Source organism: Coregonus lavaretus (assembly GCF_964263955.1).
Source record: "Coregonus lavaretus genome assembly, chromosome: 27".
NCBI classification, from domain to species: domain Eukaryota; kingdom Metazoa; phylum Chordata; class Actinopteri; order Salmoniformes; family Salmonidae; genus Coregonus; species Coregonus lavaretus.
Genome location: NC_140014.1, coordinates 41,566,170 through 41,618,562, shown reverse-complemented (window position 1 = coordinate 41,618,562; position 52,393 = coordinate 41,566,170). Strand labels below are relative to the sequence as shown.

The window sequence follows — 52,393 nt, the reverse complement described above, 5'->3', positions numbered from 1 at the left end:
CATTTTAGGGGGAAGAGCGTCCTACTGTACCAACAGGAAGGAACATGGTCTGTTCATTGTCATGTCTTATGTCCTCACTGGAACTTTCATGGGGGGTGTGTGTCATGTTTGAGTCAGATTTTGTATTGCACTAGTCTTTGTCATACTTGTCAGTATTCATAATATTACTATTAAAAGTTAATAACATTAAAAAGACATCAGATCAGAGACGATTAGATTTATTTTTAAGTAACAATACTGAATATTAGAGAATTAAGGGTCACAATAAACTTTCTTGATAAATTCACTTTCAAGTACAGTTTGAGCCAGTTCTGTTCAGAATGGACCACTCACTGGCAACTGAAAGACAGGGTAAGACTTCGGTAGCAACAGTGTAGCACCTTGTATTTAGAAGATGGATTCAGAAAAATAGAACATTGTTAGTTGATGCTGAAAGTATGTAACAGACTGTTATTTTGCATCAGTTAAGTAGTCAACTGCCTTACATAAAGAGCCCCGTTTATTGAGTTAAAAAGGGGCAATCTGGGATTGGTATATAGATTTTTTGACTTGCTTTACATCATTGTAAACAAACACGGTAAAGGGTTAAAACGTTTCGATCTCATGGATGGCATGGCATCCACAGTTCCGTGTATACATTTGCGGGGTGACCACTTTGTTGTCTGAATCCCAGATTTCCCCTTTAAATAACGTCAGGCAGTCTGGGGTGATGTTTTCCCTTGGTACAGATCAAGGATCAGCTTCCCCATCTCCCAATCCTAACCGTAACCATTAAAATGGGGGGAAATGCTAAAACTGACTAGATCAGCATCTAGGGGGAAACTTCACCCTGGCCACACCACAACAGGCAGCCTCACTTCTCCCTCAGCACCCTGGCTGTCTTGTCGAGGGCCTCGCGTGGCTCATTGGGGGGTGGGATCTTCAGGTCTGTAGGCTCCACCCCCCACACCTCCGTGGCGTAGTCGGTGATGGTGCGGTCGCTAGAGAACTTTCCGGATGCAGCGATGTTCTTGATCACCATCTTGGTCCACTCCCTCGGGTTCTATAAGAAAAAACAACAACATGATAATATAAACTCAGCAAAAAAAAGAAACGTCCTCTCACTGTCAACTGCGTTTATTTTCAGCAAACTTAATGTGTAAATATTTGTATGAACACAACAAGATTCAACAACAGACATAAACTGAACAAGTTCCACAGACTTGTGACTAACAGAAATTGAATAATGTGTCCCTGAACAAAGAGGGGGTCAAAATCAAAAGTAACAGTCAGTATCTGGTGTGGCCACCAGCTGCATTAAGTACTGCAGTGCATCTCCTCCTCATGGACTGCACCAGATTTGCCTGTTCTTGCTGTGAGATGTTACCCCACTCTTCCACCAAGGCACCTGCAAGTTTCCGGACATTTCTGGGGGGAATGGCCCTAGCCCTCACCCTCTGATCCAACAGGTCCCAGACGTGCTCAATGGGATTGAGATCCGGGCTCTTCGCTGGCCATGGCAGAACACTGACATTCCTGTCTTGCAGGAAATCATGCACAGAACGAGCAGTATGGCTGGTGGCATTGTCATGCTGGAGGGTCATGTCAGGATGAGCCTGCAGGAAGGGTACCACATGAGGGAGGATGTCTTCCCTGTAACGCACAGCGTTGAGATTGCCTGCAATGACAACAAGCTCAGTCCGATGATGCTGTGACACACCGCTCCAGACCATGACGGACCTGCCACCTCCAAATCGATCCCGCTCCAGAGTACAGGCCTCGGTGTAACGCTCAATCCTTCGACGATAAATGCGAATCCGACCATCACCCCTGGTGAGACAAAACCGCGACTCATCAGTGAAGAGCACTTTTTGCCAGTCCTGTCTGGTCCAGCGACGGTGGGTTTGTGCCCATAGGCGACGTTGTTGCTGGTGATGTCTGGTGAGGACCTGCCTTACAACAGGCCTACAAGCCCTCAGTCCAGCCTCTCTCAGCCTATTGCGGACAGTCTGAGCACTGATGGAGGGATTGTGCGCTCTTGGTGTAACTCGGGCAGTTGTTGTTGCCATCCTGTACCTGTCCCGCAGGTGTGATGTTCGGATGTACCGATCCTGTGCAGGTGTTGTTACACGTGGTCTGCCACTGCGAGGACGATCAGCTGTCCGACCTGTCTCCCTGTAGCGCTGTCTTAGGCGTCTCACAGTACAGACATTGCAATTTTTTACCCTGGCCACATCTGCAGTCCTCATGCCTCCTTGCAGCATGCCTAAGGCACGTTCATGCAGATGAGCAGGGACCCTGGGCATCTTTCTTTTGGTGTTTTTCAGAGTCAGTAGAAAGGCCTCTTTAGTGTCCTAAGTTTTCATAACTGTGACCTTACTTGCCTACCGTCTGTAAGCTGTTAGTGTCTTAACGACCGTTCCACAGGTGCATGTTCATTAATTGTTTATGGTTAATTGAACAAGCATGGGAAACAGTGTTTAAACCCTTTACAATGAAGATCTGTGAAGTTATTTTGATTTTTTACGAATTAACTTTGAAAGACAGGGTCCTGAGAAGGGGACGTTTCTTTTTTTGCTGAGTTTATATTGTACCACTTTCCTTGTACATTTTGGTCATTCAGCAGAAGCTGTTATCCAGAGAAATGTACCGTCAGTACATTCAGCTAAGACAACCACATGTCAGTCATTGCAAGTAAACCTTCATTATACACTGCTCAAAAAAATAAAGGGAACACTTAAACAACACATCCTAGATCGGAATGAATGAAATAATCTTATGAAATACTTTTTTCTTTACATAGTTGAATGGGCTGACAACAAAATCACACAAAAATTATCAATGGAAATCAAATGTATCAACTCATGGAGGTCTGGATTTGGAGTCACCCTCAAAATTAAAGTGGAAAACCATACTACAGGCTGATCCAACTTTGATGTAATGTCCTTAAAACAAGTCAAAATGAGGCTCAGTAGTGTGTGTAGCCTCCACGTGCCTGTATGACCTCCCTACAACGCCTGGGCATGCTCCTGATGAGGTGGCGGATGGTCTCCTGAGGGATCTCCTCCCAGACCTGGACTAAAGCATCCGCCAACTCCTTGGACAGTCTGTGGTGCAACGTGGCGTTGGTGGATGGAGCGAGACATGATGTCCCAGATGTGCTCAATTGGATTCAGGTCTGGGGAACGGGTGGGCCAGTCCATAGCATCAATGCCTTCCTCTTGCAGGAACTGCTGACACACTCCAGCCACATGAGGTCTAGCATTGTCTTGCATTAGGAGCAACCCAGGGCCAACCGCACCAGCATATGGTCTCACAAGGGGTCTGAGGATCTCATCTCGGTACCTAATGGCAGTCAGGCTACCTCTGGCGAGCACATGGAGGGCTGTGCGGCCCCCCAAAGAAATGCCACCCCACACCATGACTGACCCACCGCCAAACCGGTCATGCTGGAGGATGTTGCAGGCAGCAGAACATTCTCCACGGCGTCTCCAGACTCTGTCACGTGCTCAGTGTGAACCTGCTTTCATCTGTGAAGAGCACAGGGCGCCAGTGGCGAATTTGCCAGTCTTGGTGTTCTCTGGCAAATGCCAAACGTCCTGCACAGTGTTGGGCTGTAAGCACAAGCCCCACCTGTGGACGTCGGGCCCTCATACCACCCTCATGCAGTCTGTTTCTGACCGTTTGAGCAGACACATGCACATTTGTGGCCTGCTGGAGGTCATTTTGCAGGGCTCTGGCAGTGCTCCTCCTGCTCCTCCTTGCACAAAGGTGGAGGTAGCGGTCCTGCTGCTGGGTTGTTGCCCTCCTACGGCCTCCTCCACGTCTCCTGATGTACTGGCCTGTCTCCTGGTAGCGCCTCCATGCTCTGGACACTACGCTGACAGACACAGCAAACCTTCTTGCCACAGCTCGCATTGATGTGCCATCCTGGATGAGCTGCACTACCTGAGCCACTTGTGTGGGTTGTAGACTCCGTCTCATGCTACCACTAGAGTGAAAGCACCGCCAGCATTCAAAAGTGACCAAAACATCAGCCAGGAAGCATAGGAACTGAGAAGTGGTCTGTGGTCACCACCTGCAAAACCAGTCCTTTATTGGGGGTGTCTTGCTAATTGCTTATAATTTCCACCTGTTGTCTATTCCATTTGCACAACAGCATGTGAAAGGTATTGTCAATCAGTGTTGCTTCCTAAGTGGACAGTTTGATTTCACAGAAGTGTGATTGACTTGGACTTACATTGTGTTGTTTAAGTGTTCCCTTTATTTTTTTGAGCAGTATATAATGATGACACTTATACACTTTGGTCCAATAGGACTTGCAGTACAGTGAGTGCATACATGTTTAGGGTAGCATGTGATCCCTGTGGGAATTGAACCCACAACTTTGGTACTGCTAACACCACTGTCGTACCTACTGTGCCACAAAGGACAACAATAGAATGGTAATTGTGCCCAGACGTATCTTTTATGCTGTATGATCCGTATCAGGCTCTATTGTAATATTTTATGCTGTATGATCCGTATCAAGCTCTATTGTAATATTTTATGCTGTATGATCCGTATCAGGCTCTATTGTAATATTTTATGCTGTATGATCCGTATCAGGCTCTATTGTAATATTTTATGCTGTATGATCCGTATCAGGCTCTATTGTAATATTTTCTGCAGTATGATCCGTATCAAGCTCTATTGTAATATTTTATGCGGTATGATCCGTATCAGGCTCTATTGTAATATTTTATGCAGTATGATCCGTATCAGGCTCTATTGTAATATTTTATGCTGTATGATCCGTATCAGGCTCTATTGTAATATTTTATGCGGTATGATCCGTATCAGGCTCTATTGTAATATTTTATGCTGTATGATCCGTATCAGGCTCTATTGTAATATTTTATGCTGTATGATCCGTATCAGGCTCTATTGTAATATTTTATGCGGTATGATCCGTATCAGGCTCTATTGTAATATTTTATGCGGTATGATCCGTATCAGGCTCTATTGTAATATTTTATGCAGTATGATCTGTATCAGGCTCTATTGTAATCAGGCTCCAGCAGCAGACCACCATGCATCCCACTGCTGGCTTGCCTCTGAAGCTAAGCAGGGTTGGTCCTGGTCGGTCCCTGGATGGGAGACCAGATGCTGCTGGATGTGGTGTTGGAGGGCCAGTAGGAGGCACTCAAACAAAACAACATCCCAGGGCAGTGACTGGGGACATTACCCTGTGTAGGGTGCAGTCTATCAGATGGGATGTTAAACGGGTGTCCTGACTCTCTGTGGTCACTAAAGATCCCATGGTGGCCTCCCGAGTGGCACAGCGGCCTAAGGTTTAAAAAAAGATCCCATGGCACTTATCGTAAGAGTAGAGGTGTTAACCCCGGTGTCCTGGCTAAATTCACAATGTGGCCCTCATACCATCATGACCACCTAATCACCCCCAGCTTCCAATTGGCTCATTCATCCCCCCCTCCTCTCCCCTGTAACTATTCCCCAGGTCGTTGCTGTAAATGAGAATGTGTTCTCACTCAACTTACCTGGGAAAATAAAACAATATTTTCTGCAGTATGATCCATATCCACGTTATTAGTGAGAGGTACATGGGGGATAATGATGATTACCTGATATAGTTGTTATTAGCTAGAGGTACATGGGGGATAATGATGATTACCTGATATAGTTGTTATTAGCTAGAGGTACATGGGGGATAATGATGATTACCTGATATAGTTGTTATTAGCTAGAGGTACATGGGGGATAATGATGATTACCTGATATAGTTGTTATTAGCTAGAGGTACATGGGGGATAATGATTACCTGATATAGTTGTTATTAGCTAGAGGTACATGGGGGATAATGATGATTACCTGATATAGTTGTTATTAGCTAGAGGTGCACGGGGGATAATGATGATTACCTGATATAGTTGTTATTAGCTAGAGGTACACGGGGGATAATGATGATTACCTGATATAGTTGTTATTAGCTAGAGGTACATGGGGGATAATGATGATTCCCTGATATAGTTGTTATTAGCTAGAGGTACATGGGGGATAATGATGATTACCTGATATAGTTATTAGCTAGAGGTACATGGGGGATAATGATGATTCCCTGATATAGTTGTTATTAGCTAGAGGTACATGGGGGATAATGATGATTACCTGATATAGTTATTAGCTAGAGGTACATGGGGGATAATGATGATTACCTGATATAGTTGTTATTAGCTAGAGGTACATGGGGGATAATGATGATTACCTGATATAGTTGTTATTAGCTAGAGGTACATGGGGGATAATGATGATTACCTGATATAGTTGTTATTAGCTAGAGGTACATGGGGGATAATGATGATTACCTGATATAGTTGTTATTAGCTAGAGGTACATGGGGGATAATGATGATTACCTGATATAGTTGTTATTAGCTAGAGGTACATGGGGGATAATGATTACCTGATATAGTTGTTATTAGCTAGAGGTACATGGGGGATAATGATGATTACCTGATATAGTTGTTATTAGCTAGAGGTACATGGGGGATAATGATTACCTGATATAGTTGTTATTAGCTAGAGGTACATGGGGGATAATGATGATTACCTGATATAGTTGTTATTAGCTAGAGGTACACGGGGGATAATGATGATTACCTGATATAGTTGTTATTAGCTAGAGGTACATGGGGGATAATGATAATTACCTGATATAGTTGTTATTAGCTAGAGGTACATGGGGGATAATGATTACCTGATATAGTTGTTATTAGCTAGAGGTACATGGGGGATAATGATGATTACCTGATATAGTTGTTATTAGCTAGAGGTACACGGGGGATAATGATGATTACCTGATATAGTTGTTATTAGCTAGAGGTACATGGGGGATAATGATGATTACCTGATATAGTTGTTATTAGCTAGAGGTACACGGGGGATAATGATGATTACCTGATATAGTTGTTATTAGCTAGAGGTACATGGGGGATAATGATGATTACCTGATATAGTTGTTATTAGCTAGAGGTACATGGGGGATAATGATGATTACCTGATATAGTTGTTATTAGCTAGAGGTACATGGGGGATAATGATGATTACCTGATATAGTTGTTATTAGCTAGAGGTACATGGGGGATAATGATGATTACCTGATATAGTTATTAGCTAGAGGTACATGGGGGATAATGATGATTACCTGATATAGTTGTTATTAGCTAGAGGTACATGGGGGATAATGATGATTACCTGATATAGTTGTTATTAGCTAGAGGTACATGGGGGATAATGATGATTACCTGATATAGTTGTTATTAGCTAGAGGTACATGGGGGATAATGATGATTACCTGATATAGTTGTTATTAGCTAGAGGTACATGGGGGATAATGATGATTACCTGATATAGTTGTTATTAGCTAGAGGTGCATGGGGGATAATGATTACCTGATATAGTTGTTATTAGCTAGAGGTACATGGGGGATAATGATAATTACCTGATATAGTTGTTATTAGCTAGAGGTACATGGGGGATAATGATGATTACCTGATATAGTTGTTATTAGCTAGAGGTACATGGGGGATAATGATGATTACCTGATATAGTTGTTATTAGCTAGAGGTGCATGGGGGATAATGATTACCTGATATAGTTGTTATTAGCTAGAGGTACATGGGGGATAATGATGATTACCTGATATAGTTATTAGCTAGAGGTACATGGGGGATAATGATGATTACCTGATATAGTTATTAGCTAGAGGTACATGGGGGATAATGATGATTACCTGATATAGTTGTTATTAGCTAGAGGTACATGGGGGATAATGATGATTACCTGATATAGTTGTTATTAGCTAGAGGTACATGGGGGATAATGATGATTACCTGATATAGTTATTAGCTAGAGGTACATGGGGGATAATGATGATTACCTGATATAGTTGTTATTAGCTAGAGGTACATGGGGGATAATGATAATTACCTGATATAGTTGTTATTAGCTAGAGGTACATGGGGGATAATGATGATTACCTGATATAGTTGTTATTAGCTAGAGGTGCATGGGGGATAATGATTACCTGATATAGTTGTTATTAGCTAGAGGTACATGGGGGATAATGATGATTACCTGATATAGTTGTTATTAGCTAGAGGTACATGGGGGATAATGATGATTACCTGATATAGTTGTTATTAGCTAGAGGTACACGGGTGATAATGATGATTACCTGATATAGTTGTTATTAGCTAGAGGTACATGGGGGATAATGATGATTACCTGATATAGTTATTAGCTAGAGGTACATGGGGGATAATGATGATTACCTGATATAGTTGTTATTAGCTAGAGGTACATGGGGGATAATGATGATTACCTGATATAGTTGTTATTAGCTAGAGGTACATGGGGGATAATGATGATTACCTGATATAGTTATTAGCTAGAGGTACATGGGGGATAATGATGATTACCTGATATAGTTGTTATTAGCTAGAGGTACATGGGGGATAATGATAATTACCTGATATAGTTGTTATTAGCTAGAGGTACATGGGGGATAATGATGATTACCTGATATAGTTGTTATTAGCTAGAGGTACATGGGGGATAATGATGATTACCTGATATAGTTGTTATTAGCTAGAGGTGCATGGGGGATAATGATTACCTGATATAGTTGTTATTAGCTAGAGGTACATGGGGGATAATGATGATTACCTGATATAGTTGTTATTAGCTAGAGGTACATGGGGGATAATGATTACCTGATATAGTTGTTATTAGCTAGAGGTACATGGGGGATAATGATGATTACCTGATATAGTTGTTATTAGCTAGAGGTACATGGGGGATAATGATGATTACCTGATATAGTTGTTATTAGCTAGAGGTACACGGGTGATAATGATGATTACCTGATACAGTTGGCTGACTTTCTCCTGGCTCTTTATGTAGTCCTCATAGTCTGCAAACACCTTGAATCTGAAGAAACAGACAGTCAATGCCAAGACTCAGGAAGGACAGGAGGGACCACAGCAGCCAACAGTCCTGTAGCCATACAAATCACATTTCCAGAACGGAACATTCCCATTCAAATCATAATGTTCTGCGAAGTGTGTTGCAGTCAACGTTCCAGTCAAATTGACATGAGCGGCGTTCCTTGACCCTTCTGGTAATGGTATTCCCGCATCCCAAATGGCACCCTATTCCCTATACAGTACACTACTTATGAACAGGGCCTATAGGTATGAAGGTAGTGCACTATCTAGGGAACAGGGTGCCATTTGGGGTTGAGCCGCTACCCACCGGTCATGGTTGAAGAGCATGTTGGTGACGTCTTTGAAGAGGTCTGGTTGTTTGGGGCTGAAGAATCCACCGTTGATCTGATCAATGACCTGCTTCAGTTCTGGAATCTTCTTATAATACGTCATGGCGTCGTAGCTTAGAGGAGAGAATAGAGTAGCAAGGTTTCTCACAACAGACATCATAGTCACCTCTCTAAATTACAGGTTTACAACAGAGCAACTTCCCGTTCAACCAAAATTGGTAAACAATGTGTTAATGTATGACGCACTCAATAAAATCGTACATTTTGTCAAGTTTCTGATTGAGTTTAGCGTCACCCAACTTTATGGCATTGTTGATGTGACGTTCCATTAAGTAGATCCCATAGACAGAATAGTATTAGATATCTTTGGGAAAACAAACCCTACCCTCTATGTCCCTCTCTCTGTGTGTTACCCCTCTATGTCCCTCTCTCTGTGTGTTACCCCTCTATGTCCCTCTCTCTGTGTGTTACCCCTCTATGCCCCTCTCTCTGTGTGTTACCCCTCTATGCCCCTCTCTCTGTGTGTTACCCCTCTATGTCCCTCTCTCTGTGTGTTACCCCTCTATGTCCCTCTCTGTGTGTTACCCCTCTATGTCCCTCTCTGTGTGTTACCCCTCTATGTCCCTCTCTCTGTGTGTTACCCCTCTATGTCTCTCTCTGTGTGTTACCCCTCTATGTCCCTCTCTGTGTGTTACCCCTCTATGTCCCTCTCTCTGTGTGTTACCCCTCTATGTCCCTCTCTCTGTGTGTTACCCCTCTATGTCCCTCTCTCTGTGTGTTACCCCTCTATGTCCCTCTCTCTGTGTGTTACCCCTCTATGTCCCTCTCTCTGTGTGTTACCCCTCTATGTCCCTCTCTCTGTGTGTTACCCCTCTATGTCCCTCTCTCTCTGTGTGTTACCCCTCTATGTCCCTCTCTCTCTGTGTGTTACCCCTCTATGTCCCTCTGTGTGTTACCCCTCTATGTCTCTCTGTGTGTTACTCCTCTATGTCCCTCTCTCTGTGTGTTACCCCTCTATGTCCCTCTCTCTGTGTGTTACCCCTCTATGTCCCTCTCTGTGTGTTACCCCTCTATGTCCCTCTCTCTGTGTGTTACCCCTATGTCCCTCTCTCTGTGTGTTACCCCTCTATGTCCCTCTCTCTGTGTGTTACCCCTCTATGTCCCTCTCTCTGTGTGTTACCCCTCTATGTCCCTCTCTCTGTGTGTTACCCCTCTATGTCCCTCTCTCTGTGTGTTACTCCTCTATGTCCCTCTCTGTGTGTTACCCCTCTATGTCCCTCTCTGTGTGTTACCCCTCTATGTCCCTCTCTCTCTGTGTGTTACCCCTCTATGTCCCTCTCTCTGTGTGTTACTCCTCTATGTCCCTCTCTGTGTGTTACCCCTCTATGTCCCTCTCTGTGTGTTACCCCTCTATGTCCCTCTCTGTGTGTTACCCCTCTATGTCCCTCTCTGTGTGTTACCCCTCTATGTCCCTCTCTCTGTGTGTTACCCCTCTATGTCCATCTCTGCCACGTCCTCCACCCTCATGCCGAAGATGAACATGTTCTCCTCTCCAGCCTCCTCGGCCATCTCTACATTAGCTCCGTCCATGGTGCCGATGGTAAGCGCTCCGTTCAGCATGAACTTCATGTTCCCAGTGCCCGATGCCTCCGTTCCAGCTGTGGAGATCTGCTCAGACAGGTCCGTGGCTGGGATTACTGTAGTGACAGAAAAACGGATACATCTCTAATACATGATAGTGTATTTATGTGTCCCAGATAGTACCTTGTTCCCTTCATAGAGCACTACTTTTGACCAGAACCAGATTTACCTTTACATTGATCATGTTAGTCATTCAGCAGACGCTCTTATCCAGAACCACGTAAAAGGAGCAATTAGGGTTAAGTGCCTTGCTCAAGGGCACAGACATATTTTTCACCTAGTCGGCTTGGGGATTCAAACCAGCGACCTTTCGGTTATTGGCCCAGTGCTCTTAACCGCTAGGCTACCTGCCGCATTTGGGACGCACATATAGAGATACCTGTATCTAATAGAGTAACTGCCAAAATAAAAGGAAACGCTTGAGTAAATGAGGGACACAAAGTATATTGAAAGCAGGTGCTTCCACACAGGTGTGGTTCCATGAGTTAATTAAGCAATTAACATCCCATCATGCTTAGGGTCATGTAAGCAGGCCATTATTTTGGCTACGCCCCCATAGGATGACAATTCCCTCATCCACAGGGCACGAGTTGTCACTAAATGGTTTGACGAGCTTCAAAATGATGTAAACCATATGCCATGGCCGTCTCAGTCACCAGACCTCAACCCAATTCAACACTTATGGGAGATTCTGGAGCGGCGCCTGAGACAGCGTTTTCTACCATCATCAACAAAACACACCGAATTATGGAATTTCTCGTGGAAGAATGTTGTCGCATCCCTCCGATAGAGTTCTAGACATTTGTCAAATCTATGCCAAGGTACATTGAAGCTGTTCTGCCTCGTGGTGTCTCGACACCCTTTTTAAAAAAGACACTTTATGTTGGTGTTTCCTTTATTTTGGCCAGTTACCTGTACATCTCTAATACTCCCACAAGGATAATGATGATACTTTTCCCCTGAAAGTAAATATTAAATGGTGGCAGCATCATGTTATGGGTATGCTAGTCACTGGCAGGGACTGGAGAGTTTGTCAGGATCCAAATAAATATGAAAGGAGACAAGACCGTGTAAAAAGGTTAAGAGGAAAACCCGACGTAGTCTTCTGAAAACCCTGGGGTAGAGTTTTATTTTTCAGCTGGAAAATTACACAAATTGTAATGCCAAAAACAATGCAAAATGGCTTTCCAAGTGGTATTATTAGCTCCTGAATGGTCCAGTCTCAGCCCCGACTTAAATCTGCTTGAAAATCAGAGACAAGGTTTGAATATTGCTGTCCATCAATGATTCCCAACCAAATTTACTGAGCTTGAGCAATTTTGACAAAAACAAGGTATATATATATATATATTGTCCTAAAAGTTGTTCAAGGTTGGTAGACTCTTATTCAAAAAAATTAAGTCTGGGGTGTGAAGACATTCGCAATCAAGACAGCTTCCCATTTGATTTAGTATTCATTTGGAAGATTTTCTAGAATATTTATTTCACTTTGAAAATGTGAATTAAATTATGTAGATTGGTAGGGGGGGGGGGGGGGGGAAATAAATTACATTTAATCCCTTTAGATTGAATTTTAAGGCAGCTAAATGTGAAGACTGCAGACTTTCACTAGCGACTGTAGATAAATATCCAGTGCCTTTCTCAGCCAGGGAGACCCTGTAGTTCTCCAGATAGAGATACACTGAGTATACAAAACATTAGGAACACCTGCTTTTTCCATGACAGACTGACCAGGTGAAAACTTTGATCTCTTATTATTTTATTTATTTATTTTTTGTCATTTAGAAGACGCTCTTATCCAGAGCGACTTACAGGAGCAATTAGGGTTAAGTGCCTTGCTCAAGGGCACACCGACAGATTTTTCATCTAGTCGGCTCAGGGATTAGAACCAGCGACCTTTCGGTTACTGGCACAATGCTCTTAACCACTAAGCTATTGAGGTCATTGTTAAATCCACTTCAAATCAGTGTAGATGAAGGGGAGGAGACAGGTTAAAGAAGGATTTTTAAGCCTTGAGACAAGGATTGTGTATGTGTGCCATTCAGAGGGTGAATGGGCAAGGCAAAATATTGAAGTGCCTTTGAACGGGGTATGGTAGTAGGTGCCAGGCGCACCGATTTGTGTGTCAAGAACTGCAATGCTGCTGGGTTTTTCACACTCAACAGTTTCCCGTGTGTATCAAGAATGCGCCACCACCCAAAGGACATCCAGCCAACAAGACAACTGTGGGAAGCATTGGAGTCAACATGGGCCAACATCCCTGTGGAACGCTTTCAACACCTTGTAGAGTCCATGCCCCAACGAATTGACACTCAGTGCATAGTAGATATATACAGTACCTTTCTCCAGGTAGATATATAGTAGATAGATACAGTACCTTTCTCCAGGTAGATATATAGTAGATAGATACAGTACCTTTCTCCAGATAGATATATACAGTACCTTTCTCCAGGTAGATAGATATAGATACAGTACCTTTCTCCAGGTAGATATATAGTAGATAGATACAGTTCCTTTCTCCAGATAGATATATAGTAGATAGATACAGTTCCTTTCTCCAGATAGATATATAGTATATAGATACAGTACCTTTCTCCAGATAGATATATAGTATATAGATACAGTACCTTTCTCCAGATAGATACAGTACCTTTCTCCAGATAGATATATAGTAGATAGATACAGTACCTTTCTCCAGATAGATATATAGTAGATAGATACAGTACCTTTCTCCAGATAGATATATACAGTACCTTTCTCCAGGTAGATAGATATAGATACAGTACCTTTCTCCAGGTAGATATATAGTAGATAGATACAGTACCTTTCTCCAGGTAGATATATAGTAGATAGATACAGTACCTTTCTCCAGATAGATATATACAGTACCTTTCTCCAGGTAGATAGATATAGATACAGTACCTTTCTCCAGGTAGATATATAGTAGATAGATACAGTTCCTTTCTCCAGGTAGATATATAGTAGATAGATACAGTACCTTTCTCCAGGTAGATATATAGTAGATAGATACAGTACCTTTCTCCAGATAGATATATACAGTACCTTTCTCCAGATAGATATAGATACAGTACCTTTCTCCAGGTAGATAGATATAGATACAGTACCTTTCTCCAGGTAGATATATAGTAGATAGATACAGTTCCTTTCTCCAGATAGATATATAGTAGATAGATACAGTACCTTTCTCCAGATAGATATATACAGTACCTTTCTCCAGGTAGATAGATATAGATACAGTACCTTTCTCCAGGTAGATATATAGTAGATAGATACAGTTCCTTTCTCCAGGTAGATATATAGTAGATAGATACAGTTCCTTTCTCCAGGTAGATATATAGTAGATAGATACAGTACCTTTCTCCAGGTAGATATATAGTAGATAGATACAGTACCTTTCTCCAGATAGATATATACAGTACCTTTCTCCAGATAGATATAGATACAGTACCTTTCTCCAGGTAGATAGATATAGATACAGTACCTTTCTCCAGGTAGATATATAGTAGATAGATACAGTTCCTTTCTCCAGATAGATATATAGTAGATAGATACAGTACCTTTCTCCAGATAGATATATACAGTACCTTTCTCCAGGTAGATAGATATAGATACAGTACCTTTCTCCAGGTAGATATATAGTAGATAGATACAGTTCCTTTCTCCAGATAGATATATAGTAGATAGATACAGTTCCTTTCTCCAGGTAGATATATAGTAGATATATACAGTACCTTTCTCCAGATAGATATATAGTAGATAGATACAGTACCTTTCTCCAGATAGATATATAGTAGATAGATACAGTACCTTTCTCAGCCAGAGAGACCCTGTAGTTCTCCAGGTAGATGACCTTCAGCTTGCTGCCCACCACAGGGTCATTGTTGACCACCTCCCCCACAGCTGTGATCAGCTTGATGATCATCTTGGCCATGTGGTACCCTGGAGCAGCCTGTAGGGGGAGACAGGATCTTTCTCAATTTAGTTTTCCTCCATTCCTGGGAGGTGCATCCAAAATGGTACCCTTTTCCCTATATAGTGCACTACGTTTGACCAGGGCCCCTAGAGTTCCATTTAATTTCACTAGGGTGTCCCCTCTCTTCACCTCCTTCTCAAAACGCATCTGAGGAGAAGATCCACAGTTCCTCCCCTCAAGCTTTTCCTCCAATGCGTTTTGAAACCGAGGGAAGAGGCTACAAGGAATAAATTAAAGACACAGGGAGAATCTCAATTGCATTTCCTGGATTCCTCGTGTCCTCTCTCCTTCTCAAAACCCATTGGATGAGAAGGTCAGAGGTCCCTCCCTCTTTCCGATATTGAGAAAGAGTCCTAGGCTACTCCTGTAAATGGGTTTTGAGTTGAGTGAGTCCCGTACGTACCTTCCCACCAATGATCACAGTCCGGGGAACAAAAGGTGCTTTTGGGTTCTTCTTGATACCTTCAAAAAAACAAAACAAATCAACTAAACATTTGATCAGATTTTAAAAAAAAGGTGGTGTTAATTATTACACGCCTAAATAAAGCCTTCATAACTCTCTATTGGGCCTACGTAGAAGCTTCACAGATCATTTATAACCAAGGGTCATCCATAAGGCAGGGAGGAGAATAAATGCGTCCCAAAATGACACACTATCCCCCCCCCAAACTAGTGCACTATATAGGGAGCCATTTGGGAAGCAACTTAGGACGTACGGTTGTACACGGTGACGATGTGAAGGCAGTTGAGGAGCTGACGCTTGTACTCATGGATCCTCTTGACGTGGACGTCAAACATGGAGAACGGGTTGATTTCCACCGCGTACTCTTTCTCCAGGTACTGGGAAAACTTATCCTTGTTATCCTGGAGCACAGAAATACATGGACTTGATACAAAAATGGCATTGTATTCCCATTTTAGTGAACACACTCCCTGTGACCATGGCCCCTAATACGTCTGACCATGGAGCAGCCTGAAGGGGGAGACAGGATCTTTCTCAATTTAGCTTTCCTCCATTCCTGGGTTGCATCCAAAAATGGTACCATTTTTCCTATATAGTGCCACTATATAATAACTAGGCCCATAGGGGTCAGACCAGGGTCAGAAGTAGTGTATTTGGGGCGTAACCCTGTTCAAACAATGGGATCAGTTTGATAGGATGATCTTATGAAATAGTAGCATCAGCATCATGCTCTGTGTACCAAGGAAAAAAAAATGTTCTGCTAGATTATATTGTCAACTTCCTGCCTGCTCTGCGTTGCATGAAATTACACTACCAGTCAAAAGTTTGGACACACCTACTCATTCAAGGGTTTTTCTTTATTTTTTACTATTTTCTACATTGTAGAATAATAGTGAAGACATCAAAACTATGAAATAACACATATGGAATCATGTAGTAACCAAAAAAAAGTGTGAAACAAATCAAAATATATTTTATATTTGAGATTCTTCAAATAGCCACCCTTCGCCAAATAGCTTTGCACACTCTTGGCATTCTCTCAACCAGCTTCATGAGGTAGTCACCTGGAATGCATTTTAATTAACAGGTGTGCCTTCTTAAAAGTTAATTTGTGGAATTTCTTTCCTTCTTAATGCGTTTGAGCCAATCAGTTGTGTTGTGACAAGGTAGGGCAGCTCAAATAAGCAAAGAGAAATGACAGTCCATTATTACTTTAAGCCAATATGGAACATTTCAAGAACTTTGAATGTTTCTTCAAATGCAGTCGCAAAAACCATCAAGTGCTATGATGAAACTGGCTCTTATGCGGACCACCACAGGAATGGAAGACCCAGAGTTACCTCTGCTGCAGAGGATAAGTTAGAGTTGCCAGCCTCAGAAATTGCAGCCCAAATAAATGTTTCACAGAGTTCAAGTCACAGACACATCTCAACATCAACTGTTCAGAGGGGACTGCGTGAATCAGGCCTTCATGGTCGAATTGCTGCAAAGAAACCACTACTAAAGGACACCAATAAGAAGAAGAGACCTGTTTGTTCCAAGAAACACGAGCAATGGACATTAGACCAGTGGAAATTTGTCCTTTGGTCTGGAGTCCAAATTGAAGATTTTTGGTTCCAACCGCCGTGTCTTTGTGAGACGCGGTGTGGGTGAACGGATGATATCCGCATGTGTATTTCCCACCGTAAAGCAAGGAGGAGGAGGTGTTATGGTGTGGGGATGCTTTGCTGGTGACACTGTCTGTGATTTATTTGGAATTCAAGGCACACTTAACCAGCATGGCTACCACAGCATTCTGCAGCGATACGCTATCCCATCTGGTTTGGGCTTAGTGAGACTATCATTTGTTTTTCAACAGGACAATGACCAAACACACCTTCAGGCTGTGTAAGGGCTATTTTACCAAGAAGGAGAGTGACGAGTGCTGCATCAGATGACCTGGCCTCCACAATCCCCCGACCTCAACCCAATTGAGATGGTTTGGAATGAGTCAGACGGCAGAGTGAAGGAAAAGCAGCCAACAAGTGCTCAGCATATGTGGGAACTCAAGACTGTTGGAAAAGCATTCCAGGTGAAGCTGGTTGAGAGAAAGCCAAGAGTGTGCAAAGCTGTCATCAAGGCAAAGGGTGGCTATTTGAAGAATCTCAAATACAAAATATATATATTTGTTTAACACTTTTTGGGTTACTACATGATTCCATATGTGTTATTTCATAGTTTTGATGTCTTCACTATTATTCTACAATGTAGAAAATAGTAAAAATAAAGAAAAACCCTTGAATGAGTAGGTGTCTCCAAACTTTTGACTGTTACTGTCAACTTCCTGTCTGCTCTGCGTTGCATGGAATTAAGAGTTCCACACTGATGTGTATTCAGTGTATTTATTCAGTTGGTTGGATTGTTTGCCTGGCTGTTGTGTTTATCTATGGGGGTAATTTTCTGCCAATATTACTATTGGGAAATGGCATGGTTCTTCAGAACAGTAAATACAGAGAGTAGAACTCACAAATATGCACCATGATACGTTATAGTTCATGCGTATGGACCGTTGTTAATGAAGGGGTGGGGAGACAGATATGATAAGCTTTACCTGCTTGACTTTAGAGACGTCTCTAATGAAGGCATCATCATCTACCAGCTCATTGAGCTTCTGTAACTGGCTGAGGTCCTTCACATATTCCTCCCCAATGGCCTAGAAACATGTAGACAAAGTACATGAACGTGACATAGAAAATTAGCAAAGAAAATGGCATTCAAAGATTCAGGAATATCAAAGACATAAAAACGGCCAATCAAAGATGCCAATCAAACCTCAGCAATGAGCTCAGCCAATCCCGGGTTACAGAGGAGGAGCCAGCGTCTAGGAGTGATGCCATTGGTCTTGTTCTGGAACTTCTCCGGTTCTAATTCGCTGAAGTCTCGGAACCTTTCAAAACAAAATATTAAATATATTTTAGAATCTAGAAGGATGCTACTAGAAGACAGTAGAATTGTGTTCAATAAGGTCCACTGTAGCAAATCAACAATGTTTCAGACTGAAGAGAATACAGTAGAGATAAACCATCAGAGAGAATGCTGCTACTGTCAGGGAGAATACAGTAGAGATGAACCATCAGAGAGAATGCTGCTACTATCAGGGAGAATACAGTAGAGATTAACCATCAGAGTGAATGCTGCTACTATCAGGGAGAATACAGTAGAGATGAACCATCAGAGAGAATGCTGCTACTATCAGGGAGAATACAGTAGAGATGAACCATCAGAGAGAATGCTGCTACTATCAGGGAGAATACAGTAGAGATGAACCATCAGAGAGAATGCTGCTACTATCAGGGAGAATACAGTAGAGATGAACCATCAGAGAGAATGCTGCTACTATCAGGGAGAATACAGTAGAGATGAACCATCAGAGAGAATGCTGCTACTATTAGGGAGAATACAGTAGAGATGAACCATCAGAGAGAATGCTGCTACTATCAGGGAGAATACAGTAGAGATGAACCATCAGAGAGAATGCTGCTACTATCAGGGAGAATACAGTAGAGATGAACCATCAGAGAGAATGCTGCTACTATCAGGGAGAATACAGTAGAGATGAACCATCTTACACATCAGTCTTGATGATGTTGGAGTGTATCTCAGCGACTCCGTTGACGGCGTGAGATCCCACGATGCACAGGTGGGCCATGTTGACCCTCTTGCCCCCGTCCTCCTCGATCAGAGACATCCTGCGTATCCGATCCACGTCCTCTGGGAAGAGAGCCGAAATCCCCTGGAGCAACACCATAAAACAAACTCTGTCAGCTGGTCCCAATCCGCTCCATATCCCTCCTAAACCATATGATGCTGCAGATCTGAACAGTCCGCTTATAGGCACAGTACAAGCGGCATGTATATGGATGAATTAGGGCCAAGGAGGAGGAGTGGGGAGTTAAGGTGGACCGGATGAGTGTCCATTCGTCTTGTAAGGGGGACATATTTCAAGTCATTCAGTATCAACGTCTATAATAGTACATCAGTTAGAATACCACCCACTGAACCCAGTCTATACAGTACGTACGTCCAGATGTCCCTGGTTGATCCTGTAGATGATCTGGAGGTGTCTGGGCAGCAGTGTCTCCAGCAAGCTAACGGGCCAGCGCTCCAGAGCCTCAGGGAGCACCGTGTGGTTGGTGTACGCAAAGGTCCGCTTGGTGATGTCCCACGCCTGACAGGAAAGAGCAAATGGTTCTAATAAACACAGTGCACACTGAATGAAATGGCCTTGTGGCCCCAGATCCGTTATCGTGCTGCATAGCCAACTCCCTGTGGTTGTACACTGCCAGGCTACGACAGACGAGGCCCTTGAAACGAGTTCTATGAGATAAAGGTGCTTCAGGGTGTTGTGCTGCACGGCTTTCACTCATTTACCCAACATACTGGACACACGGACTTATTATACAAGTTACACAAAAGTTTAGTGGTTTGATTTTCATACAAGAAATATAAAAAAGTTTCATCTCTCTCTCTAACGCACCGTATCCCAGTCGAGTTTCTCGATGTCCACAAAGACCCTCATGAGCTCCGGGATGGCCATGGCAGGATGAGTGTCATTCAGCTGGATGGCCACCTGTCAACACAATCAAATCAAATCAAAATAACCAACTGTATTTTTTTGTTAGGATTCAGCGAGTCATGATAAAAATCAACAAGAAACCTACTTTCTCTGGGAAGCTGTGGAAGGACACGGGGCCGGTGGAGCCCTTCTTGGAGTTCTTAAAGCGTCGGATGATGTCCTGGAGAGTGGCAGCCACCACGAAGTACTCCTGCTTCAGACGTAGCTCCTTGCCCTCAAAGAACTACAACGGAGGAGGAGAGGAGGAGTGTGTCCCAAATGGCACCCTATTCCTTTATAGTGCACTACTTTTTGACCAGGGCACATAGGGTAGCAGTGGTGCACTATTAAAAGGAATAGGGTGCCATTTGGGAAACGTCCACAAACTACAACAGGAGAAGGAGAAAAGAACAGGTGCCAAAGTGAGAGAGAGAGAGAGACTCAGTTGGTAGAGAAAGGCGCTTGCAACGCCAGGGGTTGTGGGTTCGATTCCCACAGGGGACCAGTATGGAAGAAGAAAAAAAATAAGAAAAGGTATGCACTCACTATTGTAAGTGGCTCTGGATAAGAGCGTCTGCTAAATGATGTAAATGTAAAGGGAGAGAATGGACTAACAACTACGTGGTCCAATGTACCAATCTAGAACTTACGTTATCGTTGGGATAGAGCACACGGGAAATATTCTCAGCCAGATTCCTGTCCAGAACAGCTTGGATGTAATCTCCAACATTGACTGAGGAGAGGACACAGAATGACATATAGAAGTGAAGTGATGTATAGGACCTTAATGGGAGAGGACATGTGATGTATAGGACCTTAATGGGAGAGGACATGTGATGTATAGGACCTTAATGGGAGAGGACATGTGATGATGTATAGGACCTTAATGGGAGAGGACATGTAATGATGTATAGGACCTTAATGGGAGAGGACATGTGATGATGTATAGGACCTTAATGGGAGAGGACATGTGATGATGTATAGGACCTTAATGGGAGAGGACATGTGATGTATAGGACCTTAATGGGAGAGGACATGTGATGTATAGGACCTTAATGGGAGAGGACATGTGATGTATAGGACCTTAATGGGAGAGGACATGTGATGTATAGGACCTTAATGGGAGAGGACATGTGATGTATAGGACCTTAATGGGAGAGGACATGTGATGTATAGGACCTTAATGGGAGAGGACATGTGATGTATAGGACCTTAATGGGAGAGGACATGTGATGATGTATAGGACCTTAATGGGAGAGGACATGTGATGTATAGGACCTTAATGGGAGAGGACATGTGATGTATAGGACCTTAATGGGAGAGGACATGTGATGTATAGGACCTTAATGGGAGAGGACATGTGATGTATAGGACCTTAATGGGAGAGGACATGTGATGTATAGGACCTTAATGGGAGAGGACATGTGATGTATAGGACCTTAATGGGAGAGGACATGTGATGTATAGGACCTTAATGGGAGAGGACATGTGATGTATAGGACCTTAATGGGAGAGGACATGTGATGATGTATAGGACCTTAAAGGGAGAGGACATGTGATGTATAGGACCTTAATGGGAGAGGACATGTACATTTCTGTTCCTCAGAAGAAAGTGCTTCATATTATTCACTGGTTCAATACTGTTATCATTTAGGCCTGGACTCTAACTTGACATCTGTCTGCCTTTCATGTTTCCTCCACAAAGCGTACATTACCAAAAATTCGTAATTTAGTTGAGATTCTGACTAAAAGTGCTTGCATCTCAAGTTAGCTTCAAAGTTAGCTCTGGTCCAGGGCGTTTGTGCGGCTCGCTAACACTAAGCCTTCTTCAAGCCTTTTGAGGAAGCCACACTAAGGCCCTGGACCAGAGCTAGCAGGGTTAAAAAGTCAAGTCATCCGCCTGGCCACTTACAGTCCATTAGGTTGAAATCGTTGGGAGCTCGGGCAGACCACAGCCTCATGGTGTTGACTGTGTTGTTCATGTATCCAGGGATGGGCGTGTCATAGGGCATGGCCAGGACCACCTACAGAGGCAAGGCATGGGACAAAGGATTAAGATTAGGTTTAAGATTAAGTTGAAATTTAAGAGTTATTTATCATCTTAAAAAAACTGAAACTTTAAAGATGATAAATTAATAAATACCAAGCTCAATAAATCATTGATATGCAGGTACTGTAAGTCGCTCTGGATAAGAGCGTCTGCTAAATGACTAAAATGTAAATGTACTGTGAGTCAACGCATGGGAAGAATTGGTAACACTTGAATTTAACATAAATAAATCAGTAAACACTTTTAGCAAGGTTGACCAATAACCAAAACAATATTTTTTAAAATATATCACCACAATGGCCCTTAGTTGCGGTTATACCTGTGTAGTGTAATAACACTAGTAACCATGTAAAGTACATTAGCAAAAGCATCTCAAATCACCATAGATACGCAGGTACAAAGTGATACTGCTAGCATTATTATTAGCATGTTCCAAATGAAAAGGTATTATTAATTATCATGATTAAGTACCTGTGTGTCCACCCATTTGGACCCTTCCTTAGACTCCTCCACTCTGCCGTAGAAGTGCACTGGTAGCATGTACTCAGGGCGGGCCTTCTCCCAAGGGTTACCATGACGCAGCCAATCATCTGCTTCTTCCACCTAGGAACAAGCCAATCACATGCCAACATACTGTATAAGGGTTTATAGAGAATTTCAAATCAAGCAAAACTTGAATGGGTCAACATGACTATGAAACCATAGCCTGGTCTAAGTGGAACCGGGTGGCTGGTCTCAGACGATCCCGCAGGTGAAGAAGTCGGATGTGGAGGTCCTGGGCTGGCGTGGTTACACGTGGTCTGTGGTTGTGAGGCCGGTTGGACATACTGCCAAATTCTCTAAAAGGACGTTGGAGGTGGCTTATGGTAGATAAATGAACATTAAAATTCTCTGGCAACAGCTCTGGTGGACACTTCTGCAGTCAGCATGCCAATTGCACGCTCCCTCAAAACTTGAGACATCTGTGGCATTGTGTTGTTTCACAAAACTGCACATTTTACCTTTTATTGTCCCCAGCACAAGGTGCACCTGTGTAATGATAATGCCGTTTAAATCAGCTTCTTGATATACCACACCTGTCAGGTGGATGGATTATCTTGGCAAAGGAGAAATGCTCACTAACAGGGATGTAAACAAATTTGTGCACAAAATTTGAGAGAAATAAGCTTTTGGTGCGTATAGAGCATTTCTGGGATCTTTTATTTCAGACCAACACTTTACATGTTGTGTTTATATTTCTGTTCAGTATAATAATGATAAGAATTATTATTATTATTAGGATCCCCCTGCAGTACCTTCGCGGAGGACCCGTTTCAAAACCCTTGCGCTAGATGACTCTACAAATAGTACAACTGAGCCTCTCATTCTAAAAGGTTGTATCATTCTGGGCAGCTGTGGGGCCCATTTAAATGGAAACCTATTGAAATCTGCCCCCTGCCACAGTGTTGCAGTCTAAGGCTGGAGCAATAGAGGGGAAGGACGTGGGTCACCACAGTGTTGCAGACCTGGTTCAAATAGTATTCGAAATCTTTCAAATACATTTTAGCGTTTGCTCTAGTCTGACCGGACTCTAAAGGTGCCCGATTGGCCGACTATTCTATTGGTTCTACTGCACCAAACAAACTCAACCGAGCTCAGATAAAGTATTTGAAATTATTTTCGAACTGTGTTTGAACCCATGTCTGCGGTGTTGGTCAATCATTAACAGGAACCGAGGTTGCTGCTGTCTCCTTCGGCTCTGAAGTGGTGAAACACTGGCTGTGTCCCAAATAGCACCCCATTCCCTATACAGTGCACATCTTTTGAACAGAATACTACGGCCCCCTGGTCCAAAGTAGTTCACTACATAGGGAGCCATTTGGGAACCAGCCAGTGCCTGTTGTGATAGCCGGTGGTTGGCTCAGAGGTTGAGAAAGCTAACGTGTTGTTGCCCTCGTTTGAGTCTGATAACAACCTACAGTACAAACACAACGGAGGGGTTTTGACCTTTTGAAATTTGGGGCTGTGTGCTTGCAGTGCAGATAGTGCAATGCACTTTTGAACGCTGAACTAGATCGTACTGATTATGCATTGACTGAAGTGGAAAAGAGGCATGCATGAAACCTGTCCTGCACATCCTGAATAGTGTTTTAGAAGTTATACTTTACTGCAAATAATGAAATCCTTGTGCTTTGTCATTGTTAAAATAAGCTTATATTTTGGTTTCTGATGGGGTAAGACAGTTGAAATAAGCTCATGGAGGCATTTATAAAAGTTATATTCTCCAAGAATCAAATGGTTATATATATCAATGATTTAGTCCAAAACAAGGATGTACCAATCCCAGATTGCCCCTTTAAATGCAGTAGATGAATGCAGGGAAGTGTCGTTACCTGCCAACCGTCCTTGATCTTCTGATTGAAGATTCCGTATTCATAACGGATTCCATAACCATACGCTGCCAGACCCAGGGTCGCCATAGAGTCCAGGAAACATGCTATACAGGGAATTTAAAATGGATGAATCATTTAAAAAATAATAATAATAATAGCAAATGTATCAGAAATATTAACTGTACGGATGAAGGATGAAGATTCAATGGATGCAAAGAAAACCTGTCTGATGTCGGGATAAAAGTACAGTGTTGTGAAGGGTTAAGCGTTTCTTAGTATCTCCTCTGGAATATTCCTATGGGAGGTTAGTTATAGCGACTATAGGAGGTGGCGATATAGAACAAACAGATCTGGGATACGGCAACGGTGAGGTTGTCATTTGCTTCAGATGCTTTGTGGCATGAATATCTGTTCCCTTGTTTAAAAAAAAAATAGGGAGCCCAATTCTGATATTCTTCCACTAATTGGTCTTTTGATCAATCAGATCAGATCTTTTTCTGAGAATTGGGCTGCCTGTGTAAACGCAGCCAAACTACAACGATCAAGACTAATTGCTCATGTAAGTCGCTCTGGATAAGAGCGTCTGCTAAATGACCAGAAAAAATAAAAATAAGTGAAGTGTAATAAAGTGTGTTTGTGTGTAAACTTCCTGTTCTTGCCAGCAACAGCCTCCTATTGGTTGGGTAAACTTCCTGTTCTGGCCAGCTAACAGCAGCCTCTTAGCTAACTTCCTGTTCTGGCTTGTAGACAGAGGACAGGCTTGCTGTAGATTTCCACCTGATGTCGACCCACTGTATTCTGTAGTACATTTAAGCAATAAGGGGGTGTGGTATATGTTGCCTGGATATACGGCTCTTAGCCGTGATATATTGGTCATATACCACAAACCCCCGAGGTGCCTTATTGCTATTAGAAACTGGTTACCAACTTAATTAGAGCAGTAAAAATAAATGTTTTGTCAAACCCGTGGTATATGGTCTGATATACCACGGCTGTCAGCCAATCAGCATTCAGGCCTCGAACCACCCAGTTTATAATACCAAATATAGCACTGTGGACTGGTCCCAGTTACGTTGGTGCTGTGTAGCCAACTTCTTTGGTCATGAACGACCATAGGAGTTAGCAAGACAGCACACACAGATCTGGCACCAGGCTAGAAATACAGGGGGTGTTGGTCTGTACTGTACCCGCCAGTCTGCCCAGGCCTCCGTTCCCCAGCCCTGCATCCTCCTCCATCTCCTCCAGGTCCTCCATGTCCAAACCCAGCTACAAGACAAACAGACACTTAAAAACAACTCAATTCAACTCGCTATACAAAAAAAAGGACAGCCCCATTTTAGTGCCCAATAGTGTATTTGAGCTCGTGCATTACTGCACCCTCATGTCATCATGCTTAGCTTGCATGACTAAAAAGGTGTTAATCATGCTTTCACAGTTCTCTTGAAACAGTGTTTGTTAGTCTCTGGCTCCAGTTGTTCCTGCCTGCAGACATACCACTGGCGTGTTCCAGACGTCTCTCAGTTCTGTCTCACCTGGTAGATGGCCTCGTCGCAGGCGTTCTGCAGCCCCAGGTTAATCATGGTGTTCTGGAGGGTTCTGCCCATGTAGAACTCCAGGGAGAGGTAGTACACCCGCTGGGGAACATCGGGGGTGTATTCATTAGTGGCAGACCGTAGCAAAACGTTTTGCAATGCAAACCGTTTATTCCAAACAGAAAGCGTTTTGCATGAAAAACAAAGTTTTTAATTGAACAAAGTCAGGTATGTCCCTCCCAGTTTTGTTCCGTTCTCTGTTTGCATCAGATGAAATTGTATTTGTCACGTGCCCTTAACCAACAATGCAGTTCAAGAAATAGAGTTAAGAAAATATTTACTAAATAAACTAAAGTAAAAAATAAAATAAAAAGTAACACAATAAAATAACAATAACAAGGCTATATACAGCGGGTACCGGTGCCGAGTCAATGTGCGGGGTACAGGTTAGTCAAGGTAATTTGTACATGTAGGTAGGGGTAAAGTGACTACGCATAGATAATAAACAGCGAGTAGCAGCAGTGTAAAAACAAATGGAGGGGGGTCAGTGTAAATAGTCTGGGTAGCCATTTGATTAATTGTTCAGCAGTCTTATGGCTTGGGGGTATAAGCTGTTACGGAGCCTTTTGGACCTAGACTTGGCGCTCCGGTACCTCTTGCCGTGCGGTACCAGAGAGAACAGTCTATGACTTGGGTGACTGGAGTCTTTGACAATTTTTTGGGCCTTCCTCTGACACCGCCTGGTATAGAGGTCCTGGATGGCAGGAAGCTTGGCCCCAGTGATGTACTGGGCCGTACGCACTACCCTCTGTAGCGCCTTACGGTCGGATGCCGGGCAGATGCCATACCAGGCGGTGATGCAACCAGTCAGGATGCTCTCGATGGTGCAGCTGAATAACCTTTTGAGGATCTGGGGACCCATGCCAAATATGTTCAGTGTCCTGAGGGGGAAAAGGAGTTGTCGTGCCCTCTTCATGACTTTATTGGTGTGTTTGGACCATGGTAGTTTGTTGGTGATGTGGACACGCAGTTGTGGGTGAACAGGGAGTACAGGAGGTTGCCTAAGCACGCACCCCTGAGGGGCCCCCGTGTTGAGGATCAGCGTGGCAGATGTGTTGCCTACCCTTACCACCTGGGGGCGGCCCGTCAGGAAGTCCAGGATCCAGTTGCAGAGGGAGGTGTTTAGTCCCAAGGTCCTGAGCTCAACCTCACAGTGCCCACAGCTTTGAGGGCACTGTGAGGTTGAACGCTGAGCTGTAGTCAATGAAAAGCATTCTCACGTAGGTGTTCCTTTTGTCCAGGTGGGAAAGGGCAGTGTTGAGTGCGATTGAGATTGCGTCATCTGTGGATCTGTTGGGGCGGTCCTCTCTCTCTCTCTCTCTCTCCCCCTCCCCCTCCTCTCTCACCCTCCTCCTCTCAGTCTCACTGTCTCATCCCCCTGTCTCTCAATTTCAATTTAAGGGCTTTATTGGCATGGGAAACGTATGTTAACATTGCCAAAGCAAGTGAAGTAGATAGTAAACAAAAGTGAAATAAACAATAAATATTAACAGTAAACATTACCCTCAGAAGTTCCAAAAGAATAAAGACATTTCAAATGTCATATTATGTCTATATACAGTGTTGTAACAATGTGCAAATAGTTAAAGTACAAAAAGGAAAATAAATAAACCTAAATATAGGTTGTATTTACAATGGTGTTTGTTCTTCACTGGTTGCCCTTTTCTTGTGGCAACAGGTCACAAATATTGCTGCTGTGATTGCACACTGTGTTTTTTCACCCAGTAGATAAGGGAGTTTATCAAAATTGGGTTTGTTTTCAAATTCTTTGTGGATCTCTAATCTGAGGGAAATATGTGTCTCTAATGTGGTCATACATTTGGCAAGAGGTGAGGAAGTGCAGCTCAGTTTCCACCTCATTTTGTGGGCAGTGTGCACATAGCCTGTCTTCTCTTGAGAGCCAGGTCTGCCTATGGCGGCCTTTCTCAATAGCAAGGCTATGCTCACTGAGTCTGTACATAGTCAAAGCTTTCCTTAAGTTTGGGTCAGTCACAGTGGTCAGGTATTCTGCCACTGTGTACTCTCTGTTTAGGGCCAAATAGCATTCTAGTTTGCTCTGTTTTTTTGTTTGTTCTTTCCAATGTGTCAAGTAATTATTATTTTTTTTTTTTTTTCATGATTTGGTTGGGTCTAATTGTGTTGTTGTTGTTGTCCTGGGGCTCTGTGGGGTCTGTTTGTGTTTGTGAACAGTGCCCCAGGACAAGCTTGCTTAGGGGACTCTTCTCCAAGTTAATCTCGCTGTAGGTGATGGCTTTGTTATGGAAGGTTTGGGAATCACTTCCTTTTAAGTGGTTATAAAATGTAATGGCTATTTTCTGGATTTTGATAATTAGCGGGTATCAGCCTAATTCTGCTCTGCATGCATTATTTGGTGTTTTTCGTTGTACGCTGAGGATATTTTTGCAGAATTCTGCATGCAGTCTCAATTTGGTGTTTGTCCCATTTTGTGAATTCTTGGTTGGTGAGCGGACCCCAGACATCACAACCATAAAGGGCAATGGGTACTATAACTGATTCAAGTATTTTTAGCCAGATCCTAATTGGTATGTCAAACTTTATGTTCCTTTTGATGGCATCGAAGGCCCTTCTTGCCTTGTCTCTCAGATCGTTCACAGCTTTGTGGAAGTTACCTGTGGCGCTGATGTTTAGGCCAAGGTATGTATAGTTTTTTGTGTGCTCTAGGGCAGAAGCACCAGATCATCAGCAAACAGAAGACATTTGACTTCAGATTCTAGTAGGGTGAGGCCGGGTGCTGCAGACTGTTCTAGTGCCCTCGCCAATTAGTTTATATATATGTTGTTTTAACTGCACACTTGTTGTTTGTGTACATGGATTTTATAATGTATGTTTTTCCCCCAACCCCACTTTCCATCAATTTGTATAGCAGACCCTCATGCCAAATTGAGTCAAAAGCTTTTTTGAAATCAACAAAGCATGAGAAGACTTGGCCTTTGTTTTGTTTTGTTTGTTAGTCAATTAGGGTGTGCAGGGAGAATACGTGGTCTGTCGTACGGTAATTTGGTAAAAAGCCAATTTGACATTTGCTCAGTACATTGTTTTCACTGAGGAAATGAACTAGTCTGCTGTTAATGATAATGCAGAGGATTTTCCCAAAGTTGCTGTTGACGCATATCCCACAGTAGTTATTGGGGTCAGATTTGTCTCCACTTTTGTGGATTGGGGTGATCAGTCCTTGGTTCCAAATATTAGGGAAGATGCCAGAGAAAAGGATGATGTTAAAGAGTTTAAGTATAGCCAATTGGAATTTGTGATCTGTATATTTTATCATTTAATTGAGGATACCATCAACATCCCAGGCCTTTGAGTTGGAGGGTTTGTATTTTGTCCTGTAGTTCATTCAATGTAATTGGAGAATCCAGTGGGTTCTGGTAGTCTTTAATAGTTGATTCTAAGATTTGCATTTGATAATGTATATTTTTTTGCTGTTTGTTCTTTGTTATAGGGCCAAAAAGATTGGAGAAGTGGTTTACCCATACATCTCCGTTTTGGATAGATAGCTCTTTGTGTTGTTGTTTGTTTAGAGTTTTCCAATTTTCCCAGAAGTGGTTAGTCTATGGATTCTTCAATTACATTAAGCTGATTTCTGACATGCTGTTCCTTCTTTTTCCGTAGTGTATTTCTGTATTGTTTTAGTGATTCACCATAGTGGAGGCGTAGACTCAGGTTTTCTGGGTCTCTGTGTTTTTGGTTGGATAGGTTTCTCCATTTCTTTCTTAGGTTTATGCATTCTTCATCAAACCATGTCACTTTTCTTCGGTTTTCTGTTAGAGATTTTTAGATTTGATAGGGAAGCTGAGAGGTCAAATATACTGTTCAGGTTTTCTACTGCCAAGTTTACAACTTCACTATTACAGTGAAAAATGTTGTCCAGGAAGTTGTCTAAAAAGGGATTGAATTTGTTGTTGCCTAATTGTTTTTTGGTAGGTTTCGACACTATTTTCCTTCCATCTATAGCATTTCTTAATATTATTCAGTTCCTTTGGCTTTGATGCCTCATGATTAAGTATTGCTCTGTTCAAGTAGTGGTCCTCTGTAGCTCAGCTGGTAGAGCACGGCGCTTGTAACGCCAAGATAGTGGGTTCGATCCCCGGGACCACCCATACACAAAAATGTATGCACGCATGACTGTAAGTCGCTTTGGATAAAAGCGTCTGCTAAATGGCATATTATAAGTAGACTGTGATTTTGCTGTGGTCTGATAGGAGTGTCAGTGGGCTGACTGTGAACGCTCTGAGAGACTCTGGGTTGAGGTCAGTGATAAAGTAGTCTACAGTACTACTGCCAAGAGATGAGCTATAGCTGTACCTACCATAGGAGTCCCCTCGAAGCCTACCATTGACTATGTACATACCCAGCGTGTGACAGAGCTGCAGGAGTTGTGACCCGTTTTTGTTGGTTATGTTGTAGTAGTTGTGTCTAGGGGGGCATATGGGGGAGGGAATGCTGTCACCTCCAGGTAGGTGTTTGTCCCCCTGTGTGCTGAGGGTGTCAGGTTCTTGTCCAGTTCTGGCATTTAGGTCGCCACAGACTAGTACATGTCCCTGTCTCCGTCCCCCTCCGTCTACCTGTCCGGCCCCCTGAGTCTACCCGTAGCTCGCTCTCTTCCTCTCTCGCTCACACACACACACACACACACACACACACACACACACACACACACACACACACACACACACACACACAAATATGTCGTTGTTTGAAGCGACTACTGCTTTTTGAGCTTCAAACAACGATTATCTGCAAATAAATTACAAACGAATTATCTGAAGATGGTGAATCCTCACCAAGAAGAGGCGTTCGTTCGCGAAAATAATCGCTAGCTAATACTGGACCAAATGAGGACAGCACAAAGCAGACAGGTAGCCAGGAGAATTGTCCAGGCAGCGACTTTACCTTGGGGTCGGTCTCATAGTAGAACTGCTGGGTTCTGATCCATCTTCCCACCAGGTGATCTCGAACCGTGTGCGCGAGGGCGAAGTAATAATCTCGCGGCGTCGCTACGTTCCTGTCCTTGACCAAAGTGAAATGGAGATGTCGGTTAAAACCTTTCTTCAACTCGGCGACGTTTTCCACCCCGACAATTCCTCTGATACTGATCTGTTTACGCTTCTCCTGGTCAGTGAGCGGTGCCGCCATGCTGCTGAACAAAACTTCCGCTGTCAGAATTCAACCCAAAGTGGAGAAATTAAGTTTAGGTAGTTGCTTTTCTGTGGCATCAGTCTCCTCCTCTCTGTCCTCTTTCATGTCCATTGGTGCATGGAGGAGGAGGTGTGTCGTCGGCCAACCCCTCAACCTCTGGCAGATGAGCGCAGAGAAAAATATTGGAAAAATGTTTTTGGACACCTATCTTTTATTGAATATTCACAGATACAGAAAACACCAAGTGAGATCAGTAATAATAGCAACACTTCCAAATATAATAATAATCATCACCATAACAATAGCAACATTTGTCTTTATTGACATATAAGTAAGCAGTTTATATGTACAGTATAACCAATGCTTAAGGACAATGGACCTTTTGTATAAATCCGACAAGCAGAGCATCAATTTATTACTTTGGATTTCAGACGCCCATTGCTGAAGAGCGCACTGCACGCGCACCATATACATTGAGAGAACTTCCTATGTCACCCAGCGATTTATGTAAATTCTAGAATGATAAATTAGGAGAATAAAGAAAGGTGTCTTGAGGGACTAGAGGATGCACCATGGGGTTCCTGTGTTCAAAATGGTATTTCTTTGAACTCACATCTCTTGGATAGGCACCTTATGACTCAAATGATTAGACAACTTGGTCAATACAGCTGGTTTAGAGAAACTACAAAGACTATGGTTAAATAACACCAATAGTTCAACATCAACCTTCCAGTACCGACAGTATCTACACATTGTATTTGGTTGAATCTAATATAAATTCAGTCTCAAAATTGCACAAAAACTAGTTTACAAAAGAATGATAATTTAATTTGCATCCTGGAATAGTTATATAACTTTGGAATAATGACCATCTTTGTCTTAATTTGGCCTGGATCAGAGATACACCCCCCCCCCCCCTCCCCTCTATCTGTCTCGCTCTCCGTCCCCCCCTCCCCCTTTCTCTGTCATCACTTACTCTGCCTCTCTCCCTCCCCCTCTGTCTGTCTCCCTCTCCCTCCCCCTCTCACTGTCTCCCTCCCCCCTCTCTGTCTCCCTCCTCCTCTCTCTGTCTCCCTCCCCACTCTCTCTGTCTCCCTCCCCCTCTCTCTGTCTCCCTCCCACTCGCTCTGTCTCCCTCCCCACTCTCTCTGTCTCCCTCCCCACTCTCTGTCTCCCTCCCCACTCTCTCTGTCTCCTTTCCTCCCCCCTCTCTCTGTCTACCTCCCCCTCCCCTCCCTCTGTCTCCCTCCTCCCTCTCTCTGTCTCCCTCCCCCTCTCTCTCTCTCGCTCTCTCTCTCTCTTCCCACTCTCTCTCTCCCCACTCTTTGTCTCCCTCCCTCCCCCTCTCTCTCTCCCCCTCTCTCTGTCTCCCTCACCCCCTCTCTGTCTTCCTCCCCCTCTCTCTGTCTCCCTCCCCCTCTCTCTGTCTCCCTCCCCACTCTCTATGTCTCCCTCCCCTCTCTCTCTCTCTTCCCACTCTCTCTCTCTCTCTCCCCACTCTTTGTCTCCCTCCCTCCCCCTCTCTCTCTCCCCCTCTCTCTGTCTCCCTCACCCCCTCTCTGTCTTCCTCCCCCTCTCTCTCTCTCCCTCCCCCTCTCTCTGTCTCTCTCCCCCTCTCTCTGTCTCTCTCCCCCTCTCTCCGTCTCCCTCCCCCCTCTCTGTCTCCCACCCCCCTCTCTCTGTCTCCCTCCCCCTCTCTCTGTCTCCCTCCCCACTCTCTCTGTCTCCCTCCCCCTCTCTCTGTCTCTCTCCCCCCTCTCTCTGTCTCCCTCCCCCTCTCTCTGTCTCTGTCTCCTCCCTCTCCCTGTCTCCCTCCCCCTCTCTCTGTCTCTCTCCCCCTCTCTCTGTCTCTCTCCCCCTCTCTCCGTCTCCCTCCCCCTCTCTCTGTCTTCCTCCCCCTCTCTCCGTCTCCCTCCCCCTCTCTCTGTCTTCCTCCACCTCTCTCTGTCTCCCTCCCCCCTCTCTGTCTCCCACCCCCCTCTCTCTGTCTCCCTCCCCCTCTCTCTGTCTCCCTCCCCACTCTCTCTGTCTCCCTCCCCCTCTCTCTGTCTCTCTCCCCCCTCTCTCTGTCTCCCTCCCCCTCTCTCTGTCTCTGTCTCCTCCCTCTCCCTGTCTCCCTCCCCCTTCTCTCTCTCTCCCCCCACCTCTCTCTGTCTCCCTCCCCCTCTCTCTGTCTCCCTCCCCCTCTCTCTGTCTCTCTCCCCCTCTCTCTGCCTCCCTCCCCCTCCCCCTCTCTCTGTCTCCCTCCCCACTCTCTCTGTCTCCCTCCCCCCTCTCTCTGTCTCCCTCCCCCTCTCTCTGTCTCCTCCCTCTCTCTGTCTCCCTGCCCCTTCTCTCTGTCTCCCTCCCCCCTCTCTCTATCTCCCTCCCCCCTCTCTGTCTCCCTCCCCCTCTCTCTGTCTCCCTCCCCCCTCTCTCTGTCTCCTCCCTCTCTCTGTCTCCCTCCCCCTTCTCTCTGTCTCCCTCCCCCCTCTCTCTCTCTCCCTCCCCCCTCTCTGTCTCCCTCCCTTCTCTCTGTCTCCCTCCTCCCTCTCTCTGTCACCCCCCTCTCTCTGTTTCTCTCCCCCTCTCTCTGCCTCCCTCCCCCTCCCCCTCTCTCTGTCTCATCCCCCCCCTCCTGTCTCTCTCTGTCTCCGTCCCCCTCCGTCTACCCGTTGCTCGCTCTCTTCCTCTCTCTCACACACACACACACACAAACAAACACACACACACACACAGGCTTGATATTTTGTGTGTCTGTGGGAAAGAGTCTGTCTAATAGTCTCCATAATGACTCAACAAAGAGGCGAACAGAAAAACAACTACGTGTTTAGAGAGTTGGCAATGACATTGATGAGTTCCAGGGTGAAATTTCCTCTAGATACAGATCTCCTCCCCTTGATCTACACTGACTGAAGTGGATTTAACAAGTGACATCAATAAGGGATCAAAGCTTTCACCTGGATTCACCAGGTCAGTCTATGTCATGGAAAGAGCAGGTGTTCCTAATGTTTTGTACACTCAGTGTATACAGTGTATTCGGAAAGTATTCAGACCTTATTCTAAAATTGATTAAATTAATGTTTTTTCTTACCAATCTACACACAGTGCCCCATAATGACAACATGAAAACAGGTTTTTAGAATATCTTATTTACATAAGTATTCAGACCCTTTGCTATGAGACTTGAAATTGAGCTCAGGTGCATCCTGTTTCCATTGATCATCCTTGAGATGTTTCTACAACTTGATTGGAGTCCAGCTGTGGTAAATTCAATTGATTGGACATTATTTGGAAAGGCACACACCTGTCTATATTTTACGTTTTTTTTTTTTTTTTTGTCTATATAAGGTCCCACAATGTCTATATAAGGTCCCACAGTTGACAGTGCATGTCAGATGGTCTGAGGAGAAACACGGTCAGCATGACAAGAATGTGTGATAAAAGCAGTATCAAAAACCAAGCCATGAGGTCAAAGGAATTGTCCGTAGAGCTCCGAGACAGGATTGTGTCGAGGCACAGATCTGGGGAAGGGTACCAGAAAAATGTCTGCAGCATTAAAGGTCCCCAAGAACACAGTGGCCTCCATCATTCTTAAATGGAAGAAGTTTGGAACCACCAAGACTCTTCCTAGAGCTGGCCGCCCGGCCAAACTGGGCAATCGGGGGAGAAGGGCCTTGGTCAGGGAGGTGACCAAGAACCCGATGGTCACTCTGACAGAGCTCCAGAGTTCCTCTGTGGAGATGGGAGAACCTTCCAGAATGACAACCATTTCTGCAGCACTCTACCAATCAGGCCTTTATGGTAGAGTGGCCACACGGAAGCCACTCCTCAGGAAAAGGCACATGACAGCCCGCTTGGAGTTTGCCAAAAGGCACCTAAAGGACTCTCAGACCATGATGGTCTGATGAAACCAAGATTTAACTATTTGGCCTGAATGCCAAGCGTCACGTCTAGAGGAAACCTGGCACCATCCCTACGGTGAAGCATGGTGGTGGCAGGGTGTTTTTCAGCAGCAGGGACCGGGAGACTAGTCAGGATCGAGGGAAAGATGAACAGAGCAAAGTACAAAGAGATCCTTGATGAAAACCTGCTCCAGAGCGCTCAGGACCTCAGACTGGGGCGAAGGTTCACCTTCCAACAGGACAACGACCCTAAGCACACAGCCAAGACAACGCAGGAGTGGCTTCGGGACAAGTCTCTGAATGTCCTTAAGTGGCCCAACCAGAGCCCGGACTTGAACCCGATCGAACATCTCTGGAGAGACCTGAAAATAGCTGTGCAGCGACACTCCCCATCCAACCTGACAGAGCTTGAGAGGATCTGCAGAGAAGAATGGAGAAACTCCCCAAATACAGGTGTGCCAAGCTTGTAGTGTCATACCCAAGAAGACTCAAGGCTGTAATCGCTGCCAAAGGTGCTTCAACAAAGTACTGAGAAAAGGGTCTGAATAATTAAAGGGTCTGAATAATTATGTAAATATTATGTAAATGTATTATTTCCGTTATTATTATTTTTATAAATATGCAAATGTTTCTACAAACCTGTTTTTGCTTTGTCATTATGGTGTATTGTGTGTAGATTGATGAGGGGAAAAAAACGATGTATTCCATTTTAGAATAAGGCTGTAACGTAACAAAATGTGGAAAAAGTCAAGGGGTCTGAATACTTTCTGAATGCACTGTATCTCCATAGGCCTACCAACAACCGAAATAACCAACACCCCAAATATATCTCCATAGGCCTACCAACACCCCAAATATATCTCCATAGGCCTACCAACACCCCAAATATATCTCCATAGGCCTACCAACACCCCAAATAAATTGCAGTGGGAAGATGGATGATGACCGTATCCAAATCACCCTGTAGATGGCTTTGTATGATTCCTAATGACATCAAATAAATGAATACGCTTACAAAGAGGATGCCTCGAGACAGAAATCCTCTGTAGTTAGCCCATTTTAAAGGGATTTTGAATGGATTTTAAAGGGATAATTTCAGGGTGAATGTCAAGTGTCACTGATGTCACTGCCTGTGACCAAAATGGCACCCTATTCGCTATATAGTTCACTACTTTTGACGAGAGACCTATGGGCCCAGGTCAAAAGTAGTGCACTAAATAGGGAATTGGGTGCCATTTGGGATGCAGGAACTGTGTGCTGAGGTAAACACTACAGTAGGTCTAGAGTAGGTCTAGAGTTGTTCGAGAGTTGTTTGAGAGTTGTTCTAGAGTTGTTTGAGAGTTGTTTGAGAGTTGTTCGAGAGTTGTTTGAGAGTTGTTCTAGAGTTGTTTGAGAGTTGTTCTAGAGTTGTTTGAGAGTTGTTCTAGGTGAAAAGACCACCATGAAGGTCGAACAAGAGATAGCATGTTTAAGTCCTGTCTTTGTTTTTTAAAGGTTTTGTAGCCCATTAACCACTAGCGCTAGCCTGGGTACCCGTCTGATTGTGCTATCATTCCACTCCTTGCCAGGACAAACATTACATTTACATTTTAGTCATTTAGCAGACGCTCTTATCCAGAGCGACTTACAGTTAGTGAATACATTTTTTTTTTATATTTTATTTATTTTATTTTATTTTTTTTTATTTTATTTTTATACTGGCCCCCCCGTGGGAATCGAACCCACAACCCTGGCGTTGCAAACGCCATGCTCTATCAACTGAGCTACATCCCTGCCGGCCATTCCCTCCCCTACCCTGGACGACGCTGGGCCAATTGTGCGCCGCCCATGAGTCTCCCGGTCGCGGCCGGCTGCGACAGAGCCTGGATTCGAACCAGGATCTCTAGTGGCACAGTTAGCACTGCGATGCAGTGCCTTAGACCACTGCGCCACTCAGGAGACTAACATGTTGGCAAGGAGTGGAATGACAGCACAAAGACGGGTACCCAGGTAATTCTAGCGCATGGTCTCACTAGAATTGCATTTACTGTACAGTTTGAGAGCAGCAGCACACATCAAACTACTTTAAAACTTTTAATGACGCAAAACAGCACTGCTTGTAGACAACCAGGAAACAGTCCTGCTTGTAGACAACCAGGAAACAGCACTGCTTGTAGACAACCAGGAAACATCACTGCTTGTAGACAACCAGGAAACAGCACTGCTTGTAGACAACCAGGAAACAGCTCTGCTTGTAGACAACCAGGAAACAGCACTGCTTGTAGACAACCAGGAAACAGCTCTGCTTGTAGACAACCAGGAAACATCACTGCTTGTAGACAACCAGGAAACAGCACTGCTTGTAGACAACCAGGAAACAGCACTGCTTGTAGACAACCAGGAAACAGCACTGCTTGTAGACAACCAGGAAACAGTCCTGCTTGTAGACAACCAGGAAACAGTCCTGCTTGTAGACAACCAGGAAACAGCACTGCTTGTAGACAACCAGGAAACAGCACTGCTTGTAGACAACCAGGAAACAGTCCTGCTTGTAGACAACCAGGAAACAGCACTGCTTGTAGACAACTAATACCTTTACTTCATGGGATATTCTATTCATCATTAAATTCATATTAAGTTAAAAAATAAAGAACAACAATGTTATGTGAAAACGAAGATGCTCTCTGTCTAAACATCAATAATCAATCCATCTATACATCTCCTTCACATAAGAGCATTTTCAAGAACAAAAGTACAAAAACTATTAAGATTCATGTGCTTCCCAAATGGCACCCTATGTCCTAGATAAGGGATTCTCAAACCTTTGTGAAAGCAAATTCATCAGGGACCCCCTCATAATCAGAACACAACTCGAGTGAGATAAAACTAGCATACAAGGAGTAACACTATGACTTTGGCAGTGCCTGGCCGGATGAACCAAGTCTCGGGCCCTGGGAAGGAACATTTTAAAGGCCCATCTCTTGGCAGCGAGAAAATGTTGCAGTTTTCAAGCAAATTTCCTGCAATTCTACACACTTTGCCACGAGGCAGAGAGAAAACTTTGCCATTTTAAAGCTTAAATTACAGCGCATTTATGTAAAAAAAAAAAAAAACATTTTGGGGGAATACAAGAAGAATTGAGTAGAAAAATGTATAATTGGTGGACTACTGTGGATACCAATATACCTGTAAGCCTCCCAGGCCCAGGGTTGAGAACAGAAATTGTAGATGAATAAAATGACATTGTATTGTATTACACTCTCTAAACTTATTCCACGAATCCCTTCGCCAAAATTAATTTAATCTGTTGTTGTTAGTAATATTCACTGTATATACAAAAGTATGTGGACAACCCTTCAGATTAGTGGATGCGGCTATTTCAGCCACACACGTTGCTGACAGGTGTATAAAATCGAGCACACAGCCATGCAATCTCCATAGACAAACATTGGCAGTAGAATGGCCTTACTGAAGAGCTCAGTGACTTTCAACGTGGCACCGTCATAGGATGCCACCTTTCCAATAAGTCAGTTCGTCAAATTTCTGCCCTGCTAGAGCTGCCACCGGTCAACTGTAAGTGCTGTTATTGTGAAGTGGAAACGTCTAGGAGCAACAACGGCTCAGCCACGAAGTGGTAGGCCACACAAGCTCACAGAACGGGACCGTCGAGTGCTGAAGCGTGTAGCGCCAAAAAATTGTCTGTCCTCGGTTGCAACACTCACTACCAAGTTCCAAACTGCCTCTGGAAGCAACGTCAGCACAAGAACTGCTCGTCGTGAGCGTCATGAAATGGGTTTCCATGGCGGAGCAGCCGCACACAAGCCTAAGATCACCATGCGCAATGCCAAGCGTCGGCTGGAGTGGTGTAAAGCTCGCCGCCATTGGACTCTGGAGCAGTGGAAATGGGTTCTCTGGAGTGATGAATCAAGCTTCACCATCTGGCAGTCTGACGGACAAATCTGGGTTTGGCGGATGCCAGGAGAATGCTACCTGCCCCAATGCATAGTGCCAACTGTAAAGTTTAGAGGAGGAGGAATAATTGTCTGGGGCTGTTTTTCATGGTTTGGGCTAGGCCCCTTAGTTCCAGTGAAGGGAAATCTTAACGCTACAGCATACAATGATATTCTAGACGATTCTGTGCTTCCAACTTTGTTGCAACAGTTTAGGGAAGTCCTGTTTCAGCATGACTATGCCCCCGTGCACAAAGTGAGGTCCATACAGAAATGGTTTGTCTCGATCGGTGTGGAAGAACTTGACTGGCCTGCATAGAGCCCTGACTTCAACCCCATCGAACACCTTTGGGATGAATTAGAACACCGACTGCGAGCCAGGCCTAATCGCCCAACATCAATGCACGACCTCACTAACGCTCTTGTGGCTGAATGAAAGGAAGTCCTCGCAGCAATGTTCCCAGAAGAGTGGAGGCTGTTATAGCAGCAAAGGGGGGGACCAACTCCGAATGAATGTCCTTGATTTTGGAATGAGATGTTGGACGAGCAGGTGTCCACATACTTCTGGTCATGTAGTGTATATATTGAAATCTGACCGCGGACCCATTGCAATACCTCTGCAGACCCCACTTTGAGAATTCCTGTCCTAGTTAGTGCACTACTTTTGACCAGAGCCCTATGGCCAGTGGTGAAATGTAGTGCAGTATGTAGGAATAGGGTGCCATTTGGGACGATCCCTAAGAGTCAGTCATCTACAGAAAGAGCATTAGTACGCTGAGTTGCAGTTGCACCTTATTCAAAACAGCCAATTGTAGGAGTGAAACATCAAGCATTATCACCATCGCAGCCACCACCTCCTCCTCCACCACCTCCACCACCTCCTCCTCCACCACCACCACCACCTCCACCAACACCACCACCACCACCACCACCTCCACCAACACCACCTCCACCAACACCACCTCCTCCTCCACCACCACCTCCTCCACCACCTCCTCCTCCACCACCACCTCCACCGACACCACCACCACAACCACCACCACCACCACCTCCACCAACACCAACACCACCTCCACCACCTCCTCCTCCTCCACCACCACCTCCACCAAAACCACCTCCACCAACACCACCTCCACCAACACCACCTCCTCCACCACCACCTCCACCAACACCACCTCCTCCACCACCACCTCCACCACCACCTCCACCATCACCTCCACCAACACCACCACCACCACCACTACCTCCACCAACACCACCACCACCACCTCCACCAACACCAACACCACCACCACCACTACCTCCACCAACACCACCACCACCTCCACCAACACCACCACCACCTCCGCCACCACCTCCACCACCACCACCACCTCCACCACCAACACCACCACCTCCACCACCACCACCACCTCCGCCACCACCTCCACCACCACCACCACCACCTCCACCACCACCACCACCTCCACCACCACCACTTCCAACACCACCTCCTCCACCACCACCACCACCTCCACTCCCAACACCTCCTACACCACCTCCACCACCACCACCATTCCAACACCACCACCACCTCCAACACCACCAACTCCAACACCACCACGTCCAACACCACCTCCTCCACCACCACCTCCACTCCCAACACCACCTCCACCACCACCAACTCCAACACCACCACGTCCAACACCACCTCTACCTTCACCACCACCTCCAGAATATAAAACTGTATAATAACAATAACAATGAATGTAAAATTATACCACCTCTTGACAGCTGCCAGTGAATGCGTCCCAAATTGCACCCTATTCCCTATATAGTGCACTACTTTTGTCCAGGGCCCTCTGCACTATATCGAATAGGGTGCCATTTGGGAAGCAACAATAGACGTTCAGCGTTTATATGCATCACTGACAGCTGCACTGTGGAGAAACAGAGGATGTGGCATCCCAAAGAGCCCTGGTGAAAAGTAATGCACTGAATAGGGGAATAGGGTGCCATTTGGGATGCACTATAGGTTTGAATAAATAAAGGCCTACTTAATTCCAGTAGTAGAATATAGAATAAGTCGACCGTAGTTAGTTGTGTTACAAACTATGGATACGGTTCAGGTTCAACAAGCAAAACCACTGGTAGCGTCTAATTTACAGAATACAATACGATACAGTCCATTTCTACGTTCCAAATGGCACACTGTTCTCTATATAGTGCACTACATTTGACCAGAACCCTGAGGGACAGTTTGAGAGCAGAAAACATCTATGGGCCCTTATTTCCTCTCACCCCTATGGACTCTGGTCAAAAGTAGTGCACTATAAATGGGAATAGGGTACCGTTTGGGACGTAGATATTGCTTCCTGTCAGGGATCATTGCGTCCGACTGCCAGTCCTCCCCCCGCTGGGAACAGACATCAGTTCAACGTCTAGTTTTTATATACATTTGGTTGAGTAGTCAACTAACGTGAATTCAACGTGAAATCAACAAAAAATATCACCGTGTCATTGGAAAGTTGGGTGAAAAAAAATGACTGAATTCCCTTACGTTGATGACTTTTTTTTCAAATCCAATCACGTTTTTCACGTTGATTCAACGTCATCACATTGAATTTGTTGGGTTGAAATGACGTGGAAACAACGTAGATGAGTATAGTGGTCATTGCTGTCCCCTTCTTCCTGGCTGTCAGAAAGGATCATTCACTTCCTGTTCCTTTCTTCAGTCTACTGTATGGATGCTTGGTGGGACAGAACAATGTTTCTAGGATTCTGTTGAAATGTTAGTGTGGAGAAGTGGTTTGGGCAGACTATGGTAACAGGGTCGTTGTGTGTTTGTGCGTGTTTGTGTGTGTGTGTGTGGCTGAGAGAGAGAGCGAGAGAGAGTGCGAGCTAACGAGAGAGAGAGAGAGAGAAAGAGAGAGAGAGAGAGAGAGAGAGAGAGAGAGAGAGAGAGAGAGAGAGAGAGAGAGAGAGAGAGAGAGAGAGAGAGAGAGAGAGAGAGAGAGCGAGAGTGTGAAGTAAAAGGTTCTATGATGACATATGTTGTCTTCTTCAGAGATCTAGAATCAGAACTAACAGGGCAGGGTTCTAGAGTCTAGAGGGGTCTAGTGATGAGTAGTAAGTAGTCTTCTTGGATTGGTTGGATGGATGAATCTGGTTCATTTTTCAACCAATCATAATAATTTACATGTTAAGACAGGGCAGTAAGCCAAATAAGAGTTCCATTTCCAGGTGAGAGTTGAAGGTGTCCATGGTTGCTGTGCAATAGGTATGTACTGTGCATGTATGGCTGAGTATTGAGAATATATTGTACTGTACAGTCAAGGCTATGGGTCCGGACCGTCCAGTGGTCTGTAGAGGTCAGGGGTCAGGAGCATTCGTCTTGCGTCAGGCACTGACGTCACTCCAACCCAACACTAGTCCTGCGATCGACAGGTGAAGGTTGTGCTATCTGACGTATGACAATGGGCCTGGCAGGTCTATAGTAGCAAGGGAACAAGGATGTGGTGTTGTGTACATGGCTGTGAGTTGAATGAGCCCCAAAAATAGAACCCTATTCCTTATATAGCAGACTACTTTTGGCATGAGTCTGGCTAAGAGTAGTGCACCATATAGGGAATAGGGTGCCATTTGGGATACAACCTTAGAGAGCCCAGAAGGTGAGCAGCCTGGTGCCCTTCCCCCGAGTCCAAAATGGCACCCTGTTCCCTATATAGTGCACTACTTTTGACCAGAGCCCTGTGCACTGTAAAGGGAATAAGCTTCACTATTGTGTGCCATTTGGGACGTAGCCATTGTCTTGTCTTGCTTCACTGCAGTGCTGAGTCAACTCCTTAACACACTGAACCGGACAGGTCTGCTTCCCCTGGAGTGTAGAAGTCAGGAATGGCCAGGCCGGTGTGCAGGGTCACCTACAGAACAAACAAAATCATCATAATCTTCCTCCTCCTCCTCATATCCTAGTGGCAGAAAATAATATTTTCTCCAAGCAGATCGAACAACTATCTGTACAAAGATGTCATTGCATACATTGACCCGCAGGTGGTGCTGCTGAGAAATAGACTGAGCTATCGTATCACTGCTGCTGATGTCTGTCATGAGGCGTTAGCAAGCACCCCATTACCATCACCAATAGAGGACCACAGTATGAGTCAGAACACCCATAAAACCTAGTGGTCAAACATGGAAATGGTTATCAAAATGTAATGCCAGGGAAAGCCTACATGAAACATAGTGGTCCTCTATTGGTTTGAATAGAGTTTGAAGTGGTTCTAAAATCCCCTACAGTATGGGAAAATGAATGGTGAAAAAAAAAGCATTTCCGTGTTTGACAGCTAGGTTTTATGGGTATTATGACGCGTCCACTGTGGGGCTCTATACAAATGAATATATAGACGAGGAAGCTGTCTACAGGCAAGGATAACTTAGATATTCAAAGACATTGTGTAGAATAGACAGCTTCTCTGGATCCTCTTCTGCACAGGAGATGCTAGCCAGGTTGGTGCAATGGCGTTTCTATGCTGTGGCAATGTTACCTGGACTTTGCGGTTGGTATAACATTGTTTCTATGTTGGGGCTTACCTAGTTATTGTAACGTTGTTTCTACGTTGGGTCTACCTGGGTTTCTCTGTTGTGGCAATGTTACCTCAACATTAGAATAGTGTTTCTACTTTGGGGCTACCTGGACATCATAAACATTGTTTCTACATTGGGTCTATTACATTGTTTCTATGTTGGGGCTATAACGTTGTTTCTATGTTGGGGCGATAATGTTGTTTCTACGTTGGGGCGATAATGTTGTTTCTACGTTGGGGCTATAACATTGTTTCTACATTGGGTCTATAATATTGTTTCTACGTTGGGGCGATAATGTTGTTTCTACGTTGGGGCTATAACATTGTTTCTATGTTGGGGCTATAACGTTATTTCTATTTTGGGGCGATAACGTTGTTTCTACGTTGGGGCTATAACGTTGTTTCAATTTTGGGGCTATGACGTTGTTTCTATTTTGGGGCGATAACGTTGTTTCTACGTTGGGGCTATAACATTGTTTCTACGTTGGGGCGATAATGTTGTTTCTACGTTGGGGCTATAACATTGTTTCTGCGTTGTTTCTAGGTTACCTGTACGTTGTTTCTATGTTACTTCTACTTTGTTTCTATTTTTACCTGTACGTTGCGGTTGAGGCTGACAGCAGGGTAGTAGAGTCCCTCGATGCCTTCGAAGGCCACAGGACCCTGCTGTTCATCGTTGATGAGGAAGATGAGGATCCCTCTGGTGAAGTCTAACAGCACGCCTACTGTAGCCCCTTTGCCGACGCCCCCGTCCGTCCTGAAGAGAAACACAGAATGTCAAATACATACAGTATGTATAGTAGAAAGTATTCAGACCCCTTCCCTTTTTCCACATTTTGTTACGTTGCAGCCTTATTCAAAAATTGATAAAATAAAACAATTTCCTCATCAATCTACACACAATACCGCATAATGACAGAGCGAATTACAGGTTTTTAGAAATTTTAATTTTATCAAATGTATAAAAAAAGTGTATTTACATAATTAATATCTTATTTACATAAGTATTCAGACCCTTTGCTATGAGACTCGAAATTGAGCTCAGGTGCATCCTGTTTCCGTTGATCATCCTTGAGATGTTTCTACAACTTCATTTGAGTCCACCTGTGGTAAATTATATTGATTGGATATGATTTTGAAAGGCACACACCTGTCTATATAAGGTCCCACAGTTGACAGTGCAAAAACCAAGCCATGAGGTCAAAGAAATTGTCCGTAGAGCTCCTAGACAGGAATGTGTCGAGGCACAGATCTGGGGAAGGTTACCAATAAATGTCTGCAGCATTGAAGGTCCCCAAGAACACAGTGGCCTCTATCATTCTTAAATGGAAGAAGTTTGGAACCACCAAGACTCTTCCTGGAGCTGGCTGCCCGGCCAAACTGAGTAATCGCGGGAGAAGGGCCTTAGTCAGGGAGGTGACCAAGAACCCGATGGTCACTCTGACAGAGCTTCAGAGTTCCTTTATGGAGATGGGAGAACCTTCCAGAAGGACAACGATCTCTGCAGCACTCCACCAATCAGGCCTTTATGGTAGAGTGGCCAGACGGAAGCCACTCCTCAGTAAAAGGCACATGACAGACTGCTTGGAGTTTGCCAAAAGACACCTAAAGGACTCTCAGACCATGAGAAACAAGATTATCTGGTCTGATGAAACCAAGATTGAACTCTTTGGCCTGAATGCCAAGCGTCACGTCTGGAGGACGGTGAAGCATGGTGGTGGCAGCATCATGCTGTGGGGATGTTTTTCAGCTGCAGGGACTGAGAGACTAGTCAGAATCGAGGGAAAGATGAACGGAGCAAAGTACAGAGAGATCCTTGATGAAAACCTGCTCCAGAGCGCTCAGGACCTCAGACTGGGGCGAAGGTTCACCTTCCAACAGGACAACAACCCTAAGCACACAGCCAAGACAACGCAGGAGTGGCTTCGGGACAAGTCTCTGAATGTCCTTGAGTGGCACAGCCAGAGCCCGGACTTGAACCCGATCGAACATCTCTGGAGAGACCTGAAAATAGCTGTGCAGCAACGCTCCCCATGCAACCTGATAGAGCTTGAGAGGATCTGCAGAGAAAAATAGGAGAAACTCCCAGAATACAGGTGTGCCAAGCTTGTAGCGTCATACCCAAGAAGAAAAGGCTGTAATCGCTGCCAAAGGTGCTTCTACAAAGTACTGAGAAAAGGGTCTGAATACTTATGTAAATGTGATATTTAAGTTTGTTATTATTAATACATTTGCAAAGAAATTGAAAAACCTGTTTTTGCTTTGTCATTATGGGGTATCGTGTGTAGATTGATGAGGAAAAGAAACTATTTAATCAATTTTAGAATAAGGCTGTAACGTAACAGAATGTGGAAAAAGTCAAGGGGTCTGAATACTTTCCGAATGCACTGTATAACAAAACTGTTTGACATAGAAACACTGGATTTTCGCCATAAAAAAATAAAAACATCTTTATTAATTATTAAATTATTAAAAATATTAATAATGAGGCCAAAGAGGGCGATTTTGGTCATTGACTGCAGGAAAGGCCTACCAGAGATTGAGAAAATCTGCAAGGAAGAATGGGATAAAATCCCCAAATCCAGATGTGCAAAGCTGATAGAGACATACCCAAGAAGACTCAAAGCTGTTTCTACAAAGTATTGACTCAGGGGTGTGAATACTTATAATAATATAATATGCCATTTAGCAGACGCTTTTATCCAAAGCGACTTACAGTCATGCGTGCATACATTTTTACGTATGGGTGGTCCCGGGGATCGAACCCACTACCCTGGCGTTACAAGCGCCATGCCCTACCAATTGAGCTACAGAGGACCACTTATGTAACTGAGATAGTTATATATTTAATGTATTTACTTTTATAACAAATTAAAAACAACATTATGGGGTATTGCGTGTAGATGGTGAGAAAAAACATATATTTAATAAATGTTTAACACATCAAAATGTGGAATAGGTGAAGGGGTTGTGAATACTTTCTGAAGGCACTGTAAATACATACAGTCCTTTTTTTCTTCTTAATTTTTTTTTATCTTGATCTTAACTCTACATTGTTGGAAAAGGACCGTAAGTAAGCGTTTCACTGTTAGTCTACACCTGTTGTTTACCAAGCATGTGACAAATACAATTTTATTTTATTTGAGTCCTACCGACACATCTGAAGCATACAGGTAATAGAAACAGTATCTTCCCACTAGTGTAACCGGTGTGAAATGGCTAGCTAGTTAGTAGCTAGTAGTGTTTAAATCGGTGACGTCACTCGCTGTGAGACCTTGAAGTAGTTGTTTCCCCGCGGCTTTTGTGGAGCGATAAGTAACGATGCTTCGAGGGTGACTGTTGTCGATGTGTTCAAAGGGTCCCTGGTTCGAGCCCAGGTTGGGGTGAGGAGAGGGACGGAAGCAACACTGTTACACTATCCAGAGTGGATGGGTTGTTATTTCATTATACAAAGCCTCTCCATTAGCTGTTGGTGTGGATTGTATCAAATGTACCAGGTGACCTACCTGTTGGTGTGGATGTTACCAGGTGACCTACCTGTTGGTTGTGGATGTATCAGGTGTACCAGGTGACCTACCTGTTGGTTGTGGATGTATCAGGTGTACCAGGTGACCTACCTGTTGGTGTGGATGTATCAGGTGTCCCAGGTGACCTACCTGTTGATGTGGATGTATCAGGTGTACCAGGTGACCTACCTGTTGGTGTGTATGTATCAGGTGTACCAGGTGACCTACCTGTTGGTGTGGATGTTACCAGGTGACCTACCTGTTGGTTGTGGATGTATCAGGTGTACCAGGTGACCTACCTGTTGGTGTGGATGTTACCAGGTGTACCAGGTGACCTACCTGTTGGTGTGGATGTATCAGGTGTACCAGGTGACCTACCTGTTGGTGTGGATGTATCAGGTGTACCAGGTGACCTACCTGTTGGTGTGGATGTATCAGGTGTACCAGGTGACCTACCTGTTGGTGTGGATGTATCAGGTGTACCAGGTGACCTACCTGTTGGTGTGGATGTATCAGGTGTACCAGGTGACCTACCTGTTGGTTGTGGATGTATCAGGTGTACCAGGTGACCTACCTGTTGGAGTGGATGTATCAGGTGTACCAGGTGACCTACCTGTTGGTGTGGATATATCAGGTGTACCAGGTGACCTACCTGTTGGTGTGGATGTATCAGGTGTACCAGGTGACCTACCTGTTGGTGTGGATGTATCAGGTGTACCAGGTGACCTACCTGTTGGTTGTGGATGTATCAGGTGTACCAGGTGACCTACCTGTTGGTGTGGATGTATCAGGTGTACCAGGTGACCTACCTGTTGGTGTGGATGTATCAGGTGTACCAGGTGACCTACCTGTTGGTGTGGATGTTACCAGGTGTACCAGGTGACCTACCTGTTGGTGTGGATGTATCAGGTGTACCAGGTGACCTACCTGTTGGTGTGGGAGTTGTTGTGCATGAACCAGGATCGGTTGTTGTCCACGTACATGGCCCAGGCCCTATCATCTTTCCCCAGCATCACATCCTTCAGCACGTCGCCGCGGGCAACCCCAAAAGCAGGGTCCGGGTGGTTGTCATAGCGATCCACCGTGATCTCCCAGTAGTGCACACCACGGGAGAAGCCGGAATTACCCATGACCACCCTGTCATCGTAGCTGTTGCACGTCACTGTCAGGTTGTCATTGGAGAGGATGATATCAGGGTGGGCTGACGCGGGGTCAAAGGTGAACCAGGCAACTACAGGAAGTAGACATACACACAGACAGATAGAGGTGTTAACTCTTAAGTTAGCATGGCGAAAACACCTTACAGAGGAGATGAGGCTAGAAGCTGGTGGGGTTATGTCAGCGTTTCCAAAAACTCCCTCCGGTGGACCCCAAGGTGTGCACATTTGAGCTGCCATTCCACTCCTTGCCAAACATTGTCTTTGGCATATGACACGGAGAACAAGGAGTGGAATGACAGCTAAAGACTGGTACTCTATGGTACGGTACAGGCAAATCACATCTCTCTGGCACATCCTGTCAAATACACTATTATTATAAATACATGACAAATATTACAAATACAATACTCCATTAGACACTCAAGGAGAGGGCAGTTGCTATCTATGTGGGTGCTCCATGGGACTTGATACTGTTACCATGGTAATTGGAACATCAGAACATGAGTGTTCCCATGGGAACATAATATGAGTAAGAAATATGTTGATTGGAGGTTCCCAGTGAAACCTGAATATCTGAAGCCCCCATTGGACAGCAAACTGCCCACCCCTTGGTTATCAAGTTAATGATTGGTTGCTGTGATGACATTGGCAATGATCAGGTTAGGAGTGGAGCTGAGTGGAGCGGAGGAGACATTCAGCGATGGGAGAGTTAAAGGGTGTGTGACCCATCCATACCTGTGGGAAGCATTTGCATACCCAGAGAGTGAGGGGGAGGGAGAGAGTGAGGGGGAGGGGAAGGGAGAGAGTGAGGGGGAGGGAGAGAGTGAGGGGAAGGGAGAGAGTGAGGGGGAGGGAGAGAGTGAGGGGGAGGGAGAGAGTGAGCGGGAAGGAGAGAGTGAGGGGGAGGGAGAGAGTGAGGGGAAGGAGAGAGTGAGGGTTAGGAAGAGTGTGAGGGTTAGGAAGAGAGTGTGGGTTAGGAAGAGTGTGAGGGTTAGGAAGAGAGTGAGGGTTAGGGAGAGAGTGAGGGTTAGGGAGAGAGTGAGGGTTAGGAAGAGAGTGAGGGTTAGGGAAGATAGTGAAGGTTAGGAAGAGTGTGCGGGTTAGGAAGAGAGTGAGGGTTAGGAAGATAGTGAGGGTTAGGGAGAGAATGAGGGGGAAGGAGAGAGTGAGGGTTAGGAAGAGAGTGAGGGTTAGGGAGAGAGTGAGGGGGAAGGAGAGAGTGAGGGTTAGGGAGAGAGTGAGGGTTAGGAAGAGAGTGAGGGTTAGGAAGAGAGTGAGGGGGAAGGAGAGAGTGAGGGGGAGGGAGAGAGTGAGAGGGAGGAGAGAGTGAGGGGGAGGGAGAGAGTGAGGGGGAGGGAGAGAGTGAGGGGGAAGGAGAGAGTGAGGGGGAGGGAGAGAGTGAGGGGGAAGGAGAGAGTGAGGGTTAGGAAGAGTGTGAGGGTTAGGAAGAGAGTGTGGGTTAGGAAGAGTGTGAGGGTTAGGAAGAGAGTGAGGGTTAGGGAGAGAGTGAGGGTTAGGGAGAGAGTGAGGGTTAGGAAGAGAGTGAGGGTTAGGGAAGATAGTGAAGGTTAGGAAGAGTGTGCGGGTTAGGAAGAGAGTGAGGGTTAGGAAGATAGTGAGGGTTAGGGAGAGAATGAGGGGGAAGGAGAGAGTGAGGGTTAGGAAGAGAGTGAGGGTTAGGGAGAGAGTGAGGGTTAGGGAGAGAATGAGGGGGAAGGAGAGAGTGAGGGTTAGGAAGAGTGTGCGGGTTAGGAGAGAGTGAGGGTTAGGAAGATAGTGAGGGTTAGGGAGAGAATGAGGGGGAAGGAGAGAGTGAGGGTTAGGAAGAGAGTGAGGGTTAGGGAGAGAGTGAGGGGAAGGGAGAGAGTGAGGGTTAGGGAGAGAGTGAGGGTTAGGAAGAGAGTGAGGGTTAGGAAGAGAGTGAGGGGGAAGGAGAGAGTGAGGGGGAGGGAGAGAGTGAGAGGGAAGGAGAGAGTGAGGGTTAGGGAGAGAGTGAGGGGAAGGAGAGAGTGAGGGTTAGGGAGAGAGTGAGGGTTAGGGAAGATAGTGAGGGTTAGGAAGAGAGTTAGGGGGAAGGAGAGAGTGAGGGGAAGGGAGAGAGTGAGGGGGAGGGAGAGAGTGAGGGGAAGGGAGAGTGTGAGGGTTAGGAAGAGAGTGAGGGTTAGGGAGAGAGTGAGGGTTAGGGAAGATAGTGAAGGATAGGGAGAGAGTGTGGGTTAGGGGAAGATAGTGAGGGTTAGGAAGAGTGTGAGGGTTAGGAAGAGAGTGAGGTTAGGGAGAGAGTGAGGGGAAGGGAGAGAGTGAGGGTTAGGGAGAGAGTGAGGGTTAGGGAAGATAGTGAGGGTTAGGAATAGTATGAGGGTTAGGAAGAGAGTGAGGGTTAGGAAGATAGTGAGGGTTAGGGAGAGAGTGAGGGTTAGGGAAGATAGTGAGGGTTAGGAAGAGTGTGAGGGCTAGGGAAGAGAGTGAGGGTTAGGAAGATAGTGAGGGTTAGTGAGAGAGTGAGGGTTAGGGTTAGGAAGAGAGTGAGGGTTAGGGAGAGAATGAGGGGGTGGGAGAGAGTGAGGGGGAGGAAAAGAGTGAGGGGGAGGGAGAGAGTGAGGGGGAGGGAGAGAGTGAGGGTTAGGGAGAGAGTGAGGGGGAGAGTGAGGGTTAGGAGAGAGTGAGGGGAGGGAGGGGAGGGAGAGAATGAGGGTTAGGAAGAGAGTGAGGGTTAGGGAGAGAGTGAGGGGGAGGGAGAGAGTTAGGGGGAAGGAGAGAGTGAGGGGGAGGGAGATAGTGAGGGGGAAGGAGAGAGTGAGGGGGGAGGGAGAGAGTGAGGGGGAGGAGAGAGTGAGGGGAAGGGAGAGTGTGAGGGTTAGGAAGAGAGTGAGGGTTTGGGAGAGAGTGAGGGGGTGGGAGAGAGTGAGGGGGAGGGAGATAGTGAGGGGGAGGGAGAGAGTGAGGGGAAGGGAGAGAGTGAGGGTTAGGGAGAGAGTGAGGGTTAGGAAGAGAGTGAGGGTTTGGGAGAGAGTGAGGGGGTGGGAGAGAGTGAGGGGGAGGAAAAGAGTGAGGGGGAGGGAGAGAGTGAGGGTTAGGGAGAGAGTGAGGGGAGGGAGAGAGTGAGGGTTAGGGAGAGAGTGAGGGGGAGGGGAGGGAGAGAATGAGGGTTAGGAAGAGAGTGAGGGTTAGGGAGAGAGTGAGGGGGAGGAGAGAGCGAGGGTTAGGGAGAGAGTGAGGGGGAGGGGAGGGAGAGAATGAGGGTTAGGAAGAGAGTGAGGGTTAGGGAGAGAGTGAGGGGGAGGGAGAGAGCGAGGGTTAGGGAGAGAGTGAGGGTTAGGAAGAGAGTGAGGGTTAGGGTTAGGAAGAGAGTGAGGGTTAGGGAGAGAGTGAGGGGGAGTGAGAGAGTGAGGGGAAGGGAGAGAGGGAGGGTTAGGGAGAGAGTGAGGGGATGAGAGAGAGTGAGGGGGGAGAGAGCGTGAGGGGATGAGAGAGTGAGGGTTAGGGAGAGAGTGAGGGGAGGGAGAGAGTGAGGGTTAGGGAGAGAGTGAGGGGAAGGAGAGAATGAGGGGAAGGGAGAGAGTGAGGGTTAGGGAGAGAGTGAGTGAGGGTTAGGGAGAGAGTGAGGGATGAGAGAGAGTGAGGGGGGGAGAGAGCGTGAGGGGATGAGAGAGTGAGGGTTAGGGAGAGAGTGAGGGGAGGAGGAGTGAGGGTTAGGGAGAGAGTGAGGGGAGGGAGAGAGTGAGGGGAAGGGAGAGAGGGAGGGTTAGGGAGAGAGTGAGTGAGGGTTAGGAGAGAGTGAGGGGATGAGAGAGAGTGAGGGGGGAGAGAGCGTGAGGGGAGAGAGAGTGAGGGTTAGGGAGAGAGTGAGGGGAGGGAGAGAGTGAGGGTTAGGGAGAGAGTGAGGGGGAGTGAGAGAGTGAGGGGAAGGAGAGAATGAGGGGAAGGGAGAGAGGGTGTAGAGTGAGGGTTAGGGAGAGAGTGAGGGGAAGGGGAAGGGAGAGAGTGAGGGTTAGGAAGAGAGGAGGAGAGCAGTGGAAGAGCAGAGTGTGTAGGAGATGAAGGGAGAGGGTGGAAGAGACTGTAAAAGCTGTGTAGTGTTGATCAGGGAAGCTGCTTCTTTTCAGAGGCCCATTTTATTACCACTAAGAAGATCCATATCCATCCATCCTGGGGATTATTTTCCAAA

The 52,393-nt window shown here is 45.2% G+C and overlaps 2 protein-coding genes across 2 annotated transcripts in view; both read right to left on the bottom strand.

The window, feature by feature from the left end:
- Window positions 1–202: 202 nt before the first annotated feature.
- On the bottom strand, window positions 203–31,220 carry pygl (phosphorylase, glycogen, liver). The gene is made up of 20 exons (XM_084144418.1): window positions 30,936–31,220; window positions 25,962–26,063; window positions 25,617–25,695; window positions 24,430–24,533; window positions 22,529–22,660; window positions 21,920–22,031; window positions 20,658–20,740; window positions 20,114–20,251; window positions 19,930–20,022; window positions 19,474–19,620; window positions 19,022–19,185; window positions 18,225–18,339; window positions 18,004–18,105; window positions 15,667–15,814; window positions 15,354–15,412; window positions 14,785–14,926; window positions 10,805–11,012; window positions 9,294–9,428; window positions 8,903–8,969; window positions 203–1,042 (listed from the first exon to the last, which is right to left on the bottom strand). Exons 1-20 carry the CDS (start codon window positions 31,176–31,178, stop codon window positions 854–856), a joined length of 2,562 nt encoding a protein of 853 aa, XP_084000544.1. The 5' UTR covers window positions 31,179–31,220; the 3' UTR covers window positions 203–853.
- Window positions 31,221–42,818: 11,598 nt separating this feature from the next.
- LOC311103019 (E3 ubiquitin-protein ligase TRIM9-like) overlaps window positions 42,819–52,393 on the bottom strand; it is a gene marked incomplete at both ends in the record, with an annotated part of 65,676 nt that continues 56,101 nt past the window's right edge. The window contains 4 exons of the mRNA XM_084144512.1: window positions 42,819–42,896; window positions 44,154–44,316; window positions 47,993–48,296; window positions 48,918–48,960. Of these exons, the coding sequence (XP_084000638.1) occupies window positions 42,819–42,896; window positions 44,154–44,316; window positions 47,993–48,296; window positions 48,918–48,960 (588 nt within the window). The remainder of the gene's footprint in view (window positions 42,897–44,153; window positions 44,317–47,992; window positions 48,297–48,917; window positions 48,961–52,393) is intronic.

What these genes read in the sequence shown, in the direction of transcription:
- pygl (XM_084144418.1), bottom strand. Translation starts at nt 31,178, where the DNA reads ATGGCGGCACCGCTCACTGACCAGGAGAAGCGTAAACAGATCAGTATC. An exon ending in AGATCAAGGACGGTTGGCAG is followed by an intron (nt 22,661 to 24,429) that starts GTAACGACACTT and finishes GCTTGTTCCTAG; the next exon opens with GTGGAAGAAGCAGATGATTG. An exon ending in CTGTGATCATTGGTGGGAAG is followed by an intron (nt 14,927 to 15,353) that starts GTACGTACGGGA and finishes CTCCCCCTACAG; the next exon opens with GCTGCTCCAGGGTACCACAT.